The sequence below is a fragment of the Drosophila melanogaster genome, chromosome 2R (assembly GCF_000001215.4).
Source record: "Drosophila melanogaster chromosome 2R".
Lineage (NCBI taxonomy): Eukaryota > Metazoa > Arthropoda > Insecta > Diptera > Drosophilidae > Drosophila > Drosophila melanogaster.
This window is the reverse complement of record NT_033778.4, coordinates 5,688,179-5,740,754: the sequence shown is the minus strand read 5'-3', so window position 1 is coordinate 5,740,754 and position 52,576 is coordinate 5,688,179. Positions and strand designations below refer to the sequence as shown.

General features: G+C 38.6%; 4 protein-coding genes across 16 annotated transcripts in view, besides 29 other annotated features; 2 read left to right on the top strand and 2 right to left on the bottom strand.

Annotated features, from left to right (window-relative positions):
• Nucleotides 1-587: part of a mobile genetic element that runs on past the window's edge.
• A 167-nt stretch (nt 588-754) lies between these two features.
• Nucleotides 755-1,660: a mobile genetic element.
• A 179-nt stretch (nt 1,661-1,839) lies between these two features.
• Nucleotides 1,840-2,207: a mobile genetic element.
• Nucleotides 2,208-2,217: 10 nt separating this feature from the next.
• Nucleotides 2,218-2,493: a mobile genetic element.
• Nucleotides 2,494-2,505: 12 nt separating this feature from the next.
• Nucleotides 2,506-2,556: a mobile genetic element.
• A 372-nt stretch (nt 2,557-2,928) lies between these two features.
• Nucleotides 2,929-2,996: a mobile genetic element.
• Nucleotides 2,997-6,871: 3,875 nt separating this feature from the next.
• Nucleotides 6,872-7,306: a mobile genetic element.
• A 64-nt stretch (nt 7,307-7,370) lies between these two features.
• Nucleotides 7,371-7,439: a mobile genetic element.
• Nucleotides 7,440-7,523: a mobile genetic element.
• A 41-nt stretch (nt 7,524-7,564) lies between these two features.
• Nucleotides 7,565-7,666: a mobile genetic element.
• A 164-nt stretch (nt 7,667-7,830) lies between these two features.
• Nucleotides 7,831-7,879: a mobile genetic element.
• A 1,918-nt stretch (nt 7,880-9,797) lies between these two features.
• Nucleotides 9,798-10,124: a mobile genetic element.
• A 396-nt stretch (nt 10,125-10,520) lies between these two features.
• Nucleotides 10,521-10,926: a mobile genetic element.
• Nucleotides 10,927-11,939: 1,013 nt separating this feature from the next.
• Nucleotides 11,940-11,980: a mobile genetic element.
• A 1,249-nt stretch (nt 11,981-13,229) lies between these two features.
• ap (apterous) lies at nt 13,230-34,553 on the top strand. Of its 4 annotated transcripts, none has more exons than NM_001169588.2 (8): nt 13,230-13,301; nt 22,992-23,200; nt 23,257-23,473; nt 23,967-24,106; nt 31,656-31,829; nt 31,888-32,144; nt 32,376-32,572; nt 32,649-33,531. In NM_001169588.2, the coding sequence occupies exons 5-8, from the start codon at nt 31,717-31,719 to the stop codon at nt 32,820-32,822; spliced, it is 741 nt and encodes a 246-aa protein (NP_001163059.1). In that variant the 5' UTR covers nt 13,230-13,301; nt 22,992-23,200; nt 23,257-23,473; nt 23,967-24,106; nt 31,656-31,716; the 3' UTR covers nt 32,823-33,531. The 4 variants fall into 4 exon arrangements, with proteins under 4 accessions (NP_001163059.1, NP_724428.1, NP_001163058.1 ...); NM_165445.4 differs by lacking the exon at nt 13,230-13,301 and adding an exon at nt 13,923-14,934 and having other exon boundaries at nt 22,989-23,200; nt 32,649-34,553; NM_001169587.2 differs by lacking the exon at nt 13,230-13,301 and adding an exon at nt 13,923-14,934.
• Nucleotides 15,958-16,820: a mobile genetic element.
• Nucleotides 16,381-16,501: a mobile genetic element.
• Nucleotides 18,242-18,505: a mobile genetic element.
• Nucleotides 19,296-19,850: a mobile genetic element.
• Nucleotides 19,934-20,022: a mobile genetic element.
• Nucleotides 20,464-21,001: a mobile genetic element.
• Nucleotides 22,730-22,801: a mobile genetic element.
• Nucleotides 26,535-26,579: a mobile genetic element.
• A 444-nt stretch (nt 34,554-34,997) lies between the features above and the next one.
• Nucleotides 34,998-35,102: a mobile genetic element.
• A 213-nt stretch (nt 35,103-35,315) lies between these two features.
• Nucleotides 35,316-38,643, bottom strand: vlc (vulcan). Of its 8 annotated transcripts, NM_165444.5 has the most exons (6): nt 38,539-38,643; nt 37,808-37,888; nt 37,351-37,704; nt 36,539-37,284; nt 36,373-36,469; nt 35,316-36,320 (listed from the first exon to the last, which is right to left on the bottom strand). In NM_165444.5, exons 2-6 carry the CDS (start codon nt 37,875-37,877, stop codon nt 35,836-35,838), a joined length of 1,752 nt encoding a protein of 583 aa, NP_724427.1. In that variant the 5' UTR covers nt 37,878-37,888; nt 38,539-38,643; the 3' UTR covers nt 35,316-35,835. The 8 variants fall into 8 exon arrangements, with proteins under 8 accessions (NP_724427.1, NP_001163056.1, NP_524868.1 ...); NM_001169585.3 differs by having other exon boundaries at nt 36,539-37,704; nt 38,367-38,643; NM_080129.5 differs by having other exon boundaries at nt 36,539-37,704; nt 38,462-38,643.
• A 771-nt stretch (nt 38,644-39,414) lies between these two features.
• Nucleotides 39,415-39,705: a mobile genetic element.
• A 99-nt stretch (nt 39,706-39,804) lies between these two features.
• Nucleotides 39,805-40,233: a mobile genetic element.
• Nucleotides 40,234-40,542: 309 nt separating this feature from the next.
• On the bottom strand, nt 40,543-42,883 carry Cndp2 (Cytosolic non-specific dipeptidase 2). Of its 2 annotated transcripts, NM_136337.3 has the most exons (6): nt 42,747-42,883; nt 41,531-42,299; nt 41,402-41,469; nt 41,076-41,340; nt 40,767-41,018; nt 40,543-40,712 (listed from the first exon to the last, which is right to left on the bottom strand). In NM_136337.3, exons 1-6 carry the CDS (start codon nt 42,782-42,784, stop codon nt 40,668-40,670), a joined length of 1,437 nt encoding a protein of 478 aa, NP_610181.2. In that variant the 5' UTR covers nt 42,785-42,883; the 3' UTR covers nt 40,543-40,667. The 2 variants fall into 2 exon arrangements, with proteins under 2 accessions (NP_610181.2, NP_001286142.1); NM_001299213.1 differs by lacking the exon at nt 42,747-42,883 and having other exon boundaries at nt 41,531-42,297.
• Nucleotides 42,884-43,940: 1,057 nt separating this feature from the next.
• Nucleotides 43,941-44,405: a mobile genetic element.
• Nucleotides 44,406-44,555: a mobile genetic element.
• Nucleotides 44,556-45,866: 1,311 nt separating this feature from the next.
• Nucleotides 45,867-46,026: a mobile genetic element.
• A 1,690-nt stretch (nt 46,027-47,716) lies between these two features.
• Nucleotides 47,717-48,102: a mobile genetic element.
• Nucleotides 48,103-49,031: 929 nt separating this feature from the next.
• scaf (scarface) overlaps nt 49,032-52,576 on the top strand; it is a 14,974-nt gene continuing 11,429 nt past the window's right edge. The window contains exon 1 of one of the 2 annotated variants that reach the window (NM_136336.3): nt 49,032-49,103. The gene's annotated coding sequence lies outside the window, so the exon portion shown is untranslated. Of the gene's footprint in view, nt 49,104-49,548; nt 49,968-52,576 lie in introns of those variants that run through there. The other variant, NM_165441.2, reaches the window with a different exon arrangement.

The window sequence follows — 52,576 nt, the reverse complement described above, 5'->3', positions numbered from 1 at the left end:
TGCAGTTTTGGGCGGTTTTAGTTTGTTTTTTTGCAAAACGATAGAAATTTACAATACTAATAAAATGTGAAAAAAATATCAACACGTTTTTCAAAAGATTGGGCGTCGCAGTTTTTTGCGGTTTTTTACTCTACGAGTCTACTCTACGGGCATAACAATAAAAAAAATATTTTTCAAAAGTGAGCGTCACAGTTTTTGGAGGTTTGAAGGTGTTACACTGAGAGTTGAAAAAAAAATTGAAAAATCGATAGAACATTTACAAGACGAGCAGTTGTGTGCGGATTGTGGGCGTTAAAATGGGCGTGGCAAAATGGTTTTTGCGAATGTAAAGAAATGTTCAAGACGTATTAGAAAATGGTGTAATAACCTATTTTTCAAAAGTGTGGAAGGAGTGGCTACATTTTGGAAGCTGCATGCTTAATATTAGTTTTCTAGCTTTTATGGTTTCTGTGGTCGTGAGGTACATGCGGAGTTATCTTGGTCAAATTATAAATATTCTTTGTAAGATCGGAAACGCTTCCTTTTGCCTGTTATATACTTTTCAACGGATCTAGTATACCTTTTTACTCAAAGAGTAACGGGTATAACAACGTAACTTTGAATATACCCCTTATATAACTATATCATTTAGCTGCCATACAAATATATTAGGAATAAAAATTAAAATAAATGAGCCTTCGTTGTTTATAAAGTTGTATGTGGGGTATGCTTGATCAGATAAAAATGATGCAACAGGCAGAAGAACGCGTTTATTAGCTGAGTTCATAAAAATATCAGTGCTTGGGTCCTGTGAGTTTAAGAAAAAATCCTTTGATTTACAGTTTTAATGGTGAATTTTTCAAACAATTCAACAAGTGTTTCACTTTTATTCCTTCAACATTTTAGAACATATAGATTAAAACAACAGCAGGCAGAAATTCTGGTGTTCATTTCAGTGAGCAACGCAAAATATAATAACAAAATTCAACTTGACTTAGAACAAACGATTTGCTTGGGTGTTTCGCATTATTATCCTGTTGGAATGTCCATTTTAAGGTCATATTCCATTCAGCATACGACAGTATGACATCACTAAGTAAAAGTAAAAAGTAAGTACTTAAATTTTGATTCAATAGCCGTATCCGAATCGTAACGTCTCTGATTCCCAAGTTCAGCTCAGACTAGCCTAGAGGATGCAAAAGGATTAACTTTGCTGAAACGAACTATGCGTCGATCCTCTATATCTGTGGTTTTACGAATGGTACCACGGTTTTTGGGCTTCCATTCATATTTAATGGTATTCGATACCATTTTGGCAGAACATTCAAGGGTTTTTTGAAAGTCCTTATATGTTATTTTTTCCTTCCAGTGCTCTCCTCTACCCACTAAAAAATGTGTATTTTTTAAATTTATTGCCCTTTTAAATATAAGAATAAACTTAACCAAACAAACTTTTTACAAAATATTGATGATTTCGGGGCTTTACGTTGTTGTGAATTTGCTCAAGAATGTAAATAAAAAAGGATAACATGAAAAACTAACGGTATTTTCTTTTTTTTCCTATCTACACATTTCATTTTACAAAAATAAGTGGAATTAAAAGTCGATGCCGAAAAGGAATACCTTTGTATTGTACCTTAGTTTCCCTCGCACTGCTATTTCATTGAACACAGCTGTACATACATATAAAGATGAGCTTTATCATTAGCATAGTGCATCTGGTCTGTCAGTCTGTATGACCGCAACGATTTCGCTAGGAAATGGTTACAACGCTCACTCTGACACCCACACCCAGCCCGAACTGTCATGACCCCACTATAGGGAATGTTTTGTATTTATACCCGTTACTGGTAGAGTAAAAAAGTCATTAAAATAACAAGATGCGTAACGGCCATACATTGGTTTTGAACTATGCAGCCACTGTTTTGGTGACGGCCAAAATTGCTCTCACTCCGGTCGCGTAAAATTGAGAAATAGAAATATAAAAAAATAGAATAGAAATAGAATATACTTGCTTGTGTGTGTTAAAACCTAAACGAGTAAATGTGTATGTGTGCGTACTAGTGCTAGAATACGATTTTCAGGCCGAAATAAATTTGGATACCAGAAACGAATTTACATTTTTGGAGTTTTCGCCAATTTCGTATAAATATGATGAAATAACATAATATTTAAAAATTCACGCCGTGACTATTAAAATTTTAACATTTCCAGTTTAGATTTGAAAAAACATTCTTTGCCACGCCCACGCTAACGCCAACAAACCGCACAAAACAGCCACGACCACACTTTTTAAAAACATGTAGATATTTTTTCACATTTTTATTAAACTTGTAATTTTCTATCGACTTGCAAAAAACTTTTTTGCCACGCCCACTTTATCGCCATAAAACCGCCCAAAACTGCCACACCGACATTTTAAATAAATCTTTTCGATATTTTCCCATCATTTTATTGGTCTTGTAAATTTCTATCGATATGCACAAAAACCGCCCAAAACTGCAACGACCACATAATCGTAATTTTATTAGACTTGTAAATTTCTATCGATTTGCCAAAAAAACTTTTTCCACGCCCCCTCTATCACCCTAAAGCGGTCCTAGTATACCCGGATACCCTAGCATACCGGATTTTACTGTATAAAAGGAAGTTGCGATCGAAGCTATATGATATTTTATGGGTATGCTGCAACCACATGCTGATACAAATAATCAAAGAATATGACATACTTATAATGAATTGTAGACAAAATTTGCAGTTCGCAGCTTATCTCAGGTCGTATTTCGATGTGCGAATTCACACCTAATTGGTTTTTAATCCATAAATCCATTGTTTTGGGATGACTGACGACGTTTTGTTTGACGTACAAATTAAAATGAGCGCCATCCCCGAGATCAGAGGGTAAAACTCACAATCTAAACATCAAGACAGAAGGAAATCACAATCTTCATGCTTAGTCTCCACTTTCTAGCTTTTATAGTTCCTGAGATTAAGGCGGCCATGTGGACAGGCGGGTAGACAGCCGGACGGAGATGGCTAAGTCGACGTGTTCCTCCTTCCAACCGTTACATACTTTTCAACGAATATACAATAGTAAACTGATATAAATATGTTCCAACTTAAGGTCTAAGTGTCAGCGGACTCATACAAACCCTTTCAGACGAATTTTTTTTCTTCTTTCAGAGTCAAGTCAAAAAAAATCCAAACATGGGTATTGAACAGAACAAGCAGGAACGTAAATGCCATTAAATAAATTTGTGAATTAGAACTATGGTCTGTCCAGTTTACTTCGCTACCGAATTTGGTTTTCTTTTCATAATGTCGTCCCTTGGGTTCTAATTTGTGACAATCATCCTATGTTGGCAGAGAAGAATATGATGCGACTGTGAGCATTGCGCAGATTGGCTATTTGTTTTAATGGAATCAGAAACGAGTACGCGGCACCGGAATCACAGGAGAACTGCTTTTATCTGTCCCCAAGGCTTGGCAATATTTCTTGCCACACTGTCATCAAAATTATTATATCGGCGCGTGTCGGGGTGATATAAAGGAATCGACTTGTAGGCCTAACTTTTACATGTCTCATGCGGTTATACTACGCTTAACTGTGTTGCGCAAGCGTCTCCACTTTTATGTGCAAGGGTCAAAAGTTGTTTTGTTTACAACATATCATTGCACTAATGAAGTGGTCAATACTTGATTTGGTTCATTAAGGGACCGGGGATGTGTTTTGGTTCCAGGTCCGTTGGGAACCCAGCTTCAAATGAAGTTATCACAGCGATTATATTCCTTAAAACGTTCAGAAACCTCCGCCCGTGCAATTTGAACAGCTTTCTGGGGTGGGAGTTTAATTTTGAGGGTTTGTGTATAAAAGGCCAAACAACCCTAATTGAAATTATGCGGTGTGGCTCTGCAGCGACTGCTCGTTTAGGCTGTGGTATTCCGAAGGGAGTACTAAAGGATTTCATCGGGCGGGTTGCGAACCTTTTGCGGCGGAACTGATTAGCAGACAATATGTCAAAGCTTGCCACTGGGAGGGTGAACTCTGTAGCTTCACCCTTCAAGCGGCGTTGCGACTACTCCAGGGACAGCTACTCGAGGCTCGGCTGATAAGGGAAAAAGTCATGACAAATAAACGGATACATGTGTCGGCAATAGTTTTGCTTATTGCCGCGATAATAATCGACGTGAACAACAATGGTCTTTGTCCTGGTCATGCTCCTGCTGCCTGGGTGCCCACATAAAGAACAATCGCGAGCGCGCGCCCAACGAGAATTACAGGATCGTTTATGGCAACCGCCTGGTAGCAGTCTCCTGGTAGCACCCGCTGCCAAAACAACCCTAAGGCGATTATCTCAAGTGCTCGCCCTTCCAGGACTATGTTTGCCTCCGTGCACCCTGCTGTAGATGCTTATCGATTACACGGTGAGCGATGAAATCATTACTCCGAATTAAATAAACGTCATACTCGCTTTTCGTCAACTTGTATTTGATGTCTCAATGAGCGAGCGTGCCATTGGCAAGGGAACCCATTTGCATCGCAGATTTAGACCCTGGCACTGTGATAGTGTGTAAACACGTCGCAATTAGTTGACCTAAACGAATGCCCCGGCGTACCGTCGTCTTCCGGTCAGAGTCCCGGAATGACATCAAGCTCCGATTAGTCACTTTCTAGTTGGTTGGGAGCCAAGCAGCTGCCTGCCATCCGCAACTCTCGCTCTTATTGTTTGTCCCCATATCTGTATTTGTCGCACAACTTTGTTGTGATTACGGCGATAAAGCGGCTCAAGTAAATCACAATAATACGACGGTCTAGTCTGGCCGACTCGGTTCGAAAGAAAGTGTGAATAGAGCCGGGCTCAACAATCAACAACAATGGATTCGCCGGACCGGACCAGCAATGACAAATGTCTCTAGGCTTATGAGTGGGCATGTGCATAAAAGTCATAAGCAATAGAAATAATAATTGTGTTCACGTCATGGGACACGTCAACAAAAACTGCCGAGAAGCAATTGCGCGACACTTTCTTGGGTGTAAATTAAGATACTTTATAGCTGGGGTGGTGCCGTGGTCGCTTCCGCTGGCTACTGGTTTTGAACCCAGGGCCACGAAACCAGTTCCAGCTCAGGCCCTTGGTGAAGTCCAAGCTGGTGGCCAGCTTGGGTTTTTGTGTATCACTCGATTGTATTTTGCTCTTTGCATGCGTCAGCGATATATATATATTGAACCGCTAGCATATTCATTGATTTTCGAACAGTAATTCTGCAATATCATTGCCTGTTCAACTTCGTGGGACTAGCACAACCCATCTCTTGCCTCCCCGCACCGTCCCGCGAAGAAATGCCGTCACGTACGCGAGCCCCATCGTTCAACAAATAAAGAATGAACCGGATCCTCGGAAAGGCGTGGCATCGTAATGATACTGATGCGTTAGTAAAATTGCGGTCAAATTATAGGAGGCCAGCTCTAAAATCGAGCGACCTTTTGAAGGTAGGCAGGAAATGCGAAATTCGGTAGCCTGTTTATTAAATACGAAAATATATGAATCCATTGCGGGCTGGCAGGACCTAAGTTGTGGGGCATTTGTAGCCGAGATCAGAACGGTCAGCTACCTGTGGATGGGTCCCGAAATCACACGAAATAGTCTAAGCTATAAATTAGATTTTTATCTCGTTGCCGCAGGAATAAAAGGAGGCAAGCCTCCTACTGACGCTCGATCTCTGGAGAGCTGTCGCATATTGGGGCGATCCAATTAAGTGGTAATTTTTATCATTTTAGCGTCGAGGGCCGGGTTAGTTCTGTTGGGTCGCTTTTACTCCGAAATATTTGCTGACAAACGGAAGCGATATGTTGAAATTATTCAGCGTAAGGATTCCATGAACCTTCGGCAGAGCCTGGGAGTGAGATTCAGAGCTGGAATTTGAATCGATTCGAGGGGGCTACACCCGCTTCGATGAAACGATTTTTTGTCGGGCCTTGCTTGATTGACTTTACTCAAGATTGACTTCATGAAGGCAATTTAGAATTGGGCTGATAATCAGTCCGGTACATAAGTCGCTTTATTTGCCTTGATTATATGCACAGTGTGCATTGCACACTACGGAAGCTGCACTATGACTGAGGGGGTCATAAAGCGTAGGTGAGAGGGTCTTGTTCGCGGGGTAACTTGATTTGTTTGTCTATTTGTTCGCCTCCGACTCTTTGCTTTCGACTGCCTTTACAGGGAGGACAAGTATTAATGTAAAATGGTAACTGGTCATCTGAGGCGTCATTTGGGTCTGGCTCGGGGTTTGTCGATTGCATTAGTAGTCTTGCTATTGAGTCAGGTGAGAAATCCCGTGTTCATTAAAGTTAATAAACGGCTATTTAGGTTCAAAAAAAATCTTTTCAATCTATACTCTTTTAGGGGTATAGGAACAAAAGGTTCCGACCATTAGTCTCTTCATTGCTGTATCTTCATATCTTATAAAGCGCACATCGAGAACATGCTGAAATTTATTTAACAAAAACTATTCTTATGAAGAAGAAACTGTGAATTGTCATATAATGGATTCGAGATAGATACAAAACGCAGTTACACTTTATCTTTGACATTCAAAGAATACTGGAACATTAACAGTAAATTACACCCGTTACTCGAAGATTAAACAGGTGGAGTAGATTCTGGTAGAAGGAGGTGTTTCCGATCGTACGCAGTATAGATATCAGGATCAATAGCCGAGTCGATATGACAATATCGGCTAGGTCGCGATAACAGTAAGAGCGTGAAAATTAAGAGTAAGCACGCAGTTTCTACAGACACTTCGGTCTAAAAGTTTGATTCAGAATATTGCTACCCACACTCTTACTCCCTCAAAACGCCGATGGAAAATGCCAATACAAATAATATAACAAACAAGTGAAAATGCCGTATTCGAGTTCCCCGACTATCATATACCCCTTACTCAGGTAGTGTGAATGCGAAATTTCATAATTTTTCTGGGATATCAATAGATATTGGGGAATAATATAAGTTTTTGGTAAATCAATAGAAATTCACACGACTAATAAAATTATGAAGACAATTTTTCAAATATGTGGACATGGCAGTTATGCTCTGCCTCCTTGTCTCTAGAAACTGTATGCATAATCTCAACTCTCTAACTTCTATAGTTCCTGAGTTCTAGACGTTTATTCGGAAAGACGGACATGGCCAGATCGACTCGGCTATTGATCCTGATCAAGAATATTTATACTTTATATAGTCGGAAACGCTTCCTTCTGCCTGTTACATACTTTTCGACGTATATAGTAAACACTTTTACACTACTAGTAACGGGTATAAAAAGTTAGAAACATTTTGCAAAATTGTGGGCTTGTACGTTAGAGTGGACGTAATAACATCAGTAACGCTGAATCTCAAATTTCTATCTTTCATAGTTCTTGTGATCAGGCGTTTATACGGACTGACGGTCATGCCAAATCCATAAAAATTTGCAAGACTTATAAAAATGAAAAATATATCACACAAATTTGAAAAAGTGTGGGCGTAGCAGTTTTGGGCGTTATGTCTGCAAACTTTTACGGTTCCTGAAATCGAGAGAGGGCCAAATCGATTCGACTCTTGGTCCTGATCAAAATATCTATACTTTATATGGTCGAAAACGCTCCCTTCTACCTTTTGCATACTTTTAAACGAATCTAGTATACCCCTTTACTCTGCGTTTATTCGATATGTATTTCAGTACCCGTTATTCGTATACAACATTCGCTAAATGTAACAGGTAGAGATCATTAGACCAATATGTTTCAATAGACAAGTCGATCTGGCCATGTCCATCTGTCCGTCCGTCTGTCTGTCCGTCCGTTTGCACTCCCACAACCTGAGTAACGGGTATCTAATAGACGAGGAAGTTGATTTTTTGTTATTATACTATTTTCCTTGTACATTTTTATCGCAATGCCAACAAACTTCACCTAACCCATTAATAAATACATAAATGATATTTCAAAGCATCAAAATAAGTTACATAATAAGTCTACGTATGCATTTCTTGTATATTTAGAAAAGAACAAATATAAGAAAACACAATCCTCGCGAAAATGCTATAAAACCCAAGAACTTTACAAGATAAATGCATTTCAAGACAACGGATATTCTTTTTTATGCGCACGCCCTTTTCTCCCTCATATTCCCACAAGGAGTTCAACCAGATCCGTATTCATCCACCCCTGAATAAAATATTAACGTTGGAACACCCCGTCCTTTGGCTCCCCGGTAAAGATGGAGTACACGTCTCCGCACCCAGTAGCCAGCCCAGCCTTTCATTGCACACGGGCTGGAAAACACACGCTATTTGCCTTTCAGGCTTTCAGTCAATGATGCTAGGCAACGAATTGAAAAATCCATGCTCACAAAAATGTGTACAATTTTCTGTCTATTTAACTTTTATGGATGTGGAGCCAGCTAGAGGTGGTAAAGAATAGTCTACGAGCCGGGCTGCGGGTGAAAAGGGATTGGGCGTTGCGGGGCGTACGGTAAAATCCTTTGCCACCGCTCACATAAAGAAACATAAAATCCTTTTCGTTTTGAAATATAGAAAAAAACACAGCGCAAGCAGTACTCCGCTTCTACCCCATTCGCCCTCAGCTTCGGTATGGTATGGTTGTCAAAGTTTACGTTTCACTTCGAGTACGACGGTGTGCTGTTTTATTTGCAAGTGCTGCAGGACCTTTGTGTGTGCGTTGCTAAAGGGAAGGGGATTGGGCGAGAAGAGTATGTTGGGTGTGGGTGGGGCGCAGCTTGTTTGGGTTTACTGTGCCCCACAGAGCAACCTTTTGATGCAAAGAACACACCAGAGCAACAAAACTATTGCGTCGGCGACGGCAACGGTGCCTCGGTGACTGGCTTTACTCCAGCTGGTGATGGTTTGAGGCGGAACCACAGTTACGGAAATACGAAAATCAGATATTACGTTTCCATTTGTCGGGTCCACGACTGTATGTGTGTGTGTGTATGCATGTAGATATGTATGTATGCATGTGCTTGCTTGTTAGGCAAGAACTGCGCTTTGGCACTGCACTCAAAGTAAGGAAGCAGTGAAGGCGTAGGAGACGTAGCCGGATGTCGGAAAGCAAAACCGGGTCCTCCCTTGAATCCTTTTACAAAAACACTTTGAACCAAATACCTAGCAAGCCGAGGACTATACAACTACAGATTGAAATGGCAAACTTAACGCAAAGACAAGTAAACTCAAGTATCGGAATCGGTCTTTTCTTTTCGTTCGGGACGATGTTTTTACATGGCCAAAAAAAAAAAAACAGTAGAATGGATTGTTCTTACTATTGAATACGGGAAAGATGGGATCTATGTTTATTACAGAAATCTCTACGCCTTCTTTGCCAACAATACGATGAGCTTTAGAACTTATGCTTTCATTGCTCTTTCAAATTTATTTTAAATTATGTTATTATTTTTCAAGTAATGTTATTACTTGAAATTGGCTATAATGTAATCACTGGGAAGAGTCGCACTATATCAAAAACAGCAGACATCGCTATTTCCTCGATTTTCTCGACAATTGATAACCTTTACTGTTGGCTTAGAAAGTGGAAAGACAAATTATAAAATGAAAAATGTTTTTTAAAATGTTTGTTTCAAAACACATTTGAAAACTATTTTCTTTTGTTTTCATTTTATTATTTGTCTCTTTTTATTTTATAATTTGTCCCCATTTCTATATATATGCCAACAACATTTTGCCTCCCCAATTTTATTAAAAATGTTTTGATCAGCTTTTAGGGTTTACAAGTTAACAAGTATTCTCTTTGAAATTATGTATGTAACAAATGTGTATAAACTCTTGATCAGGATCAATAGCCGAATCAATCAGACCCTGTCCGTCGGTTCGTCCGTATGATTATCGAGATCTCATAGAGATCTTTATCTCTTTTTAAGATTAAGCATACCGTTTCCAGAGACATAGGCGCAGCGCAAGCTTGTTGACCCATGTTGCCACACCCAATCGAACGCCCACAAACCGCACAATACTGCCACGCCCACACGTTTTTATTTATTTTTTATTTAAAATTACGCGTTCAAATTTCCCTTAGCTCAGTAACGGGTATCTGACTGTTGGGGAAGTCGACCATAGCATTCTCTCTTGCTTCTATTTCCAATATCCATCGATATTTCATAAGCATTACAAAATCGATTTCTGAGTAATGGGTTCCTGTTAGTCGATACACTTTGTGACACAGTTGTGTTCTCCCTTGTTGTTGATGTTATCATTTAGGTTGCTAATTGCTGTCGATACGCCAAAACAAATTTGCACACGCCCACATTAACGCCCAAAAACAATAAAATCTGTAAAATATATTTTTTGATTTATTTTTATACCCGTTAGGTAGTAGTGGTAGTAGTCGGGTAGTGGGAGGGCGAACGGATGGGCAGACGGGCATGACCAGTTCGACATATTGATCGAATGATCTCTACCTGTTACATTTGACGAATGTTGTATACGAATAACGGGTATTAAAGAAATTCATCAAATAAACGTTGTTATACCCGTTAAAAGTAGAGTAAAAGGGTATACCAGATTCGTTGAAAGGTAGAAGGAAGCATGTGAGACCATATAAAGTGTATATATTCTTGATCGCGATCAATAGCCGAGTCGATCTGACCCAATATCGATCTCAGGAACTGTGAGAGCTAGAATGTTGCGATTAAGCATGCGCCTTGCATATATATAGACGCTCCGGAAGTTTGTTCCAAATGTTGCAACGCCTTCTCTAACGCCCACAAGCCACCCAAAACTGCCACGCCCACACTTTTGCAATATGTTTTAATATATTCATATCTTTATTAGTGTTGTAAATTTCTTTCATTTTGTCAATAAACTTCTTGTCACGCCCACACACCGCCCAAAACTGCTACACCCCCGCTTTAAAATATGTTTTGATAATTTCAGACTTCATTACTTATCTTGCTAACTTCTATCGGTAGCCCAAAGAGTTTTTTGAAATTATTAATAATTAATAAATAATTAATTTAATCTGCTTTTATCTGTTTTATTATCCAATAGTCGAGGCACTTGAAATATCATTATCTGTAAGTTGTATCATATACATGTCTTGACTCTAGTTATGCCCGTTATTTTACAGGAAAGGGGTATATTGTGTTTATTGAAAAGTATGTAACAGGTAGAAGGGAGCTTTAATTCACAAATATCTGTCGGTATCCCAGCTAAATTATGAAATTCCCCGTTCGCATTCTCACTAGCCGACTAGAGCATTCTCTCTTGTTTATCCTTGAAACTAAGAATTGGCTTAGAAGAAAAGGTATTTGTAAAGCATATAACGGGTAGAATGATACTTAGCAACTTAGCAAGTTTATATATCATGATCACTTTCAAAATCCGAGATCATTTAACACGTCCATCTGTCCCTACTTCTTTCTGTCTGCCCCATATGGAGGCAGAGAGCTTAGTTTCTCTGCGGCCTCGAAAATTCTATTAGCAAAACCCCAGCGATGCAACAATTAAAAATTTTTTTAATTTGTAAGCTAAAATATTTGTCAGCTTGGGTCAATGCGCTCTGTCATTAGTCAGAAAAAACAATATACCCAAGAAATGAGGATTATATTTGTAGGTACATACATTTTATTTGTAAAATATTCTATTATTTTACTGTGTTTGAGAAAATTGAAATATCGCCCATGACGTCGTAGGATACCCAATTTTGAAATTTTAAATATGAGTTATTAAGGGAATATTCAGTTTTAAAACATCTGTGAAGTACGGATTGACAATTTTTGACAAAAAAAAAAATTCTTAATTGGCTAGGTTGCCTCTGGTAGCTATCCGTCATGGTGTTTTTTTTTTTTTATTACTAAGCTGTATTTTGGAGTGCCATTCTTGACTCTTTCGAAAGGATAATTTATAATATTATTTTTATTCAAGTAAGTATTATAATTTTTTTTTATAGTCGAGTTCGTCGTCTATTAGATATCCCTTACTTAGCCAAATTAACTTCGAGGGAGACAGGTTCCTGCCCCCTTCTTTTACACTTACCACTTATTATATTTATGGTATCTAAAAACTTCAAAAGTATCGGAGTGACTCGAACTACATATTTTTAGTATTTCGTTAGATGTTGACTAAAGAAAACTTAACTGCCACGAATTCAGTATACCCTTATTACGTATTGTAGAGTAGAATTCTAACAGAGGGATGAGATGGTTATATTTTCTAATAATCACATAACATGATTAACGTTTATTATACATAAATCTACAATTATTAAAGATCAAATCGGTTTATACACCAATGTTTTACCAATGATTACTGTTACCGTTATTTTGTCCTTATGTGCCCATCTCTTATAATGTATTAGTATATTTTACGCACTTTTGTAAGATGGGCCTGTTTACAATAAAAAAAGATGTAAAATTTAAAAGAATCTATAAACAAATTATTATGAGGCACTGTACCAATTATAATGGTCTGAAAATACTGCATGTATTCGCATTTACTCTTGTCAATATTAAAATCATGAGAATTCAGCTGTGTATATTCGTAAGGAATAAGGACCCAAAATCTGTGCCGACGTCCACAACCAATCCACCCAATCAGTTCCGACTTAACCGGGGTTCTTTGAAAGCCCTCTTAAGTCAACAAGCAACAATAGCAACAACGAGGTGAAACATTTTGCCCAAAAATAAAGTTAAATGCGAAGGCTAAGTCGCACAAACATTTCAAATACGTAATACATGTTTTAAAACTTTCTGCGAAGAGTTCAAAAAGCAGCGGCGAACTTATGTATGTAACAGCAGAAGTATATTAACAATTACACTTAAAAAAATTTCTTTTTCAACGATTGAATCAACGTAAGCTGGTTGAAATTCTGAAAATGCATTGCAGTTAATGGCAAATATTTTACATTATTAAAATGTAACCGTAACCTCAACCAAAACTTGCCAAATATATGTAAGTTACAACCGGCAAAACACTCAAAATGTCAAACATTTGTGGAATCATAGTGAATGCATACCACAAAAGCTGAATATTTATAGCTGTAACTGCAATAAAAGTATTTAACGTTAAATCTGCTCCCTAAGCCATTTGGAGATTTGTGTGCACTTTGTTTCAAGCTTGTGCGGAATTAAAGGAGAAGTGACAGCAAGGTTCTATGATGACAGTTCTTATTGGAAGCAGGCGACAACTTGGGCGTAGTGCTGGTAGCGTTTGAACTGGTTGAGAATTATAAATACACCTGTCAAACGAACCTATATTCTTTCAACATTTATAGCGTCAGCATACGAAAACACAATAAATAGCTCTCAGTAAGTTAGTTACAACTTTTCTGCATGATGTTTTCAGCATGAAGACGGCATATATAGACACCATGCATCTTTTCATTACACAACTAAAGAATCAGCAGAGTCAACCGAAGACCCGCTGGTGTGAGAGTTCGTTCCCCTGTGCGTCCTCAGACCACTGTTCGTCCTCTGCGAGTTGGAATTCCTGTCACGGACTCCGCTCGCAGCTTCCAGTTCGAGTCTGGAGTCCATCCTCATTCATGTGGCGTCTGGCGCACAGCTTATACTCCTCCTGACTGCTGCTACCGCTGCCTTATTCACGTTTTGCAGCCGGCCAACTGTCCGGTGGGCGGTGCGTGGGGAGGCGATTTCGGCTGGTGCGAGAGCGCGGATAGAACACCACGCCCTCTTCGTCTACTGGCTGTGCTCTAGAGCGGGAACGAGCTACTGACGCTATCAGCTGAGAGCGCCGCCATTTGCCACTACGTGAGAGCTGCGGAATGAGCGTGTGTGCAAGCAGGATGGCAGCTCATGCGCGACATCGCACTCACTCACACTGGCGCGCGCACATCACGCACGCAAACACACGGCGAACGGGGCGGTGGAGTTTTTTGGCTTCTGGCGCTGCGCTCGCACAGCGTCCAAACATTCCCAGTTTTTCAGCTGCGACGGCTGGTTGTCCTCACGATTTTGAGTAGATCAGCTGCAGACCAAAGTCGGTAGTCGAGTTTCGAATTTGAGTCGGTTTTTGTTTTTGGAAGCGGTGCGCGTATTCGATTTTTGTTTTGACTTGAGCTCGGCTGTAGTTTCGGTTTGCCAGAACTGGATCGAAGGAGAATCGACACAGAAACAGGGAGTTGGCGAAACGGATACAAAACTGAAGTTGGATCGGTAATCGCCTGCCCGGTCATAAACAACAACACAAGGGAGCACAGCCGCATACGCATACGCGCCTCTGTCTCTAATGCCTTATCAGTAACAGGCATCGTCGAGTGTCGTAGGAAGAGCCCGACAAAGGCCGACCTTTACCACTCAATTTGGATCTGATGTGCCATTCTCGCGCTGTCTCGTAAATTAATGTCATAAATTAACTTTAGATTTCTTACGCTAACCGGTGGTCGTCAGCGGTCCGAAAACGCCTTTGCGCTCGAGATACAGGGGCGGTTTCTAATCAATACAAATATCCTACCTGCCGCCGAGTCAAGTGTTTTAGTGAGTGTGTGACCCTATGTTCCTTATATTACCTTGGTGCTAAGGAGAAAGTTTAAAAAAAGCGGCATTCAAATCGTAGTTTGTGCAATAAGAAAAGGCAAGCCAATGGTGTCAATCTCTAAGACAACGCCGAAGTGATGCATGTCCGCAAAGTAATAGATCAAGTTGTGCGCACACTTATTACCGGCGAGCCTAGCCGGGCATCTAATCGTGGCCAGTGTCAAGTGTCCAATAGCACATCTAGCCGGGGTGTAGAGGATTACCCAAGACCAACGTAGCACCGCAGCCCTTTTAAGGAGGCATAAGGCTCGCAAGACACAACGCACAGCCTACACAACGACAAACATAACACGACCGACGGACATCATCCTTGGAAATAGACCTCGTGTCATTCCAAAAGACGCACATGGGCGTCTGCACCGAGGAGCGCCCTGTGATGCATTGGGTAAGTTCTGCCGCCGTAGCACATAAAATCCAAAGTTACCAGCGATAAGACTAAAAAATAAGTCATCCACCAGTCCGTCCCAGCTCACCCAAACTCTGCCCTTTGTGATTAATATTGATCCGAGCCTGGGTTACTCGGAGTTATCAATACCAGACTGAAAGCTTGCCTATCAACAGACAGCCCCACTCAATATCGATAAGAAAGCCGCTTGGGCATTTCAGATTAAAAACAGTTCCCAGAAGTGTTCAATCAGTGGCTAGTTCGCTCGTTGAAACATTGCTGTAGAACGCGGTTACAAAATTTCAATGTGATTCCCTGCCTTAATTTTTATTCATCTAACTTAGGTTAGAATCATTTAATGTTTAAGAAGGCAGATTTTTGATGATAGTCGTACTAATCAATATACAATCAAATTGGGCGGCATAGTCGTGCAAAAAAATTAATAGATATGTAGAAATCAAAATACAGGTAAAACAAATATGTACGTTTTTACGAAATTTTTGTATATATCTGATATTCGACGCGAACGTATTCAGTTTTAGAGAATAATCACCGTGTGCCAATATATACCAATTTGATATATTTTAATAGTAGTCAATTGACCTTCAAATACTAATTTTTAACGCGAATAAGGCATTTTCTACCACACAGAGATATTCTTGTACCATTTTTTTGAAAAGAACGAATTGCCTTGATGAGTTACATGAACATCTTTTACCTATTTTTGATTTTGTCATTTTTAATTGCTATTCCTATTTTGAAACATAACGCATTCCTTATACTTTATGCAAACAATTTTTTGTTACTTTACAACTTTGGTGTTTGAAATCTGTGTGTTTGTTTTAATTCCCATCTTTTGTATGTTTTCCAAATGTCATCGATTACTGTAAATCGAGATGTACGAGTATTCGAATTCTAGTCTATATATACCACATCTATATATTGTACAAGAATTGTATAAGATTGTATTGTATAAGAATAGGAAAATCGTAAATAAATTGGAAGAGTAAAATGGTATGAAACATTCGTTGAAAAGTATGTAACAGACAGATGGAAGGGTTACCGACCCTTATAAGGGATATCCTTGATTAAGGTCAATAGCCGAGTTGATCTGGCCATGTCCGCCTGTCCGTTCTTTTATTCGTCCAACCGTCCGTCCTTTTAAACGTTTTAGGAATTGTAAAAGCTGAAACCTAGTCTTGAACATTCATATTGTACTGCCGTTTTAAAGTATTTCCAAGTCCACTAAAACAAACTCCCATATCTCAAAATTCTTTCTTCCTAAAGTATTCGAAAATGTGTTGATGATGTGTTTACCTGATAAATTCGGCACATCGATCAAGTTACGAAATTGATTAAATTCGGACTATTAAAAATTTTATAAAAGTAATTTTAGAGTTTTTTTTTTCAAATTTTTATTTTTGTACATTTCTTTTTATATATAAAAGTCGAGTTCCCCAACTATCAGATACCCGTTACTCAGCTAGTGGGAATGAAAACGCAACATTTCATCATTTTGCTGGAATATCGTTAGATATCGGTGAATAAAATGAACAAAAATTTAAATTTAAACCGCCAAGAAATACGCTTTTGAAATATGTTTTGATATTTTTCATGTTTTATAAGTCTTTAAATTTTTACCGATTTGCCAAAAAACTCTTTGACATGCACAAACAGCCCAAAGCGGCCACGCCCATCTTGATGAAAATGTTTTGGTATATTTCCGTTTTATGTATGTATTGTAATACCAAGAAAATTTTTAACACACCCTTTCTAACTTATCATTCGTCTTAATTTTTTTTCCAATTTCTTTCGATATGCAAAAAAATTGAAATTTATTTTTCGCAGTCTGCCTAGCTGAGTAACCGATATCCAATAGCGAGAAATAGACAACGAATTCAAATACATTTTTTTGTAGCTGTCATTTGCCCGTAATCAAAATATCGGAAACATCAATAAGTCCTATTGTTAAGTTTGTTACAAAACTCAATTTTAATTCAATTCAATTTTTTCTACAAAAACTCAATTTTAATGTGAATAAATACAAGGGGAAATTTGCTTGATATTGTGCGCTTGGCAAATTAACACAATAAAAATATTTTTAGTGCACTAAGTATCATATACATACATATGTTTGCGATTCTTATATTCTTTAAAATAGTAGAAACTTTTTCGATCTTTAATGTATTTTACAATAATGTTAGGCATTAACGGTGCTTATTATATTATTATACGTTATTATAACGTATTATTATTATTATACGTACACATCCGATATACTCTGTTTGATGACTGTGGATCGACAATGTTAGGAACTTCAAATTAGGAACTTACAAATGTATCATTTGATATAGCTAGAAAAACACAGACATTTTTTTGAAGTAAGTGCTTTCTGTCTACAGAGTGGCCAAATAAGCTTAAAAGTTGTTTGAATATTTGTAGTGGTATATTAGTTGTTTAGCTCGGTATCTGTAATATTGTACTTTTTGCCACTTATCTGCAATTTGGTTCACTATGCAGAGCAACCTTCATCAGGTGAATAATATGTTACAACTCATTGTCTAAACGTTTTATAATAGATTGGCACAGAAAACATACATCTATTGTATGTTTTGGTTTCGATGGAACCGTTTTAAAATAACTAACAATAAAAACAGCCATAACGTGTTCCTAAAAGCCTCAATTCTTTGTTCAGATCGTCAAGTTGTGCAGGGCACATAGCTTTCCGGAAATGCCATTATTTCTGTCCTTTTGACAATTACTTGCGATTATTACGAATACTACGAATAAAACATGAAACAAGTGTTAGTCGTAAAAATTACTTTCGTTACCTTACATTTTATTACTTTCACTATTCTCAACTTTGATATAATCCCTATTAAAACAATGTAAATACATTAACTAAAACAGTGATTAATTATATTTAAAGTCAAACTTTAATTGAATAGATTTGAGATATGATCAAAACATTTTATGTACCCCTTCTTGTTGAGTATGGGACGTCACTATATATATATATATATATATATATATTAATTAAAATCAGTAGACAAGCTTATATCGGTAGGTATACCTACCGATATAAGGTTTTCTACTGATTTTAATTTCCCTAACAACATCAGCTTGCATGACTCAGCTTTAAACGAATAGCAACAATAATAATAATAATAGCCTTTAAAAAAATACCCTCCAGGATTTACGAGTCATCATTGATATCTAAGTATATATAAGTACGCCAAAAATAGAACAAGTGTGATCAAAAGCAATAAGTTGTACTTTTTTATTATTTATTTTATTTTGTTATTTTTTATACCCGTTGATCGTAGAGTAAAAGGGCATACTATATTCGTTGAAAATTATGTAAAAGGTGCAAGTAAGCGTTTTAAAGTATATATATTCTTGATCAGGATCAATAGCCGAGTCGATCTAGCCAAGTCCGTCAGTGCGTATGAACGTCGAGATCTCAGGAACTATAAAAGCTAGAACGCCCACACTTTTGAACCATTTTTAGAAATTTTGAGTAACGAGCATCTGATAGTCGGAAAACTTAACTATATCATTCTCTCTTTTTTTTATTTAATAATTTTCCTTACGGAATTCTTTTTTTCAAAGTCGAAAGGAAATATTCTAAAATTATTTAAATATGTTGATATTTGTTTGTGGTCTTTCTTTTGCCATCCATATTATAAATCGTTAAACTCTCATACAATACGTTAATACACTTTAACGAAATCAAAAATGCATAACATGTAAATATTTTAAATTACCGCACAAAATTGTATTGCTTAAGATGCAGAGGTAAAGACATTAGCTAAAATTTTAATTTTTCTCTAACTTCAAGTAATTTTTAAATTCATTTAATTATGTTAATACTAGTGCACTAAGCGCTTTTTACTCCACTCACACAACCATATTCTCTGACGGATGCAATTCAAACATTTCTCTAGAGTCTAAACTTTTGAAATGAACGAAAAACAAAAAAAAGTAATTGAATAAAATAAATAATAATAATAAATAAATAATAAATATTTTCGTAGACAGGAATAGTATTCGGAAATATTTTATTACCTATTGTTAATGAATTATTGTCTTACAGCCTAAGATAAGATCTAAGATAACATATTTATACCTGTTACTTGTTGAGTATAAAAAAGAATTTAACAGGTAGATGAAAACGTTTTCGACCCCATTAAGTATATATATCTGCCGATATATACAAGTCACATTTAAAATTTCTATCATACTCTATTGTTTATCGTTCCAAAATGAAATATCGGATTTTAATTTAGGCCAGGTTAATTTTAAGATAATATATATCAGCATTTTTCGAAATTGTTAGGAATTTATATTATAAACAAAAGAGTCGAGATTCTGGACTATTAGATGCCCAGCTAGTGGGATTGCAAGAAATTTACATTGTTATTTGACAATTCGATAGAATTAAACAAAAAAATATAAATAAAAAATAAAAACCTTTTTCAAATGTGTTGGCGTGGCGGTTTTGGACGATTTTTGGGCGTAAGAAAGTTTGTGACCAAAATGTTTATATGGTATTCCGATAAAAATTGCTAATAATAGCACGAAAAAATATCAAATATCAATTTTTTGGCTTTAATTTTTCACAAATCGATAATAATTTACTAGACTTAAAAAAAGGCACAACATTCTTTTTGAGCGGCTTGGGGGCGGTGGAGTGGGCATGACAACGTTCTCAAACAAGCTTGTGCAGCGTAGTGACGCCCACAAGAGTCTGCGTGTCTAATCAAAACTAACTAGTTTATGGTGATCTTGAGATCTTGATGACTCACGGGAGGACATGGTCAGATCGACTCATTTCGTCCTGATGAAATATAAATAAGCTTCATAGGGTCGGAAAAGCTTTCTTCTAACTGTTACATACTTTTCAACGAATCTAGCATACCCTTTATGACAATATAAATGTATTCTGTCAGTTTTTGGAAGACCGAGAAGTACTTGGATGAACAGCGAAGCGCAGATCGATACCCGTTACTCAGCTAGTGTGAATGCGAACGCGAAATGTCATCATTTTTCTGGGATATAGATAGATATTGGGGAATAAAATTAAAAATTGTTCAAAAGTGTTGTCATGTCAATGTCATCATTTTTCTAGTTAGAATGGGCGTGGCAAAACAAACTTGCGCTGCGTCTATGTCTCTAGAATCTGTATGCTGAATCTCGCTTATACGGACAGATGGCTATTGACCGTGATCAGGAATATATATACTTTGTATGGTCTAAATCTAGTATACCCCTTTAATGGGTAATAGGTATCGGGTACAACAATAGAGAATGATATAGTAGACTTCCCCCGCTTGAAGGCGTGGGCAAACTCATTTTGGTATACTTGTAGAAATTAGCAAGATAAACAATAAAACGAAGAAAACTGAAAACATTTTGCAAAATTGTGGGCGTTGCATTTTTGGGTGGTTTGTGGGTTTTAGGGTTGGAGCGGTAAAAAGATTTTTGGCAAATCGCAAAATATTTACAAGATTAAAAAATATGAAAAACAAGAAAGAATTCTATAGTCGAAACTATCAGACACTCGTTATCTAGCTCGTCCAAGTGGGACCAAGGATTTTCAATTTTTCAGGAATATCGGTAGATTTTGGGCAAAAATGTATTTTAATGCTCTAAGGTGTGGGCGGAATAGATTTGGTCGCTGTTTAGGTGACACAGTGGGCGTGTACGATATAATCCAATAATATTTCTAAAAAGTGTTGGAGTGACAGTTTTTTGGCTGTTTGTGGGCGTTCAAGTGGTGTTTTTATCAAATCGATATGAATTTCTCGAAAAATAAAAATATGAAATATGATCAAAATATTTCTCAAAAGTGCGGGCGTGGCAGTTTTGAGAGTGTGCGTGGAAGCAATTTTAATCTTTCAGCTTTTATAGTTCCTGAGATCTCGACGTTTTTACGGACGGACTGACGGATATGGCTAGATCGACTCAGTTATTAATCCTGATCAAGAATATATATACTTTATATTGCCGGAAACGCTTCCTTCTGCCTGATACATACTTTTCAACGAATCTAGTATGGGGTATAATTACTAATTCTTATTTAACAAATTTTAAACAGAAGCTTAGAACAGTAAAAAAAGGGTTGACAAACGTGAAAATTTGAGCACAAACCAAAGCCAATGCTTTGCGGAAATGGATATCATCTTAATTTTTGGTCTAGGTTGACTCATTGTTGTTAAAATCACCTGGAAATGTTTCCTTTCCTCAGTTCCAAACATCCGACTAAATTTATTATTTTTATATATTAAACTTAAATTTTCTGTCTGTTGATAAAAATTATGCCATTCATGGGATTTTCATCGGAAATATTAAATTGATTTGGTCCCGGTTATCGAACTTTAAGACTTTTCTACCAATCGTTTGAAAGATTCCTTAACGCACTTTGTCCGACTTTCGAATGTTTTCTATGATGCAATGAGTTAGCCTAAGCACTCGAGTGGGTAAGTCGAAAATTTAACGTAAAATGGAGATCCAAAATAGGCATGAAAACTTTGTACAAATATAGCTTAATGTTCCCCCTAAGGTAAAACATGTTTCCAGGCCACTAACATAAAAATTGCGCAAAAAATGTGTATTGCAATAAGGGAAGATTTCTTTTACCATGAAAACCTGTCAGCCTTTTAACCCAAAAGAGGGTAGTTGGGGATAAGTGGGCACACATTTGCAATCTATTTTCGACTAATTAATCAAAAATAAGTAAACTGGAGCATCGACGATTCGTTCTGACAGCGCGGCGCGGAGATAAGAGTGGAGATAGGGCGGAACATGTGCCTCACGGATACTCTTCTGCTAATAAAGTGCGACGCCATGTCTACACTCTGTGTTCAGTACATGGCAAAGGCACAACGTGTGCGATTTTGCTGTATTCTTCAATGAATAAAGCTTCGAGATGAGTTGCGATAGGATGATGATGCGAGATGAACTGGATGGATTCGGTCGGGAAGTCAACTAGGCTGACACTGGGTGTTTCCCATATGTTGGCGATTCTTAAATGTCGCGCAGCGCTTTCTGGGAATGAGAAGAAGTCTTTTCATTTTAATTGAAAGGAACTTTGCGTTTCTCTTTGTATTTGCCGTCGTCTATATTAAAATTAAAATGCAGCATTAACAATAACATTCCATAATTAATACCCAGTATATATGTAAGTACTGCCTAACCAATTCTTTGGCCTTTGTATTGCGCCAAGCCATCAGATTATTAATTCCAGAAACGAAAATAGATTGGTTTCCTTTTAATACGATCACACAAACTATGCATAACAGCAAAATCGCCAAATATAGAAAACTCTCAAGACACAACTCAATCTCCTTCTCAATGTCCTTTTAAAACTAACGCATTGTACTTCGGTACAGAAAATAAATTGAATTTAAACTCTTAAGGTATTTTCGTCCTTTTTTAAAAAACGTCGCTTTTTTAGGTTTTTGGCTTATCTGTCTCGTTTTTAATGGACAGCTTTGCAAATCTGTCAGGAACGAAACCACAAGCTAAACCCAGAAAATTGAGATTAGGCATTCAGTGATGCCCACGCTGTGCAAGTTAGTTTCAGAACACTGCCATCACTCTAATGATCACACCACCCACTCGAAAATTCTCTCATTCTCAATCTCATTCTCATTTTATTTGCCTTGCCAATTTCAATCGATGGCAACTAAAAAATCTCTAAAAACTGCCACCCCGCAGTATGTTTTTTTATTTTTTTGTTTGTTCTGGAAATTACCATCGAAACGCCAAACGAATTTTCGTATATCTCTTCTTCCACACTTCCAATAGCTGAGTAACGGGTATCTGATAGTCGATTAACTCTCCTCGAAGAGCTTTCTCTCTTGTTTTCACTTTCTCAGGCTATACCAAGAAACTTTAAACGCCATTATCTCGAGATTGAGTTTTTTTGAAAATGTTTTTTACCATATTTTAAGATACGAATACAAAATTTGCTTATTGACAGAACATTGAAAGAAATCCATAATTTAGCCATAATTTTTACCGGATTTTTATATTTTTGAAAAATATAGCAGCAGAGCGCAAGATTTCTTGGGCCCGGCGCAAGGGAGAAAAGTCCAACACCACCTGTAGCACATCAAGGGAGCAATCAATGTGGCAGTGCTGCAGGTGCAAATAACAATCACCCATTGTTCCGCGCGTGCTCCTCATCCTCGTGTCCAGATATTTGTGATCATAGTACAAAGCCATTTGGCAACGCTTACGGCACCGAGTCATTTAGAAGGTAAGGAAGTCAATTCCGCCCTAATACCACCACTCAAGGCATGTGCAATCCTACAGCTACGAAACAGCCGATCGTGCTACCTTTGAGGACTCAGCCGCCAAATTCTCCATCAGCCGCAGTCGAACAGACTGCACGGAGGTCAGCGACGAGACGACGTCGGGCATATCATTCAAGACCGAACCCTTCGGACCGCCCAGCAGTCCCGAGTCCACAAGCGATAGCAAAATAACGCGCAACCTCGACGACTGCTCCGGCTGCGGACGTCAGATACAGGTGAGTGTTTGTAAAAGACAATTTCTGAATTTTTATTTAAATATTAAGGGAAAACCATTAATTGAAACCCCAAAGGCCCAAAGAGTATACAAAAAGTTTGAAGGTTTTTTATTCAATCATGCGCATAAAAAAAGTTCTATCACTTCTATAGCTCAATTATAAATTGATGGAACCTGGCACTTAACTGGTTTGGGTCCTTAGATCGTTCTATAACAGTTGTATAAGTCGTTTCAGGGGATTATCTTTAGGAATCGTATAAATATTTAATATCGAAAAATATTGCCTGTCAAGCCCTTTTGCATGGCTTTAAATTTCGGGCACATTGCACGATCAAGGACAACCCGATTATTGATAGCCTCAAATAACATTTAGCGAAAAATACGTTTATGCATATATATATATTATATTTAAATTATATAAATATTTATATATATATAATATATTAATATATATATTATATTTACATTATAAACTCTCTATCCTCTATTCCTAGGATCGCTTCTACCTCTCCGCTGTGGAAAAACGGTGGCATGCAAGTTGCCTACAGTGCTACGCCTGTCGGCAGCCGCTGGAACGGGAATCCTCATGCTACTCACGTGACGGCAACATTTATTGCAAAAACGATTATTATAGGTAAGTCACCAAGCCTTTCGGATCCATAGTTAGGCCATTCATTGAGAGAAATTATTATACCATACGGAGCTGTGGCTGAACCTCGCCCACAGAGACTTTGGGGAAGCAATCCGAAGTGGGGTACTGAAGTGGGCCTGATGAATTAGATAACGCCGAGACTGCATGCCAAGACATTGGCCAGAAAATGATTGCAAAACACGCGAGAAGATTTTTAATGCACGCGGCTGCCTTAAGATCCCAAACCAACGTCATTCTTTTGCTCCACTGTGCGAAGGCTGAGCGACTGCAAATACGATCGCGAATTCGCAAGTGCAAGCGGACCGCAACGAAGATACCAACGGTCCAACCGTCCGGACGTCCGCTTATCCGATGGCTGAGTGGCCCTGCGTGTGTTCTGCTGTTTGCTCTCCACTGCATTCCCAAGAACGCTCGCTAACCTGATCACGCCTCCACCCCGCTAGACTCGGCATTTCCAGACGCGAAAAGCTGGAACGTGGAGCTCCGCTGGTACTGCCAGTCTGGGTGGGTTTCACAGAACGCTTTACATTCGCCCACGTCGCTTCTGTAGGAAACTGCAGCCATGCGATTTCACGCGTCACAGCTGTCACGCGAGCTCCTAGAATGAACAGTGCGAAGATTTTAAAAATGGGTTACACTTACCCAAAAACTAAGCACCCACATGAAGCGAACCTTCGCTCGCTGGAGTCTTCTATTGTGTAATTTTGGCTTGCCAGTCCGGCAGCGAACGGTAAATCGGCGGGCAGCAAGGCGGCAATGCGGTGGCAAGGGCAACACCTGTAGAAGGGATCCAAATCATTTTCCCATTCATGAGTGAACGCCTGTGCTCGAAAGGCATAAATCGTATGCAAGTCACGCTCGTCACTCGTATTTCCTCTCAAATGATTCTTGTGACATTTATTACCGCTCCATATTTCAAAATACCCGTCGTCATATCGGGAGTCGCAGTTGCAGCCCGCTACTGGGATTGGCTGCGGGGCCCGCTGGATTTGTGGTCTGTATCCGCGTGTTGCGAGTGCTACGACTGCTGGGACTGATCCCCAGATTCCAGCGGCGCGACCGCCGCGCTCCGCTGGCAACCGCACAAGCGGGGTCGTATTTGGAGGGTATTAGGGGCGCCTTGTCTTGTCGTACACAATTCATTTCGCCGTAATGTTTCATTTCGCTTCATTCCGGCGGCTTCGGTTGCTGCGGAGCATTATCAATCACATCGACTCACCCTGCCCACATTCCCACATTCTCCGTTGATTTATACTGCAGATGTCAAATATGACTTCCCCCGCTCGAATTGGGGCAGAGCTCCACTAGGAGCTAGTGCATATTATGAACTGAATCAAACTGAATCTAGTTGTTATGAGGGGTCGCGGGTAAGCCAAACCGTGAATGGACGCGCATCGCCGCATCCACCGAAATAAGGCCATGTTTTGTTTATTTTAAGTTCACATTATTTTTAAGGACTTCCCCTGCGAAATGCGTTAAGGGAGAAAATCGAGGGGGGTGGGCTTGTTCGAATAGTAATTAAGTCACTTTGAAAGCCGTATATCTATTGCCTGGTAACGGTAACGAATCGTATGAAGTCAATATGCAAAGAATAACTGTGTATACATCTTTTGACAAATTGACTTCCCGCCCCTACGGGTTTTTGTACTTCTGATAATTATTTAAATTTTAAATGTTTATTAGCTTAGATCTTTTGGCTTGCAAAACAATTCTATTTTTGTGGAAGCCCTAATATTTCACCAAGCGTCTTTACTGAAGCTACCTTTTCCCATAAAGATGGTATTAATCAATGATAATATTCAATACGTAAAGAGTAAAAGAAGTATTTATAAGAGTATTTCACATTTCACTTGAATTATTTTTCACATTTAGACGGTTTCATGGAACAGTTTTCGTGTTAAAGGTTACCCGCTGATAAAAGGTTCAAAATCTATAAATGAACGCTTTTTCGTATTTATTTTTTAAATTAAATTTATAGGCTAGGCTTAAGCTAGTTTTATATTTTGTTATGATGTTTGTCCAATATCATTAGATGGGTCCAAATATATGTTCACATACTATTTATATGGTTGGATGAATACAGGCAGTGATTTTATTTTTTCTTGGGGGTTTTGCACTTGTCAGTTTTAATGCGTAAGAGTTTCAAATGTGAATTTATAATTAAAGTATTATCGATGTCTTGCATGTTCCTATTACTTAAAAAGTCGTATAAGACTTTGCCTTCAACAATTTAGTTGTCCTTTTTTAAGTATTTTCCGTGTAAACATAGGGACCACTTTCTTTTCTTTTATTTGCATTGGGAACCAAATTATAGTGTGTCATCCAAGTATACAGACTGCTGTTTTTGGTGGACCAAAATCTCTGTGCCTGGCTTTGTTCTTATGATAAGAGTTGGAGGGCACGATTTGCCAGAGATAAAACTATAGTCGATTATCAGATACCCGTTACCCAGATATAGGTAGTGCGCGGAAGGTGGAGGCAAGTTAGTAGCAAAGCGGCAGTACTTACGGATGCATTAGCACAACAAATCGGGGGTTGCATTTACCTATTATAGTGACCACATAGTGACGAACAGCACCCAGAGGGTGTGCGAAGGTTAAAACTATAACAAAAAAAAAAAAACATGAAAAAATTATGGTCGTGATCGTCCGACAATAAGGTTTAGTCAATATATTGGATAAAACACATTGAATGTACTATATTTGGATAGCATTATATAGTCAAACGAGTCGATACCAGAAAACAGGTAAGTGCAGCTTATAGGCTTACCCTCCCAAAGCATATGATGCTGAAATCACTTTTACTTCTGGTGCTGCCCACTGCTGGATGTGATCCCATCAGAACCCTCCCAAGACTGGCATTCCACTATCGTTCAGTGTTCCTGTTTCGCTTGCCGATTCTCCTTCTTCTTGTGCACGCCACCAGAATTAAGGCTGAGAAATAAAATTCTCGCTGTCACCTGCATCATCCACATGTGCATCTGTTTTCCCATATATGTACACATATGTACATGTGTATGTATGTATGTATGCACCGACCGGTAATAAAAATCTGGGCAGCAAGTGCTTATCTCTCGCGATGATGTTGTGCTGATGGCACAGCAGATATCCCGGTTAAGCCAGCATCAGATTGCGGCTAGGAGGATTTGACCAGCCATAAAGAATGTTTGGGGCAGAGACAGTGTCATAAGTTTCATTTTGTATGGTAGCTTTTGGTTTTTTTTTGTGCTGCACTGGGAATATCTTCCAGACAAAGCTTAGCCCTGGATGGATGTCTTGGTAGACATTTCATCGTCTTAATCACCGTTGGGCACTCAAGCAATTAAACGGGGGTTGCCTACGTTGACCAGAATAGTGAGCAGACTAGCTTGAAAATTTTTTGAATAAAGTGTTTACAGTTTGAAAAAGTCAGCGAAGCGCAACCGTTTAATTGTGGTAAATAAAAGCAGCTGACCGAGCATCGTATTTATGGCCTCTCTGAAATTCTGGCTTATGCAATAAAATAATATTTTTACCTTGTAAATAGAAAGGGAGGTTAGGACCTAAAGAATTCATTAAATACGTGAAAAACAACGTCAGAGCTGAAAAATCTTCGTGATGAAACTAAAAATCCACAGAAAGAGAGACTGTAGCTTTAGCCAACACCAATGGCACACCAGCTGAACGATTCAATTTATGTTGAGTTTTTATGTTCTGGTCACCGCCTTTTAGGGTACCAAACGGTAGGCCAAGATCTCAGTAAAAATTTAATTTGATTATGTGGCTGAAAGCAACATGCACCTACTTCACACACTCTGATGCACAGCAATAAAGCTGGAGAAGAGCCCCGTATTTATATTTTATGATCTCAAAAACAGTCCCAATGGGCTAAACCGTCCAACTGGGCGATTCTTATTTTCGGCAAATGAACTTCATTATGAATAATGCTTGGAAGCAAGTGTCGTTAATTGAGATAGTTACTATACCTATGTACATATATATATTCGGACTAAACATTAAAAAAAAAAAAACATAAATTAAATGGCGCAATGTGATATTTCACATACATATTGCATATGCATACGTGATGATCGTCTAATTTCTCGACTATCATCATTGTTTAAGCATATCGGTAGGAATTGAAAACCACATGGAATATATACAATGGGCGTGGCAATGTTTTAAAATGTTTGCATAGTGAAGGTGTCAAATTTAACTTCATCCCTTAATTATGCTTTCTAGCTCTTGTACTTTCCGAGATCACAACGGTTAAAAACGGACATAACCACATCGACGAGTAACGGTATAAATAGGTATGGACATACCAGAATCTTTCGTATATCGTATGAAATTAGAATACAATGTCCAACTAATAAAGATGTAGTTACTTAATAGATTGAGACGAATACTTTTTTTATGTTTATTAGCGAGCCGCTGGACACTAAACCATCTCACTCGCATGACTGAGCAACGCCTTAGCTCGGCTTTCTACTGCTGCCGAGACAGGCATTCTTTAAATTGGCTTGGGAACAAGAGCAAACAAGAGCTAGGGCGTCGCGTTATAATTAAAATGTTTAATGTCTGTCTTAAGAAATGATTTTACGCCGAATTTGGGCTGGCTAACTCATTCAAGATACTTCATTCCCAGATTTGATCTGTCAGCCACAAACTAACAAGAGGTTGCTATGTAATCTAATCTTTATTAGATTAATTTATAGACATAATATTATTGTGCATGAAGTAGGAAAACAAATTTCCCGAAAAGACCCGAAAAAGGATAATGTATATGCAAAGTCTATTCAACCGGTGAAAAGGAGAAGTGTGTCTATAGATTATATTAAAAGAAAACCCGAACACTTAAAATGAGTATAAAGTGCATCTATTAGGTGCCTTATGCGGCTGCGTTCGGTGATCTTTCTTCTTCAACGCAACTGGACCTTTTTTTCTTGCACTGTAATACACTACATTTTTTCTTAAAACTCTTTGATCGGTGCAGAGCTCTCAGTGGTAGTCAAAACAAACACAAACACGCAAATCCTAAAATGCAAATAATTATTGTATACGTTTAGGCAGCATGTCGCCGAGAACCTAGAATTATCACCGCGGGACGTCATCATCAGTTGAAGCAGGGGGGGAATAGGGCTTAGGCTAGGGGCTGGACGGCGGCGAACGAACCGCTCTCACGATAGCCGGACGTATAGGAATGGAACGGGAAGCCGCCGCTGTCGGCGCTGGCGTGGTGTTGGGAAATCTGCTGCAGTTGTTCCTGGTTAACTTATACATGTGTAATAGGAAGAGCGAGTCCCAGCGGGTGGCTCTTGAAACCTCATCGTGCAAACCCTCAACGCATTACAAATGCTCTCACGTTACAAACCTGGCCGTCCTGTCCTGCCTTGCCCGTGTTCCTATACAAGCCCGGTGTTATCGAAGCGTCCACCCAGTCTACAAGTCGCTTTGCACTTCAGCGTGCGCAGCGTTACTCATTCGCCCTCCAAACAGAGTTCGACCAGCCCTCTCCCACGTCTCTGGGATTCATCGAGAGGCCGCGGAGTGGTGGTGAAGGGTTCGAGTGCACTGTCGCAGCCCTTGGCCACGAACCACTAAGGCATCCAAGCGCTTTTAATTATCTTAATCTAATTTTTTATTCATTGTGACTGTTTTGTCGTTGTCTGGAAGCAGCTGCTGGCCTCATCACATTTTTCCAACTGATAGTCTGGACTACTAACATCACATATTCAAGGCGGCGGAAAGAATATGTGCCGATATTTGAGCCTTATAAAATATGTTGCAGTAGTGTCAATAATTTGAAGGAAGAGGGTGCAAGCGGAAGTTAGAAATGCTTTTTAAATGTCGATAGAAATGGGTAAGAAAATTAGTAGCATCAACAACGATACCAAAACATTTTTTTTAATTGTGGCCGTGACTGCTTTTTGGGTGTTAAATGGTTTTGCATAGGCTGAAAATCGTTCTTACAAATCGATATGGTTAGTGATCCGCATGCGAAGCAAGGTTCGAATTCTGTATTAAATGTTAAAGATTTGTCCACAGCGATCAAAACGCCCTTTGATCGATGCTTGGCTGTTCTCTTGTTTTGCGGGAGAACAACTACAGAATCTATATTATATTAATTATAATAATATAATTTCTAAAAAGTTTTATTCAAAGAAATCTTACAGCAGTCACGATCCATATTCATATTCATTCATATATTACTCCTATATGATAGCTGAGAAAGTTAGTCTATTTTCTAATTTTGTGCAGCGAATAATAGTCTAGTCTAGCGGAGGCGCTAGGTCGGAGCTCCTAGGTGCTTAGACTAAAGGCTGAGAGATACGCGACACACACTGGAAGAGGGACTTTGAGCGGCAGCGAGAACGAGAGCGACCAGAATGTGTATGAGAGTATCAGATTTCGAGAGCTCGAGAACAAAATCATATATTAGGCGTTGTCACTTTGACATTTCGCCTGCTCTTTTACATGGCAATAATCATAATTCATTTTTCTCGCCTTCTCTGCCTCGCCCTCGGAAGAAGAGGCGTGTCATGGTGGTGTATGTGGCTTGAAATGAACTTAACTTCGCCGAAACTGCGGTCTGGGTCATTTTTATGAGTTGGTAGCTACGACCGCGCCGCCGTCTTCTACATACATGTTTAATATTATTTATGGGTCTTGCGCACCGCGCAGCAGCACAAGGTACATACACATTCGTACAGACGTACATGCAGATTCTTAAGGGCCTTTCTGGAGACGGAGCCGCACTGACTCGTGTAGCGACAAGATGTGCGACATGGGGATGTGACAAAAATCTTTCTGTCACATCCCAAATAATTTTCAACAAAATGAAAACACAAATGCGGAACGGTAACTGGAACGAGTCGAGTACAAGAATGGGGAAGGGATGAAAATGCCAAAGTCTGAATATGATAAATTCGGATGGAATTGATGTTGGCTTTGACTTTTCCGTTGGCTCGATTCTTCTGTTTATATCTCGCAGGAGCCAATGCAGTGAAATGCGCCAATTATTTTGATTAATGCCAAAGAAATCGCGTGTCTCGGTGATTTGATGTTGGCCCTCACCCAAGCCCTGCACCCGTGATCCACAAGAGCGCTCCCAGGGATTCCATTCAATCTGCTGGCTCATTTCTGACACGAACGCAGCGACTCCTCAGTGATTACGAGCGGACGCTGGTAATCTTTGATCTGTCATTTGCGAAAGTGAAAACAGTAGCCGGGAATGTATCGAATGCGTACCAAGACTACACCTTCAACGTCGTCATTATCATGGCAACGGTTGGAAGGGACGATCAAATTGACGATGAGTAGGCGTTTGTGGGCAGTTGTTTATTGGGCTTGCTTGTGTTACTGGTGCGGATGTGATCGGTCGGTGGTCGGTGGCCCAACGGACAGAGGCATATAATCACTGGTCCTGTGGCTCTGCCCAGATTTCTTCAATAGCTTCGGTGCCCTACTATTACCCGTGCACTGAGATTAATCGTGCGGTAGCATATTTTTTAAAATCTAACTCATAAGACAACCCACATTATCGCTTACAGTTTTTTTGGTACTCGCCGATGCTCGCGCTGCCTGGCCTCCATCAGCTCCAACGAGCTGGTCATGCGCGCCAGAAATCTTGTTTTTCACGTCAACTGCTTCTGCTGCACTGTCTGCCACACGCCACTGACAAAGGGAGACCAGTACGGCATCATCGACGCCCTCATCTACTGCAGGTATGTACGCGTCCCAGTCCCAATCTGACACGCCGCCACTAACAAAAGTCGCCCGTAGGACCCACTACAGCATAGCCAGGGAGGGGGATACCGCCTCATCCAGTATGAGCGCCACCTACCCGTACAGCGCCCAGTTCGGCTCACCCCACAACGACTCCTCGAGCCCGCACTCGGACCCTAGTCGGAGCATTGTTCCTACGGGCATCTTTGTGCCCGCGTCCCACGTAATCAACGGACTGCCGCAGCCAGCTCGTCAAAAGGGCAGGCCCCGCAAGCGCAAGCCCAAGGACATCGAGGCGTTCACCGCTAACATAGGTACGTTGTAAATTTCCAGCTCATTCTCGATCAGGTTGCCGGCCATAAAAGAGGCTACAGGCGGTCGGAGCCTTTATAGCTACAGCTCGGCAGATCTGGAACCGCCACAAAATCTGGATACTGGCGCCATTAGAGCTGCAAAAGCATCAACTTTTATGTGTCTGCCTCATAAAATGCGGAAAGTGCTGTAAAATAAAAAAAAAACTACAAGGCTCTCTGGATTGATTGCAGATCTCAACACTGAGTACGTGGACTTTGGCCGAGGCTCGCACCTAAGCTCCTCGTCGCGCACCAAACGAATGCGAACCTCGTTTAAGCATCACCAGCTGCGTACCATGAAGTCCTACTTTGCCATTAATCATAACCCTGATGCAAAGGATCTAAAACAATTGTCACAGAAAACTGGTTTACCAAAGAGGGTCCTACAGGTGAGTAATCCCACTTCCTAGATCAAGAAACCAGTTAATGACAGTACCGCATTGGCTATTCACTCCCTCGGTGTAGGTCTGGTTTCAAAATGCAAGGGCCAAATGGCGCCGCATGATGATGAAGCAGGATGGCAGCGGCCTGCTGGAGAAGGGCGAAGGCGCTCTGGACCTCGACAGCATCTCCGTGCACAGTCCTACGTCGTTTATATTGGGAGGACCGAACAGCACACCGCCACTTAACTTGGACTAACGGATGCTCAGGAAACGCGAAAACAAAATGATAGTGACAAAGGAAATGGGCGCAGCAGTCACCTCCGACATCATACGTTCTTATGCCAGTTGTCTATTCGCGTGCCTCATACACAGTCCCGGACCCGGTTTGACTACTGAATCCGGATACTTGTCTAGATCAAGCACGGCTAGCTCTTGAATGCTATGGGCTGCCTTGTCGGATGGGAATCAATTTGGAAAGCTTGTCTTGTGTTCAAAATCGAAAAATTGATTCATCCACACGTTAAACGCCCGGGAAACGCCTCGGAAAATGCTAAGAAAATATGTATTTTTGTATTTGCCTATTGACCGTTTCCAGCACTACTCGCCTCGTCCTTGCCCCACATGTTGTTTCTATAGTTTTAACGTTCACTTGTAAATATGTACTGTAATCACATAGTTTATTTCAAACGATCCATATTAGCCTGACTCCCCTGTTTTTTGTATTCTTTTAAAGCGCAGAATATCAATTCGAACATTGAAATTATGAATCAAAAGAAGGTGGATTCATGCAAAGATTACCAACTTGTAACGTTCTTTCTAAAGCTGTCATAATAATTAAGAAAACACAACTTCGCTAAATTTCAATTTGTATAGAAAATAGTTATGTTACTATACCAGTCAAAATTTTTAAACATCAAACTTGCAGAATTTACGAATTAAAGTATGACTAAAAACTTTTAAATACCAAACAGCGAAACGTGTGATATTTTAAATTTGTTTTTTTCTTTTTCAGTGACACGACTAAAAGATACCCGTTAAATTGTAAAATAATCTTGCCAATATATATGCGGCCAGGTCATGCCCTTCCTCATATGAATTGCCCGCTGGCAATGTTTTTACCAAGCTTTCACCTTCCGATTAGGTTTGGTGGTCATTTAAGTAAATTCCGATTTAAACTTTGTTTTTAATACGGGAGCGTGTCACTTCCTTTCGGTATGAACATAGGTGAGGAAAAGTTTGAGGCCAATCTTACGGCGCACAAGCGGCACACAAATGAAATGAAATTCTTTAGCTTTTATAGTAGACGAAAAACGATCCTTATCAAGCATAAATGCTTATATCTCCTGTAACATTATTTTTGACCAGTCTAGTTTACACGTATGTTCTACGAGGAACGGACCGATTGTTCCTATGAGAGCTATAGGTTTTACCATATGTATATGCATGCATTACTTCAGCTCCATCTCTTTTTGATTCATAAACGTATAATGGTTTGAGAGTAAACATTTTGTGGCGTATATAGTTCAAGTTTACATATTTAGAGTACGGTGCCCAAGACGCGCTTTAAAAATATTGAAAACGGGTTGTTAATGAAGTCCCATATGTATAATTGTCTAGGTACATGGATATTGTTAATATATTATTATTTTTATTTAAAGAGCTCTCAACAATATGTATGAAGAAATCTGCGTATATCAACATATAATGAAATGCTGATGCATTCGTATTATTATATGTAACTAATATTTATTGCCCAAATTTAATAGTTAGAGACGAATTTAGTTTAGAACAGACTATACAATAAAGTCCATATGTACATGTAGTATTACGGTAAAGTAATAGCTTCGCTCAAGCATACGACCAGGTTCGTAAGCTATTAATACGAAACTGTAATTATAATCAAATCAGTAAACACTGGAAGATTTGTACTTACAAATAGTTAACTCATAAGTCTTACCATAGAAGCTTAAATAAAACGTATTCAAGCAAAAAAATAATTGTTTCAATAAGGGGCCAAAGGCAAATGTTACACAAGAATGGTCACGCGCACTAAAAGAAAAGACGAACATAACTTTGAAATTCCTTTCTAGCTGAGAGTACCAGGTATCTTTTATAATTTTGTATAATTTAATAAATTATTGTTTAAGTTCAAAAGTCTAAAAGAAAGACCGGTATAGTTGATGAGCGTTAAAGTGGGCGTGGCAGCGCTTTGAAACCACCTTAAGCAGAGTCTCATGTCCAATCCCATTGAATTAGCTCTCATAGTTTTCGATATCTTGACATTCATTCATATGTACGTTCGGATAGATGGATGGAAATGGCCAGATCGACTCGGTTATTGATGCTAATAGCGAATATATATACTTTTTAGGGTCGGAAAAGTTTACTTTTCCCTATAATATATATTTTTTAGGAAATCAATCACTCTACTTGGCCAGATCGACTTGGCTATTAATCCTGATCAAAAATATATATTTATATATTTGATTATATGGTCGGAAACGCTTCCGTCTGCCTGTTGCATACTTTTCAACGACTTCAGAATAATTTAGCAATGATTTATACTTTCACCTCTCTTTTTCCTATCAACGTTTGGTATGCGATCCTATTAGATTTTGGATTACCTTTCAGTTAGTTAGCGATTTTAAGTTCTTCGCCTTCACACGTCCCCCTGTGCTTCGTCACTACGCCGATTGCCGACCACAGTGATTTGCTAGGGAAAAGTATAGCATTAACTTTTTTTTAATTTAAATGTGTGAGTTATTTTTATTTGCAGTTGTATAAAAATATTTTGCCTATTAATAGAAATGATATTCCAAGAGTTGTATAAGTTAAATTTCTCAAAAATAATTATAAAACATCAAATTATGTTATACAAAAATTTTGTTGGTTTTTAAAATACTTAAATAATGTAAAACGTGAATAAATGTCTTTTTTATATGTAATCAAGTAATTTTAATTTTCAATTACATAATGTGCACAGCAAATTGATTAATTAGCGAAATCTTTCGCGGATAAGGCAATATTTATGAACAACTTTAGGTAAGTCGCAATTGGTGACAATACTTCGTTATCTCCTAGATATTTGACGCCTTGTGACAGATTTCAGTGAGGAGCTCCAACACAATAATTTTAGTTGGGACTAGTAAATGATTAATTCAACTAGAAATATCTATAAATTTAAGTATGCCTTTGTGGGGTACACGTGTGTTAGTTAAAAATATATGTATAAATAGAAAGCATGAGTTGCTATTCGCAGTGAGCATTATTTAACTTCCGTTGCTAACGCTAGGATTAGCACAACTATCGCCAATTATTCCCGGCACGTCCGGGTCGGCATCAACATTTATGGGATTCAATTTGGCCGCTGCGGTCATAGCCTCGCGACGCTGACGTTTCATCTCTAGAAGCAGTTTTCTCTGGGCCTCCCTCTTTAAAGCTGCTGCCGAGTTAGGTGGGGGAGGTGCCGAGCCATTCACACGAACGCTGGATGCCTTTCCGACTGTTTTCACTTGCGAAACACCGACTTTTGACGGCTTTATTGTCTTAGTTGGTATGGTGTGCAAATCGGGTTGGTCAGCGACGGACTGTGCTTTTACCTTCCAGTCGTTACTTTTGAGTTTCTCTATATCAGCAAAAATAGAATCCACGTGCTCCACCTGCAAATAAACCATATCCCAGAATCCTTGTAAATCATCCAGAGTTGTTGGAAACTTATCCTCTGGTGAGCGATTCAGATTATTGTGGCAAAGACCTAAAATATTAATGTTAGTAACAAGTGATTTAATGCTTTGCAATACGCGTACCCTCGAATTGTTTCATTTTCTGCGATACCAAGAGACGGGCCTTACCCGACGCTGATCGCAGTAGCCCAAAGGTATCTTCGGAGATATCTGGATTTGTCTGTAGAGTTCAGTGTCGAAAATAATAATAAAAACAATTGAGATTTTAATCACTATTTAGATCACTTACAGACAAGGCGTCTGCATATTTTTCAGCAAGAGCGGCTAGCACCAAGAGACGGCTTTGTTCCTCTTTTAGTATTTTCAGAAAGAAATTTCCATCCTTAACAACAGCTTCAACAGAAATATTGGAAGTGCTGATGTATTCCTCTGAGGCTAGTTTGTCCATTTTTGTGGATTCGTGGTCTACTTCATCTGTGGGACCATGGTCTGGACTTGACTCGTTATCTACAAGCAGTACATCAGGAGCCATGCAAGATCGAGGAGCACCCCTTTTTGGTGACACAGTAGGCAACTGGGCGCGGAACTCTTGACTAAGGTGCCTAAACACGGGCAGGTCAAGATCTCCGTTAAGCCCTGGAGAATGCAACGGCTCGTCTATCCTCGCCGTTGTACTCTGAGAACACTTCTTCTGCATTTTTTTTCGAAACTCCCCATAGTCTTTACTGGGGGAGAGCTGCTTGAATTTCCGAGCCAGTTCGGAGCCTTGTAGAGAGTCGATCTCCACCTGCCCCCTTTCCGATCGCCCTGCAGCATTCGATGGTGACTGGCCGTGCTTTTTGGGGCTGTAGAAACCCTGGGCTAATGCACCCGGCCCGTAAAGTCGCTCCACCCGTTGCTTGATAAAACTGCCATTTCCATTGCTGTGACCAGAACCCGAACTAAAATTCCCGCTACTGTCGTTGCTGTTGTTGTTAGGCTCGATGGGTTTGCACTTGGTGGCCGGAGAAGGCATGCTGTGCAGAGTTGGTGTCGCTAGAAAGTGGTTGCGTTTGCAGTACTGTAGACTGCTGGTGGAGGGACGAATCGGGGAAACCTCACGTGACTTGTTTATGTCCTGCCGAATCTTGGAGTCGTAGGTGGTAAGGTTGGAATAACCGTTGACGCAGCAAGCCAGGTTTAAATAGCTGGGCTTCTTTTCGGGAGCTTCTTGTGAATTTTCTGCAGAAGTCTCGTCAAAATCATTGGAGCTCGGCTCTTGGTCGCACTCCACAATTGCAGGTGACAGCACCATGTGCTCCAGCTCTGACGACCTGGATTCAACGTAGGCAGGGGTTTTGTGCTGAGGCTGGGGAGGCAAGTTAGGCACACAGCGCTCCCGAAGGTTGGCAGTAAATTCGCGTGTTATGTCCCTTACTGAGACCGGCGTTGGAAAGTTCAGGCTCCCACTGGTATCTGCAATTCGGGGAAATCAACCCGATGTAATCCACAGATGGGTTGCAAGGCGATTGAAGTTGGTTATATGTATATCCACATAAATATCCATATAAATATTTACCTGATATATCGGAGGAGTCGGCGTCTACATCCAGTGAACAGCTGCCAATAGAGTCCAGACTGCGATCCATGAAAACTGAGCCTGTTGTATAAAAAGCATTGGGCTTAGTTATTCATGCAATTTACAATTCTTAACCGTAATTAGCCGTTAGTGGTTGACCTCCAAAAGGAATAAACACGAATAAACTGATAACGCCCACGTCTGACTTGGTTTTAATGTGGAAATTGAGCATTCAGAGAATCGAAAGAGCCTGACAGGTAATTTTTATTTATCTTATTCGGAACCCAAAACATAATGATTCAGATCTCCTCTATCTCTCCAATCAGATCCATATATTTTGAAACACCAGTCAAATTCAATAATATAAGCAGCGCACTACGCCTTCTAAGTTAAGCCTGTGAATGTGTAAGTGTAAGCTTAGCAGATGGGAACAGCTTTAACGGCACTTTGAAAGTTCCGCTTTGCTGGCTTTTCTTTGATGCTTCGCCCAGTTCCCGTACTTTTTCCCTCCCATGGCCCCGTGTAGAATTCATTATGGCACCAACAAACGACACACAACTATTTATAATTCGGTGAGATGAAAAACATGATGATGTCGGTGGCGTTCGAAGTTTAAAGAACACAACTCCTTTGGGTAATAACACACACACGCACTTCGATCTATTTTGGTCTCATAACACAACGTGAAGACTGCGCAGCTTGAGCGTATAGAAATCCAAGCTAATACGTGCCAAGTGAAGCCTTCAATAATCCAATTTACTTATTCCTGAAAACCAATAAAAACTGATCGGTGAACAGCGGTTGTGTTGCCATGACCTGGACATTAAAAACGCCATTTCGCCGACCGCTTCGCATTTTAAGATTAAATAGTGCATGGTATTTTTAGGACAAGTGTTAAGGTAACGGCGATAAGATTCTGTTAAAAGTGAAACTGTGAAAATGTAACACAGGGGTGCTTGAAAACTATCTATATGCTTTGACAAGACAGTCCGTCAGTTCGTTTCAATGCTTATTAATCGCAATTTTAAAGCAATTTGCATCAAGCTTTCATGTAAGCCAAACCGAGCCGGTCCGATATTATATCCATGGAAAAAATAAGATGAAGAAAATGTAAATTTGTTGTTCGTGATCATGATGTGACAAATATCGGACATGCATTCGGCATACGTAATATTTTTTTCGAATTCGATTTAGGCAAAATTTTTGGATTTCGTTAAAAAAAAGGATTTAAATTTGCAATTTATTTTTTTGAAGCCACGAGAAGGCAGAAATTGTTATTTACATTCAACAGTAAACAACTGATTTAGCTGTTTTCCAGACGATAGCGCTGCAATCTTTTTCACAGTCTTAATTGCGGTTCTTCCGAATTACTAGTTCTCTTTGACCATTTGCGTAAATATATTAAATAACATTATTTAAAATCAACTCTTTTGGCCATCCTTTAAATTAAATAAAGAACTCTTTTATATTTGATAAGTATTTATACCTGCTTATACCTGATTTTAAAATTGTTTAAAAGTGTGGGCGTGACCGTTTTGCGCGTTTCGTAGGCGAAAAGATGGCGTGGCCAGTTTTTTGGTATATAAATAAAAAATGAAAAAACAAAAAATAAAACGAAGAAAAATCTAAACTTTTTTTGTGGGCGTGGCAGTTTTGGGAGGCTATGGGCGTTAGAGTGGACGTGCCAAAAAGTTTTTGGGAAATCGATAAAAAGTTACATGACTAATAGTTACGAAAAAATATCCAAAAGTTTTTCAAAAATGTGGTCGTCGCAGTTTTGGGCGGTTTTGCGGCGTTAGAGTTTGCGTGGCAAACAGTATTTAAGCAAATCGATAGACTAAGCAGGACTAATAAAAGTATGAAGAAATATCCAAACAATTATCAAGAATGTGGGAGTGGCAGAAAGTGTTTTTTGCAAATCGAGAGAAATTTACAAGACTTATAAAATTTAAAATTTTGGGCGTGACACTTTTGTGCGATTTGTGGGCTACCAAATATTTTTTGGCATATCGAACAAAAATTACATGACTAATAAAAATTTTAAAAATTATAAAAAAAGTTTCTTGGCAAATCGATAGATATTTACAAAACTAAGAAAAATTATGAACAAAATATAAAACATTTTTCAATAGTATTGGCGTGGCCGTTTTTGGCGTTCGATGGGCGTGGCAAAAAGTATATTTTTTGCAAATCGATACAAACTTTCAAGACTAATACAAAAATATCCAGACATTTGTATGCGTTAGAGCAAGCGTGTCAAAATGGGTCAACAAACCGGCTCTGGGTCGAGGCGTTCATATAGGCATGGCTAGTTCGATTCGGCTATTGAACCTGATCAAGAATATATATATATTACATTACATTATACATTATAGGGTCGGAAACGCTATCTTCTGCCTGTTATATACTTTCCCACGAATCTAGTATACCCTTTTGCCCTATAAATAATAACTAATCTCTACTCGTTTTCGAGAAATTCACCAACTAGTAAGAAAACCTTTTAATTTTTTTTTTTTTAATTTTTTGTGTTAGTACTACCCATAAATATTTCTTCCTGTAAGTATACACTTTTATCGCTTGTTCTTCAGAACCATTGTTTTTCAAAATCTTTCAATTCTTCTATGATCAATCACAGCAGATTTTCATTTGTTCGTCACAACGGTGACAGGACATCCGTTGTCATTCGTTCATGGTTTATCAAACCCTTTTAATCCAAATGAAAATTTTAAAAATTTGAATATGTATATCATCAACAAATGTTTACTAAACAATGTACAGGAGTCTCTCAAAATATAATGGATATATAGATATATTTATATGTGCACCATTGTGATGTTTATCGTTTCAACGCCTTCCGATTTTATAATTTTCCCACTTCGTGCAGATAGGCGCCAAGAAGTTTAGTCTAAAAGTATGCAAATTTTAGAAATGAGCCGTGATATACATGATGCTATCTTACGCCTTCGATGTAATTGTAAATATCGATTTTCTCATTTTGAGAATGGGCACCGTCGTCACATGCACCCACTGGCACAAGGATAACGTTTTTACCAGTGGCTTCCTGCAATGTTAACGTTACTGGAATAGATCCCCCTTCGCGGGTCATATCTGGTTCCACATTGAAAACATGCTTTATGGCTCTTTTTGCAGCCTCATAATGAGGATGGTTAGGGTCCTCAGTCCAGGGCTTGCCAGCTGAGAGCATTGTAACCTAAAAAAAAAAGTATTATGTAGCACACTGCGTAGCTGTACATTACAAAATACAAACCTTCATTTTGTTAGGAGATCCTCGCTCGGCCCATTTATCATTAAGGTATTTTACAACACACTCCTCAATATGCTTTGGATCTTGGTTGGGGACAAGGCGAATAGAGAACTTACCAATAACCTTCTTCGGAATGACAGTTTTTGCGCCTGGCTCATAAAATGCACCTTCAATTCCGTGAACAGAAAGACTGGGATAGCGCCACCTGGCTTGAAGTAACCTTGTTTTATCGCCATTATGCGGCAGCTGTTCAACACCAATGTCTTTCCTAAGGAGATTAGAGCGTTTCAGAGATTTATGACTTCAGTTAGAGGATAAGATTAGCTTACTTGTACTCAGAAACTTCAAAGTCTATGTTCTCATATATAGATTGCTCGTTCTTAATCTGTGGTGCGACCTGTAGCAATGCGAAAAGAATTAAGGTTAAACAGACAGGTTTTGGGTTACGCACTGCTTACGTCGCGATCCACACCAGGGACTAGGATATTTGTATCTTTATCGACAAGAATGCTCAGCAAATGACACAGATCCGGCATTGCTTCGTGAACTGTACCCCCAAAAACTCCACTATGCAAGTCTTTGCTGGAGCATTCCACCTCCACTTGAAAGTATGCCAAACCGCGAAGCCCATATGTGAGGCAAGGGCGTTTTTTTCCAAGCCAGTAGTTATCGGATATGCAAACAAAATCAACATCCGCTAAGAAATTATCTTTACGTTCCAATAACAAGTCATCGAGGCCTTCGCTGCCGCTTTCCTCCATTCCCTCAAATACGAATTTAACATTCACAGGCAGTGCAATGTTGAGCTTCTGATAAGCTTCGATAGCGTGGATCCAGCACAGAACAGGTCCCTTGTCGTCGGATGCCCCGCGTCCAAACAGTTTTCCATCCACCTCTGTAAGCTCAAAGGGATTGGTGTTCCATCCATCTTCCTTCAGGGCGGGCTGCACATCCAAATGACCATAGACCAACACGGTCTTCTTAGAGGGGTCTTTGCCCAAAGTTCCCAGCAGAACCTTTGGTAGAGGTATAATCTGGCCGTTCGGCAAAGTCTGCTGACCCACATCTGCCAGCTCTGTCTCGGCGCCCAGAGACCTCAGCCGATCCGCGGTCCATTCCACCATACGACCGATCTCGCCTCGCTTTTCGGGCCAGGCTGATACGGACTGAATACCCACAACGGTTTTTAGGGCCCCGATGTAATCTTCTTTTTTGCCGTCCACAAAGCTTAAAAGAGATTGCGGTTTATGACCATTAGATAAGAGTGCACGCTGATAAAAGTGGTGTTATCTAGCCTAAACTAGAGCATTTTGCGGCTAATGGGATAATCATTTGGTGGTTATGTCGGGTTCGCCTTTCAATTCTCGATGTTCGAACAAAAAGGCGACAAGAGAAAACATTTGCATCAAATTTTAGACATGTCGCCACCATGATCAAATGCAAATTAACAAAGTATTGAGATGTACAGTTGTTGTCATTGTGCACTTTGAGTAAATTATGCATACATATATTGTGTGCCTCCATATTAACAAATTCGGCATACAGCCGAGCTGATTCTTCCAAGTGGTTTTTTATCAACATCGTCGTTGTTTTTTCATACACATATTTGCTTGCAAGTGTGTGTACATGTTTTCATCCTTGCATCTCTATTCAATATCATCTTATTATACTTACGCAAAGAATTTTTGAAGTTCACTTGATAACTCGGGCATCGCGCTTTTTTTTCTATGGAATACTGTAACAGCTGTAATCGTCTCCGGTCTCTAGCTATTTAAATCTAACCTGCTGTCGGCGCGCGCTTATATTTATAAAACTCAAGTAATGGCGGTAGTGTGACCGCGGAAGAGAAATAAAAATACTTGGCCATAACGCGATTATATACTTAAATATGTGCATAAATTTTTAGTGTATTTCCACGAAAATGCATCCATCATCTGGTTGATATGTTCCATAATAAATGGATTCCATCGCCACTTCTCTTACGTATTATAAGTTAGTTACAGAATTCCAAGTTTGATCCAAAGAATAGTTAGCTAAAGACAAAATGGTTATGTTGAAAAGAAACTACTGTTATTTATGGGGTGACATGCCATGTTATGTGAAAAATTTTCTAAGTAAGCCTTTATCATTCTAGCTTTTGTTTATTATTTGAGACGGTTACTTATAAAACGACAATTTTGCATTTTTTTTAATAACGTTTTCAATACGAAATTCACTTGTGAAAGGGAAAAATTAAAATATTTTTAAAATTGAAATATGATGACGCGATATAAATTTTATATTTATATTTTAATTTAAATTGGCGATTGATTACATCGAGCTTTTATTCTGAAACGAATGAGGAATATCAATTCCCTGTGAAACAATTTTTTTTCAAACGCCTACAAAGACCCAAAAATGTCCCGCCCACATTTGTAAAAACTTACATAGGCTGTAAATAGGGATATAGTGATTGAAAATAGTTCCGATAAAGTTGTCTATACTTTTATATTTTATACCCTCCTCTAAAGGCCTATGATAAACCTATTTGAAGAAATCTACATTTAGCATAAAAAATTGAGGGGGATCGGTTCATAAGTGTACGCGTAGTTTTGGCCACAAGCATCAGAATTACTGTTTGGAGAAAAACGCGTTAAAGCAAATTTTTCTGTAATTCTGTGTAATCTTTCACCGTCATCCGTTACGTCGAATCTATTTTACGTATTATATAAGATCAGGTATACTAAACTTTTTTGTTGAAACTGTGGAATGAAAATAATGAATGTTTTGAGGCCGCCAGCTGGCAGACTAGCCGTCGTTTAAAAATCGGAAATTTTTTTAGCGCTCTTATTTTTGCCCCTAATTTTACCGTTACTCGTAGAGTAAAAGGGTCTGGCCATCTCCGTCGGTCTCTCTGTCCATATGAACGTCGAGATCTCAGCTTTAAAAGCTAGAATGTTGAGATTAGGCACGCAGATTCCAAAAACGTAGGCGCAGCTCAAGATTGTTTACTGATGTTCCCACGCCCAACCAAATAGGCCACGAAACACATTTTTAAAAACAGTTTTACAATTTTTGCTGTTTTTTATCAGTCTATTTCTATCAATTTGCCAAAAAACTTTTTGCCACGCCCACTCTAACACCTTAATTTTGAGAAATGATCTAATTTTGTTGCATTATATCAGTTTACTTGCCAATTTCTATTGAACCGCCTAAATTTATTCCACCCACGCCCCAAAGAATTTAAATTAATTTTTGTTTTCCATATTTCTACCGATATTCTCGAAAAATGTTAAAAATTCTTTATCCCACTTGGACTAGCTGAATAACGGGTATTTAAAAGTCTGGAAACTCTTGTTTATTATATTTTTATTGATCTTATAAATTTCTATCGATTTGTCAAAAAACTTTTTGACACGGTCACCATAACGCCCTCAAACCACCCAATATTAACACGCCCAAACTTTTAGAAAATGTTTTGAGTTTTCTTCGTTTTATTGTTTACCTGCCAAAAAGGCGGTGTACCAAAAAGGCTTTGCCCACGTCTCTTCTAGCACCTTCAAACCTTAAGTATCCCTTTGGTAGTTTACAAAGCAACGTTTTTGTTAGTTAGAGTGATTTCCAAGGCGTTTCAAATAATTTGAAGCGCCTGTCCGGCAAATTTAGCCGTATTTTTGGGTTTTAGGATCTCTACACGAGACTTAAACTTTCCTTCAACCTTAAGCCTCTAACTGGCCTTGCTATAACGCTTGGTGATAGCTGCCAGTTCTGTTGGTTTTTTCCTTCCCCTTATTGCATCTCTGATTAAATCTTTCATAATTCGGTAATCGGTGACGAGAAACTATACCTTATTTATTTGTTTGTCCATTGTAGACAAAGGTTTTTCCTTTCACCCGGACTTCTTTAATATCTTCTTAAGTTTTAGTATACGTTTTTTGGAAATATCTTAATAGATTACGTAATCCTGTGAACAACAAAAGTCGAAAAGTCTGTAACCTAATGTTTCGTAGGATCCATTTTTATTCAGCTCGCAACTGTCGTCAACAACGCTGGTTGGAAAGCTTTTTAATGACATATGTATGTTATATCGCCGATCCACATCGCCGCATATTGGGTAGAAATTAGATTTCGGGAAAACAGAATAAACGCCGTAAGAGAGGGGTAAAGTATGCACGAAGTTTAACCTCATTATAGAAGCCAAAAATATGAATTCTGACGTGCTACTAGAGGAACGACCACATTTGTTGGCCAGAACCAATGTTTTCAAAGTTATTATCAAGTTTTGATAAATTGGCTTAAAAGAATGCTGTTTCAGGTTTTTATTAATATATCAACTTTAATGCTTTAAAGTCAAGCTTTGAGCTCTAAAATTTCAAGTTTTTTCTTTCAGTATTAGTAATCAAAAATGCACATTGTAGAAACATTTTAAATTATGTGATCCGTTGTTTAAACCTATTAATTAGGTGTGAAAGTATGCCGCATGCTTAAATATGAAAAATTAAATTTTTTAGTCACTGTGGAACAGCACACGAAGAAAGTGATACACTTATAGAAAGATAGCGCAAAACTAAGGTGATTGCACATCAAGACCTACAAAAAATATATGGTTACAACTTGAAAGAGAGCAATATACTATACATATATATATATAATATTTTCGTCACAAAAGTTAATATCAGGACTTGTGTATGTTTGTTCGGTTTTCACTTGACATTCCCGTTGGCGTGGCAAAAAATGCTTCTCACACCGATAGACAAAGAATAATGAAAAATGTAGAAACATTTTTCAAAAGCTTGTGGGTTACAGTTTCGCATGCTTTCCAAATTTCATAGTTTCCAAGCTCTCGACGTTCATACGGACGTACAGACAAACGGACATGGCCCGATCGACGCCACTAGAGATCCTGGTCAAGAATATACATATACTTTATAGAAAACGCTTCCCTCCTGTTACAATTTTTTCAGCAAATCTAGTATACCCTTTTACATTACGACTAACTGGTACAATTAAAAAATAATGAGAAAGACTATTTCAATCTAAAAGAAAATGTCCTAACTGAAGGTGGAGTAATACTCCGGGAGTACTTATCATACTTGAGGGAGTACAATAAATTTAAGTACAACGGTAAACACAATACTAAAGATTGTATTTTGTATGATATGATATTTATTTTCTTTTCCCACTTTATTGAGAAGGCAATCTCCCAGGGTGTGCGACTACTATATGTATATGCAAAGACAAATTAACGAGGGATACACCAATAGAAAAATAGCTCAAAAACTAAAAAGATTGCAGGATTTGATTTCAATACTTTGAATAATTGCATGGTTCAGGAGCGAAAACGTTGAAAGTTCCTAAGGCTAATAGGAAATTTTCGAAGTTAAAAGCTGATATCTTAAAGTTCTGAAAATTGTTATCTCTGATAAGCATATCGAAATCAGGAAATTCAGCCGTACTCCGTTTTTAAAAACCCCGCAAATTGAATAGTTATAACGTGGCTAGGGTAAGAATATCTACGGATTCTCTACTTGGAAGATTCCATAGTTTTAACAAAAGGGTCTCAAAACTATGTATGTAAAACGAATAACGTTTTTTTCAGGACACCAAAATAACTATTTTTTGCACATAGACCAGCAAACTGACATTTTTATTTGGAATAGTTCGCCGGAAAATTGTTTTTTTTTTTAACGGATTTTGGCAAATTTAGTGCCTATCGTATTGGAATAATAGTTAGTCGAATTGTTTAAGATGTATTGATTTGCTTTATTAATTTAGTGTTTTAGACGATTTTTTAAATTTATACTTCGCACTTTTTCAAGCATTGTAACGGATAGTCATTTATTGATTAACTGTTTAATAATTTCAACCAACTCCATTTGGCTACCAAGTATATTGTTAAAAATATTGCTATAAAGTCGATATCTCGGAAAGTATAAATTTCTTAAAACTGAGATATAGCCTGCATATTCTAGTGAACAACCATAACGCCTTTCCTGTCTGGCAACCACATACTATGTACTTGTTTTGCAAATCGTGTAAAGTATTTTGGTTAGCTTGCATCAGAAGAAACAAATATTTATTTCTTCATTGCTTATGAATCCCTCCTCTAATAGCTTGAGGCTATAAAATTGTAATTTGTTGCTGCAAGCGAATCATCAGCTATCTCTATCTCTGGATACTGTGTCAAAAGAGCCCTGCGTTGACTTCGTTTTTTTCTATGCCGTAGATTGGCCTTGGTATTTTACACGACCTTAAGACAGTTCATTCGATATGTAGTACTTTATACATACATTTGTAAGGAATTCGTTGGTTTGAACCCTTGCATATGATATATCGATTTTAGTCTGAAGTGTGCAACGCAGTGGAGTTGACACAAGCGGCCATGTGAAGTATAGTCTATCAGTTTTTAAGCTGCTATCTACATGTACATAACTTTCGAATAAGTCAGAGAAGGCTGCGTCGAACCACTGTATTATACATGTACATGTAGCTGGCATAGGGGTTAGTCGGGAAAAATAGTCACAAAAATGTTTCTTCGTTGTTTTTGATAATAATGAATTTCAACTATAAATCTTTCATGGAAACAGCCAAGACAATTATCGAAAATAATAAAAACGTTATCATAGTTTCGTTGTTATACCCGTGACTCGTAGAGTAAATGGGTATACTAGATTCGTTGAAAAGTATGTAACAGACAGAAGGAAGCGTTTCCGACTATTTAAAGTATATATGTATATTCTTGATCAGGATCGATAGCCGAGTCGATCTCGCTATGTCCGTCTGGCCGTATGATACAGACGATATTTATTCACATTTTGATTAGTCTTGTAAATTTCTATCAATTTGCCACTCTAACGCCCTAAAATCGCACAAAACTGCCACGACCACATTTTTAAAAAAAAATTTGGTTTATTTTTTTATTTTTTTTATTCTATTTTATATATTTTTACATATATTAAAAATTATATGAAAATTTTTGGATTCACACTAGCTGAGTAACGGGTATCTGATAGCCGAGGAACTCATCTATAGCATTCTTTCGTGTTTTTGATTTGATGTTTTTCGGTATATATAAACATATATTTAAGGGAAGGGTCTAAAAGCTTTGACCTTCCGTAGCATACTTCCTCTCTTCATTTGGTTTTTATTTTACTTGGCTAAAGTTACTATTCAACACTTTTATTTTATCATTCTTCTTAGACGCAAAAAAAAAAACAAATTTAAAACAATCTTGACGTAAATTCTAACTTTTTTTTCAGGTACATGTGTAAAAGCCCCTCAAGGTATGTTTAAATTTAAATTAAATATTGCGCTTGTACATTCCATTTCATTCGTATGTATGGTTCGCCAGAAACAATTTGGTGACGACTACCAAGAATTTCGTGTTTTGCGGCGAATCAAATTATTTGCATACCTCGAAATCACTTGCGAACACTCTCGAACTATAAGCCAGCATTGTGTATGCGAGAGCCAAATCGCTCTTTATTGCCCGAAACCAGACTCTGAAACCACAATTAATTAGTAATAGCGCCCACTAGAGCCCGAAATAGCCCTACTAAAAATGTAAAGCCCCTAGAATGGTAAGACAAATTAAGCCGCGCCGCCAGACGAACGGAAGACTTCTTCTGAGTCGACCGAGCTCTAAGGCCTGCAGAGACCCGCCTGAAGCTTTGCCGCTTCTTCAGAGACGTCGTGGTGAGACCACAGAGCCATAAGAGCCCCACCAAACGAAAGTGAACCTGCGGAGAGCACAAGCGTTGCGCCGGCGTCGGTTGGCGACGCTCGGTGGCAACGCAGACGTTGACTCATCTGCTGAGACGGGCAGCCAGCCTCAGTGATTCACTTGTTCGCGTTCGCATCTTTGGCAGCTGAGGCTGCGGCTTCGGCTTCTGATGCAGGCGTCGGCTGCGGAGCTTCTGCGACGCGCTGCGGTTGGGGCTTTGCTGGGCACATATAAAACAAACGATCTCGGAGAAATATTCACAATCATATTCAAGTTGTTCGTTCGCGCGTTCGAGTTCCAGTCCAAAAAAGATTTGGATTTCCATAAGTGTAAGAAAAGAAACAGACAGGCGACAGTGATACAGTGTAATCGTTAGCTCCGGCGCACATCCGGGTTTCGGAAGGGATTCGGTTCGGACTTATGTACACAGTTCTTAACCTAATATCCATCCTAATGCCCCACCGGCGGTGAACTTGTGAAAAGTTAAAGGACATCGATCGTAACTGTCTGCCAGGCGAGCTCCATTTGAAAATGCCGCAATGCATCCAGGTCAATTGCGCTGTTTGGCTATTACTTGTGCAGCCGCAGCAGCAGCCTTTTGTGGTTGGAAATTAAATTCATTTGCGGTTGATTGATTGATGGATAGTTCCATTGATTCAGTTTCAGTTGTCTCTGCTCCGAGGTTGCCGAGTCGCTACCTCCGTCCGTCCGTCCGTCCGTCCGCCCGCCCGGCCGTCAGTTTGTGCAGCCATTTCGACTTCGCATTTGGTTGCCACCGTCCATTGTGTTTAGCTCGTTGGAAATTTATTTGTTGGTGATGCGATCTGAACTTTGCTGTTCGTTGTTTCTTACTGTTTTGTTGAATGGTTGCCAAATGCGCCAACACAAAAATTTGCAGTTTTAATTTATGTGGAAAGCGCCCACGGAAATGCAGCAGAAACTGCAATAAGCAGACAACACAGCACCATTAGAACCACCAGCCTCCGAAATAACAGCATCAAAATTCAGTTTGTAGTGGCCTCTGCCTCTTGCCATAAGCCGAAGGAGTTACTACATAGAAGTACTAAATATAAGATTGACAAAACATTTTGGAGCCGGTTGACATACTGCCCCTAAAAAGAATAAACACATTTTACACGATTGTTTTGGCTAAAGGACCTAAAGGATTTTACATAGAACTTTTGAATTTTCAAGTATGTAAAGTAAAATTTTTCAATTAACTGTGGACCACAAATTTCGACTTGAGTTGAGTAAACCATGCCCATGTTCCTATTGAAAAGGCTAGTTAATTAATGTATATTAATTATATTATATATACTCAAGAGCAGCGTTCCTTTTCAATAACAAAAATTTAGATTTTAGATTTCAGCTGAAAAGGTTAACTTAACACATATTGTATAAGCAAGGGGACAATTTCAACAGTTTTATTTCTGTTTAGCAATTTTTCGGAATAAAGCAATTGTTTGCAATTAAAAAAAACCGAAAAGTTATATGGTCGAAAATAGTACGTATTCAGTGAGTGCTTAAAAAAAGGTATTAAATTTTGAAATGATATATGTTATATGTATATATTATATAGTACGCTATTTTAACTTATATTTGTATCATATGCAACAGAAAAACTACTTTTGAAAAAATTTGTCGCAGATAGCTTTAAAATTGGAAGACTTGTTTGCGTAGAAGCATACTGCGTTCTGACTGAATTCAACATATGTACATTCGGCAAGGGTATAATGGGAAATTCCCTATAATTGAACAAGTATCGCATAAAAATGCAAATTATATTATATTTTGACTAATTTCATACTTCACTGTAGTTCAATTTATATATGATATTTTAAATGATGATTTGATGCGATTTTTGAATTTTGAATTTTAAGAATATTACTTATCTATTTATTTTCGATTTTTTTTTTTTGCATATCGGTAGAAAAAAAAAATACAAGCGGAAACGCTTCCTTCTACATGTTACATACTTTTCAAAAAATCGTATATACTCTACGAGTAATGGGTATACCATTTATTCTTTAAAGTATTTAGAATATGGGATGGGATATCGATGGGAGTTTCAAGTTAAAATTAATTCAATTTTAAAAGTGAGTTTAATATCTACAGCATATTTCCTGATGATATTTATAAGTTCTATAACTTTTACCTGCCTGGATTTGATCGATATTTAAACTAATAATTGTAATTTGCTGAATGTGTAACACCGAACATCCTAACCGACTTAGCAGAACTGCTCAACGCAATAATACAAAAATTACTTCTTCACTTATAAACAAACAAATCAGCTTCAAATTGTGTATTTGTTTAACATAACAGCAATCTAAATTTAACAAATGACGTGTATATACATTTATATTAGACAAAGCCGCAACCGGGCTAGAAATTCAGATTTTTAGCCCACTGCACACTACCTAGGCACTATGTCGCTATGCGTGAATTTTTTAAAATATTCTCCTGCATGCATATTTGGTACTAGAAGACTCGCAGCGGCTTCATCCGTGTTTTACAAATTTCTCAAGTCGGTTGAAAAACCAGAATTGGGGAATTCTCAAATTACGTCATATGATTGGCTTCGGAATTGCTGAGGTGGCAACCACACTTTCGCTTGTGGATTTTTTAAGGTGCCAAAGCTTGTTTGATATTATAATTCCGGTCAGCTGTTTGTAGAACAGAAAAGCCAGTGGCGAATAAAGTCCAACTTATAAGATATTGGCATAAGCCGATGCAGCAAAATATTTTTGCTGAATGTTGAGAATACATAAAGTGATATTTCCCACGTAATTTTTTGATGTGTGTGTATCTGAATGTGCGTTGACTAATATTCTCCCCACTCGCACGCAAAATCATTTCTAAAAATTATACAACATCATTGCTTAGCTGAGGCCTGAATATGGGGAATATGGCATCCATTAGTTGGCTGGTTTGGTAATAGATGTAAGCCTACAACCCAGCTCGTAAGCTGAGCAATGAATTGATCTAGGGTAGCATGGTGTGAATCGAATAGCGCTTTTCAAAGTGCAGTAAGGCTCTGAATTGCCAGAAAGAATTTCGTTCTCGTTTCATACTTCGATTTATTAGTGGGGAAAGCGGCAAAACGTTGTATCTCCATAATTCCCGTCATTTTCAACGGTTTTTCAATATAATTTCTCAACCGTTATGGTTGCTGCTTCAAGAAAGTTCGTGGCTTGGATTTCTCATACTTAATAAAGTATGCGCCGTGAGCCAATTATAAAAATATTTGTTGTCCATAAATTCTAAGAGCTTAAAATAGAAAGTAGGAAATTTCGCAGAAATTTCTAAATCGGTTACTGAAATAAACAATCTTTAAATGTTGTCCGAAAAGTCCGAAAAGATTTTATGCTAATTTCGGATTGGTAAAAACCAGCAAATACGCAAATTGTTGTTTTTGCTTGGTACCGGGGCTGCTTTTACTATTTTTAGCTTTTAGTCACGGACTTGTCGAAGAATAACATGCTAATCTAAGCAGCTCTTTTACTGTCGTCCATTAGCGGTTTACTGTGGTACAACTCATTCAGCAACTATTCCTTGTATCAATCAAAAACTGCCGTCAAAAACTGACGCTTCCAATTGTTCGTTTGCCAGACGCCAATCACAGTTTTTGCAGATGATATCGCAGAGATTGGGGGATCTCCCTGAAACAGGTTATCATAGGAGCAGCAAGGCAGCAAGTCTTAATCTTTGAAATTCCTCTATAGTTTCTATAGCCATTTGTGGTTCCAGTCTGAGGTAGCACACGGACTTGTTTGGAACTCGTGAAATCCCGATGAAAAAT

What these genes read in the sequence shown, in the direction of transcription:
- ap (NM_165445.4), top strand. Translation starts at nt 14,896, where the DNA reads ATGGGCGTCTGCACCGAGGAGCGCCCTGTGATGCATTGG. An exon ending in AGCGCCCTGTGATGCATTGG is followed by an intron (nt 14,935 to 22,988) that starts GTAAGTTCTGCC and finishes TGAAAAATATAG; the next exon opens with CAGCAGAGCGCAAGATTTCT. An exon ending in GGCGTTCACCGCTAACATAG is followed by an intron (nt 32,145 to 32,375) that starts GTACGTTGTAAA and finishes GATTGATTGCAG; the next exon opens with ATCTCAACACTGAGTACGTG.
- Cndp2 (NM_136337.3), bottom strand. Translation starts at nt 42,784, where the DNA reads ATGCCCGAGTTATCAAGTGAACTTCAAAAATTCTTTGC. An exon ending in GAACTTCAAAAATTCTTTGC is followed by an intron (nt 42,300 to 42,746) that starts GTAAGTATAATA and finishes ATCTCTTTTAAG; the next exon opens with CTTTGTGGACGGCAAAAAAG. An exon ending in TCCCTGGTGTGGATCGCGAC is followed by an intron (nt 41,470 to 41,530) that starts GTAAGCAGTGCG and finishes GCATTGCTACAG; the next exon opens with GTCGCACCACAGATTAAGAA.
- vlc (NM_001169585.3), bottom strand. Translation starts at nt 37,877, where the DNA reads ATGGATCGCAGTCTGGACTCTATTGGCAGCTGTTCACTGGATGTAGAC. An exon ending in CGACTCCTCCGATATATCAG is followed by an intron (nt 37,705 to 37,807) that starts GTAAATATTTAT and finishes CCCGAATTGCAG; the next exon opens with ATACCAGTGGGAGCCTGAAC. An exon ending in AATATGCAGACGCCTTGTCT is followed by an intron (nt 36,470 to 36,538) that starts GTAAGTGATCTA and finishes TGAACTCTACAG; the next exon opens with ACAAATCCAGATATCTCCGA.